Source organism: Electrophorus electricus, chromosome 8, assembly GCF_041902795.1.
Source record: "Electrophorus electricus isolate QZ-2024a chromosome 8, ASM4190279v1, whole genome shotgun sequence".
NCBI lineage: Eukaryota > Metazoa > Chordata > Actinopteri > Gymnotiformes > Gymnotidae > Electrophorus > Electrophorus electricus.
The window spans coordinates 23952708-24020243 of record NC_137504.1 but is presented as its reverse complement, the minus strand read 5'-3'; the positions used below and the strand labels follow the sequence as shown (position 1 = coordinate 24020243).

At 41.0% G+C, this 67536-nt stretch overlaps 9 protein-coding genes across 20 annotated transcripts; 4 read left to right on the top strand and 5 right to left on the bottom strand.

The window, feature by feature from the left end:
- The first annotated feature begins 2331 nt into the window (after positions 1-2331).
- On the top strand, positions 2332-7085 carry mpdu1a (mannose-P-dolichol utilization defect 1a). 2 transcript variants are annotated; one of them, XM_081720199.1, is made up of 8 exons: positions 2332-2496; positions 2881-2943; positions 3149-3281; positions 4288-4373; positions 4481-4599; positions 4994-5104; positions 5592-5755; positions 6462-7085. In XM_081720199.1, the coding sequence occupies exons 1-7, from the start codon at positions 2388-2390 to the stop codon at positions 5748-5750; spliced, it is 780 nt and encodes a 259-aa protein (XP_081576325.1). In that variant the 5' UTR covers positions 2332-2387; the 3' UTR covers positions 5751-5755; positions 6462-7085. The 2 variants fall into 2 exon arrangements, with proteins under 2 accessions (XP_081576325.1, XP_026854228.2); XM_026998427.3 differs by having other exon boundaries at positions 2333-2496; positions 5592-7085.
- Positions 7086-10694: 3609 nt separating this feature from the next.
- sox19a (SRY-box transcription factor 19a) lies at positions 10695-13270 on the bottom strand. Its single transcript, XM_026998430.3, has 2 exons — positions 12286-13270; positions 10695-12018 (listed from the first exon to the last, which is right to left on the bottom strand). Exons 1-2 carry the CDS (start codon positions 12930-12932, stop codon positions 11763-11765), a joined length of 903 nt encoding a protein of 300 aa, XP_026854231.2. The 5' UTR covers positions 12933-13270; the 3' UTR covers positions 10695-11762.
- Positions 13271-17346: 4076 nt separating this feature from the next.
- On the bottom strand, positions 17347-25791 carry eif4a1b (eukaryotic translation initiation factor 4A1B). 2 transcript variants are annotated; one of them, XM_026998512.3, is made up of 11 exons: positions 25691-25791; positions 24496-24544; positions 23822-23954; positions 22695-22834; positions 21958-22126; positions 21428-21537; positions 20965-21108; positions 20739-20876; positions 20457-20546; positions 19777-19856; positions 17347-18432 (listed from the first exon to the last, which is right to left on the bottom strand). In XM_026998512.3, exons 1-11 carry the CDS (start codon positions 25711-25713, stop codon positions 18288-18290), a joined length of 1221 nt encoding a protein of 406 aa, XP_026854313.1. In that variant the 5' UTR covers positions 25714-25791; the 3' UTR covers positions 17347-18287. The 2 variants fall into 2 exon arrangements, with proteins under 2 accessions (XP_026854313.1, XP_081575800.1); XM_081719674.1 differs by lacking the exon at positions 25691-25791 and adding an exon at positions 25189-25409.
- A 515-nt stretch (positions 25792-26306) lies between these two features.
- On the bottom strand, positions 26307-32420 carry senp3a (SUMO specific peptidase 3a). Of its 2 annotated transcripts, XM_026998429.3 has the most exons (11): positions 32232-32419; positions 30622-31384; positions 29147-29311; positions 28747-28858; positions 28506-28653; positions 28205-28252; positions 27898-27975; positions 27602-27739; positions 27392-27475; positions 27182-27232; positions 26307-27045 (listed from the first exon to the last, which is right to left on the bottom strand). In XM_026998429.3, the coding sequence occupies exons 2-11, from the start codon at positions 31286-31288 to the stop codon at positions 26935-26937; spliced, it is 1602 nt and encodes a 533-aa protein (XP_026854230.2). In that variant the 5' UTR covers positions 31289-31384; positions 32232-32419; the 3' UTR covers positions 26307-26934. The 2 variants fall into 2 exon arrangements, with proteins under 2 accessions (XP_026854230.2, XP_081576343.1); XM_081720217.1 differs by lacking the exon at positions 27392-27475 and having other exon boundaries at positions 32232-32420.
- A 1253-nt stretch (positions 32421-33673) lies between these two features.
- On the bottom strand, positions 33674-39768 carry plscr3a (phospholipid scramblase 3a). Of its 3 annotated transcripts, XM_081719870.1 has the most exons (9): positions 39665-39709; positions 38080-38138; positions 37949-37983; positions 36752-36859; positions 36480-36522; positions 34795-35015; positions 34355-34516; positions 34012-34170; positions 33681-33918 (listed from the first exon to the last, which is right to left on the bottom strand). In XM_081719870.1, the coding sequence occupies exons 4-9, from the start codon at positions 36830-36832 to the stop codon at positions 33859-33861; spliced, it is 726 nt and encodes a 241-aa protein (XP_081575996.1). In that variant the 5' UTR covers positions 36833-36859; positions 37949-37983; positions 38080-38138; positions 39665-39709; the 3' UTR covers positions 33681-33858. The 3 variants fall into 3 exon arrangements, with proteins under 3 accessions (XP_081575998.1, XP_081575996.1, XP_026854351.2); XM_026998550.3 differs by lacking the exon at positions 38080-38138 and having other exon boundaries at positions 39665-39768; XM_081719872.1 differs by lacking the exons at positions 36480-36522; positions 36752-36859; positions 37949-37983; positions 38080-38138; positions 39665-39709 and having other exon boundaries at positions 33674-33918; positions 34355-34543; positions 34795-34935.
- phf23a (PHD finger protein 23a) lies at positions 38686-42550 on the bottom strand. The gene is made up of 5 exons (XM_026998591.3): positions 41983-42550; positions 41158-41189; positions 40821-40913; positions 40045-40615; positions 38686-39854 (listed from the first exon to the last, which is right to left on the bottom strand). The coding sequence occupies exons 1-5, from the start codon at positions 42008-42010 to the stop codon at positions 39661-39663; spliced, it is 918 nt and encodes a 305-aa protein (XP_026854392.2). The 5' UTR covers positions 42011-42550; the 3' UTR covers positions 38686-39660.
- An 844-nt stretch (positions 42551-43394) lies between these two features.
- On the top strand, positions 43395-54654 carry ctdnep1a (CTD nuclear envelope phosphatase 1a). Of its 3 annotated transcripts, XM_026998553.3 has the most exons (9): positions 43403-43520; positions 44050-44170; positions 46029-46095; positions 46689-46807; positions 47551-47622; positions 49175-49291; positions 49549-49660; positions 52340-52424; positions 53025-54654. In XM_026998553.3, the coding sequence occupies exons 2-9, from the start codon at positions 44066-44068 to the stop codon at positions 53083-53085; spliced, it is 738 nt and encodes a 245-aa protein (XP_026854354.1). In that variant the 5' UTR covers positions 43403-43520; positions 44050-44065; the 3' UTR covers positions 53086-54654. The 3 variants fall into 3 exon arrangements, with proteins under 3 accessions (XP_081575103.1, XP_026854353.1, XP_026854354.1); XM_026998552.3 differs by having other exon boundaries at positions 43397-44170; XM_081718977.1 differs by lacking the exon at positions 47551-47622 and having other exon boundaries at positions 43395-44170.
- Positions 54655-55212: 558 nt separating this feature from the next.
- Positions 55213-57435, top strand: gabarapa (GABA(A) receptor-associated protein a). Of its 2 annotated transcripts, none has more exons than XM_081718978.1 (4): positions 55213-55482; positions 56115-56193; positions 56344-56462; positions 56592-57435. In XM_081718978.1, exons 1-4 carry the CDS (start codon positions 55393-55395, stop codon positions 56682-56684), a joined length of 381 nt encoding a protein of 126 aa, XP_081575104.1. In that variant the 5' UTR covers positions 55213-55392; the 3' UTR covers positions 56685-57435. The 2 variants fall into 2 exon arrangements, with proteins under 2 accessions (XP_081575104.1, XP_026854288.1); XM_026998487.3 differs by having other exon boundaries at positions 55224-55482; positions 56615-57435.
- A 146-nt stretch (positions 57436-57581) lies between these two features.
- On the top strand, positions 57582-66691 carry gps2 (G protein pathway suppressor 2). 4 transcript variants are annotated; one of them, XM_035527174.2, is made up of 12 exons: positions 57582-57940; positions 58752-58869; positions 59312-59421; positions 59838-59950; positions 60308-60387; positions 60711-60790; positions 61839-62013; positions 62358-62441; positions 62590-62666; positions 62978-63073; positions 63973-64056; positions 65583-66691. In XM_035527174.2, exons 2-12 carry the CDS (start codon positions 58776-58778, stop codon positions 65676-65678), a joined length of 1089 nt encoding a protein of 362 aa, XP_035383067.1. In that variant the 5' UTR covers positions 57582-57940; positions 58752-58775; the 3' UTR covers positions 65679-66691. The 4 variants fall into 4 exon arrangements, with proteins under 4 accessions (XP_035383067.1, XP_081575102.1, XP_035383066.1 ...); XM_081718976.1 differs by having other exon boundaries at positions 57582-58194; XM_035527173.2 differs by having other exon boundaries at positions 57582-58367; positions 65586-66691.
- The last annotated feature ends 845 nt before the right edge of the window (positions 66692-67536 follow it).

The window sequence follows — 67536 nt, the reverse complement described above, 5'->3', positions numbered from 1 at the left end:
TCCTGAATGAGGAATTGGCATGACTCATAGGTCGCTACCAAAATTCTACAGTGGTTTAGATAAAAGGGAGGAAACAGTTACTTATTGTATGGCTGGCACAGTCACACCCTTAAATAACACAACGATTCGCACACAGAACCTTTTCTCATACTAGCTACATTCCAATGTAATTAGATAGGAGGAAATTCTGACTGTTCCCAGTTCCACAGAACACACATACATGCGCACACATGCGCACCCACATGTACACACACCCACACACACACACACACACACACAAAGCTTCATATTGCAGGATTGGAAAAGGGACAGCTTGAATGGTGACACTGATGTCCGTACCCCTCAAGTTTTTGAACACATGATGCTTGCGTGCGATCCCCCAGAGCAATGAATGAAGAATGCATACATATACACACTTCCTGAGCAAGACTATCTGGTTTTGACTTTGGAAGAGTTACTGCAATAGAACTGCCTTTATGATTATTAATTAAACAATGCTTATCATGGGAGTGGACATAGTGTTTCAACACTTCCTTTACAGCACCAGAACTTTATAGCCATGGGCAAGACTCTAGTGTCTGCTGCTCCCACAGCTCTCACTCTCCTCTGTCATAATAAAGAGCTCACCACACCACAGCCATTATACAGCCAGCCCTCACAAAACACACACCCCAATCACAACACTCATTCACTTCCCCAGTCCCAATCACCCACTTATCAAATTATCACCTACACCTGTTCCTTATTCATGTTCCTCCCTATTTAAAGCCTACAGGTGGCTGAATTTAGTGCTTCACATTGACTATCCCTAGTGGTTTTAGAGACCTTGCAAAGCCTCTTTCTCTTTTTTTTTGGTTTGCCTTTGTACATAAAACATTTTTGAGTTCATCACTTGCATCTCTTTTCTGTTTCACAATGTCACCAAGATTTTGTCACATATCAACAAATACATTGTGGACATATTGAACTGGACATTTTCAAGAACATACATTAGATAAAGCGACAAGAGGACACAACTCATTTATTGCAAGGGTTAACACAGACACAGATTTAAATCTAATTTGAATTGTAGCAATATCTAAATATGTAAAAAAAATAATAATAAAAAAAAAGCTCTTACTGATCAAATTCTTGTTACGTTATGGTTTTCATAAGCATTGTGTGCAGTGTGAAATATAGGCTGACAATATTCTAGAACATTTCAGGGAACACAATAATATACATATTAAAAAAAGATCAGAACTATTATTGCTCCATTTTCCTCTTCCTGCAAGACTTGGGTTTGGTGAATGCCAGGAGAGCATTACCTGCCTGACTGCACTGTACCAACTATGAGGTTTGGTGGAGGAGGGATAATGCTATGAGGTTGTTTTTAGGGGTAGGGAAATCTTAATGCTTCAGCAAACCAAGATAATTTGGACAATTGTATATTTCCAACTTTGTGTGATCAGTTTGGAAGAGACGCTCTTCTGCTCCAGCTAGCCTGTGCCCCAGTGCACAAAAAAAGGTCAATAAAGAGGGTCGGTGGGTTTGGTGTGGAAGAACTTTACTGGCCCACACAGGCCCCTGATCTCAATCCCATCAAACACCTCTGGGATTAACTGTAATGGAGACTGTGAGCCAGGTCCTCTCGTTTAACACCAGTGTCTGATCTCACAAATGCCCTTTGGAGGAATGGGCAAAAAGTCTCCACAGATGCACTCAAAAATCTTGGAGAAAGATTTCCCAGATGAGTGGACACTGTTATAGATGCAAAGGGGGGGACCAACTCCATATTAATATCTATGCATTTCGAATGGAATGGCAAAAATGCTCCTGTGGCCGTAAGTGAATTAAGATTGCTGGTTTTCTGAAATGTCTTGGTGATGGTACCTTTAGCCTAATGTTATTACTATTGTCCACATTACGATTGTGTATGTGGCCAAAGATGACTCGTGTCCGGCACACGTTCAAGTGCATCTTTACTCCTACTGCTATACCCCGTGTAGTGTTCCAGATAAAAAGTCTCTGTAGTACACAGTGAATCAGTGACTAAAGGAACAAATTCAGACACGGATGATAGAACTGACTAGTATCTAGTTCGTTTGTCGCCATCTAGTGGCGTAGAATGCGACTGCATAGATAATGTGAAAATAAAAATAAAATAAAATGGTCGAATCACATTTTAGTGGACTGTTTATTCACAAGTTAGTAATTTTTATAACATTGATATCAAAAGTCAATAAAAGTATAAAACAAATCATGTACTGATTACAGCGGAACCCTGTCATTATTGTGAGTTTACTAATGTAATAATCCTAGTACATCAATGCTCTCATTGCAGGGATCTTACCAGGGTTGGTCGCTGGGTGTAATAGCGACCACTCGGGAGTTCGCGCACCTAAACCATGGACACGTCAGAAGAAACGATGTCTCCGCTAAAGGCATTTCTACTAAGCTACTTTATGCCAGAAAAATGTTACGAACATTTCTTTCACCATCTTAACTTGACACACGGTGAGACGCATTTCCTAGAGAGGGAGTGTTATAAACCATGGCTAACGTGCTTTGAAATTCTTTTTGCGTTTCGTTGGATTGCGCAATTGCTGGTTAACTGTGTTCAGACAAGTTGAAAGAGCAAAGAGTTTAGTATCACGTTTCTATATATTATACAGTAATCAACTAACAAGAATAATGGAATAATGTTCTAGCTAATGTTCTACCTAATAATGTTCAAATTTAATTATCAATTATTAAAGTTATATCACTTTTGTCTCTTGCATGTGATCGATTAGCCTACTCAGACCCTGACCCTAAGGGATAGTCATGTTTGATTTGCGTTCGTCGATAAATTGCTCATGTTTGATGACACTAGCAATTTTACTGGTTTTGTGTTTTTAGTGCCGTGTCTCAAGATCCTTCTGAGCAAGATCATGGGTTTGTGCATCATGGGAACGCTCGTGGGTAAGCGCAAGCCTCCTTTTTGTCTTCCTGTTTCTTTGTACAGTCCTAATGTCTTTGACGGCTTTGATCTTCGTGACGATATTAATTGGCTATTGTTGATCTTTTTCCGTTTTTCTTACCTTGTCATCCTCAAACACACACACACACACACACACACACACACACACACACACACACACACACAAATACAAACGCTTCTGTTCAGCACCGTTGTCCCAGATATGGAGACTTTTGTGGGCTGGTAGCTCAGAGGGTCTCAGTCTGCTGTCTGCTCTATTGGACCTGCTCGTCGTCTCTGTTCACGTGGCCTTGTGTATCCACCTGAAATTCCCCATTGGGTAACATGCTGCAGCCTTACCTGTTACATATCAAAAAATTAAAACACTGCCCAATTCTGTGTTTAAGAACGATTTTACCACCTTGCACATGACAAAGAACATGATGTCAACATTAAGAATTTCTAGCTTTGCAGTTCTCTGACACAACAGTCTTGAAAAAAAAATAGTATGCAGTTATTCCCATAACGCAAGGAGTGGACTGTTACAAAGAGTGGATTGTATGTAATCATAACTAGAAATCATTTCTAGTGTTCTGTAATGCCCCACTGCTTTCCACCTAACATTCAACATGTTAATAAGCCGAGTCAAATAGATCTAGCAACTCAGATCAGAATAGTGCAGACAAGCTCACAATACTAATTGTTTTTTTTTTTGTTTTTTTTTTTTTGGGGGGGGGGGGCGTTGTTAGTGGTTGGTTTTTAGAGTTTTTTAAATACTTGGCTAGTCAGTTAATATATCATTTAAATTAATGATATTTGATTTAAAAGCAGCAATGATGTCAGTTCATTATGCTCAGTGCAGCTTCTGTTTTCAATATTGTAAGTTTTATGCGTGTGAAAATCTCAAAACACTTTGAACAGTGTGAACTATTTTTGTTACACTGGTAATTAATGCAGTAACACTAATTTATTACATGTTAGCTAATAAGAGGCTAACATTGAATTACAGTTTGAGTTATGCTTGATGTTTGACACTCACTGATAGAGGGCTGCCTAGTGCATGCAAATAATTTCTTCAGCTATGCATCATGTTTGTTCCATCACTGTATGTCATTTCAGTAGATAGGTTTGTTTCTTTATTAAAGAACAGTTTGCAAGTAAAATCAGGAGCAGTTGTTCAAACATTATCCCTCAGTGCAGAGCTGTAAACCCCTGGCATGGTAGGAATGTCTGTGTGTGTGTGTGTGTGTGTGTGTGTGTGTGTGTGTGTGTGTGTGTGTGTGTGTGTGTGTGTGTGTGTGTGTGTGTGTGTGTGTGTGTGTGTGTGTGTCTTTCTGAGTGTGTAGGGCCTGGGGGGAGAGTCTGTTCATACTGATCCAGTATGCTGTGGTGACTTTCCTCATTCAGTACTACAGGGGAAACAGCATCACAGGTACTGAAAGTGCATGAGAAAAAAACAGAAACAGAAAGAGGAAGATGAATGAATGAATATGTTAACAAATGAATGAGTGACACAATCATTGAATGTAATTACTGTAGCTGGGGTTCTGCTCGTGGCATATGGAGGCTTTATGTACCTGCTGACTTCACCTTTGACCTCTCAGGCCATGGTTAGGGCAGCACGGGAGTGGAATGTTCTGATCATTATTGCTAGCCGGGTGAGTGAAACCTGCCTCTGATAGTCATTTTTAGATTAAATCGGCATCCAAAACCACATACTACATCCTGCATATTACTATGTTTTTTCATTTTACAGGTTTATATGGTTCATGATTGACACTATCCAATCCATATTTCACACAAGAGAGTTAGCCTTTTTGAGGTAAAATTATGTACATAATTTAGAAAATCTAAATGATGTACTATTTGGGCATTCTATTTACTATAGTATGTGGTTTTGGATGCAGTCAGATTCTTTATGTGTCACAACAGCTTTGAACATTTCACATAGTTTTGGGTTTTAATTGGCTTTAGATTCAGTAGTACTTCTAGATTATTAATATCACTCTTGTGTGTTTGTGTGTGTGTATGTGTATGTGCGTGTGCATGCAGTTGACTCAGGTGGCCTGTAACCATAGCAGTGGATATACAGGGCAGCTATCTGGATTATATGTATTCCTGATGTTTTTGGGCTCTCTGGGGCATATGTTTAGCTCCATACAGGTACATCTACACACATACACACACACACACACACACACACACACACACACCTGCTCACATACATGTACAGAGGCATATTGCTAACAGAGATGTGATTAGCAAGTGAATGCATTTCCAGGAGTGTGTATTTCTCATATAGGCTCAAAAGATCAAAGTTATAATCCAGAAGGACGGCTGTTATATTCTCACTCTTGCAAACACACATGATTGTTGTTTTTATTTGGGGGTGGGGGGTGGGGGATGGGGGGGTTTGCATTTATTATTTAACCAACCAATAAGGTGACTGCTAAATACCAATAAGGTGGCTGCTAAATACATGTATATTAGTCAAGCTAATCTGTGTTACTTCTATCTCTCCCTCTCCTTCCCTTTGCCTTCAATTGCTTGCTCTCTCTCTCTCTCTCTCTCTCTCTCTCTCTCTCTCTCTCTCTCTTCCATTATTTTCCTTTGTTTCTGTGTTTCTATCTCTCGTTCTCCCTCTCTGTAGGAGACAGGTCATTCTCTCCGCACTCAGGCCTGGCTTCTGGCTGTCAGCTGCTCTGGGCTGCTCCTGGCTCAGGTTCTGCTGTTTCACAACCAGCAGCCAGTTCCTGGAAAGATATACCAGCAGAAGAAACAAGAAAAAGATGAAAAAAAGAAGAAGTAGATATTGTATGTAGTGGACTTGTCCAGCATACAAACACTAAAGCAGCTCCACAATGCTGAAAACATCAACAGAACACTGATGCTATATGACACAGGCAGTACACAAGAACATCAAGTCTTTAATGAGGCTTGACTAGGTATACTATTATGACAGTATTACTACTGTAATAGCTTAGACTGGGAACAGTCAAGATGGGTTCAAAATCCATTTGTACATCTTTGAAGACTTACTAAGTTGTTTTTAAACAGAGAGAGTTAAATATGGTCATGATTTCCAAACCAGGTGTGGGCAATCAAACAGATTCCTAAAATAAAATTGCTGCTGCATCAGAGCTGGTTTAAAACTGCATGTTTGATTACAGTGTTGGACTGAACATTGCTGTCCATCTGAACTGAGGCTGAGAGCACTACTGATGCAGAAGTCAAGTCTAATACCATGGAACTAATTTTAAAGACGTACAATTTCGTTTTCTTCAAAAAACTGTTCTCTTGTTGTGAGAGCTCTCTTATTTAACCAAATTCTTTAAAATTAAAAGAGTCTATGCAGCACTTGGTGCTGTAGGTTATTTGAGAGTTTGCTTTTTTTAAGTATAAGAAATGGCCATCATTAAAAGTCTGTGAAGAACGAAAACTTCTCAAGATGTAATTCTCGATGTTACCCCTAGATGGCAATAACGGGTTATATTTCCCCTGGCTTTTGTATCCCTGACAGATTCAGGATTTCCTCCTCTCCAGTCCTCTGTGCATATTTATACTGCCTATCAAACCACATCAGCTCTGCAGACTCAGTGAAGATGTGAACATTTAAGTCAAGCTGTGATGATGCATCATGTTTTGCTGTAGTGTGCCATGGTCCCTGCTTCTCTTAGTGGGAGGTCTGGCCAGGTGTGTGTGTGTGTGTGTGTGTGTGTGTGTGTGTGTGTGTGTGTGTGTGTGTGTGTGTGTGTGTGTGTGTGTTTCCGGAGTGATGAGGATTTGCTCCAGTGCATGAGGTATATGTGTGTTTCTGCTTATCTATGGTGTGTGTGTGGTGGGAGGGTTCATATATATCCCTGCCCAGATTTGTATCTAACTTGGGGTTTGTGGCATCTTGCTTATCTGCTTGTCTAGACTTAACTGCAATCTTCCATCTAATCTGTTCTTCTGAGAGACACACTACAGCTGTTTTAGTGGCAGGCACGTCACGTGTATATCTACCACATGTTTGTTTAAAATAGTGTCTGTAAATCATTTATGTCCTTGACGTTTGTAGTATTTGTATATTTTTTGTTTTACATGAATATTTGTGTGTATATGTGTGAAATCTCTGTCATCTCTGATAAATGGTTATGTTTGATATCCACATCACCAGAGTATCTTTCTGAAAAATGAGTGTTTGCTTTCTGGAGGGAGTTTTTCCCATTCGCAGTATGTACTCTATGTATGTGTGTGTGTGTGTGTGTGTGTGTGTGTGTGTGTGTGTGTGTGTGTGTGTGTGTGTGTGTGTGTGTGTGTTGGCGTTATGTTCAGGTTTGATGACATGTGTGGAGCTGACCAAAGCTCCTGTGTTTTGCTTACGCTGTCTAGCAGGGGCAGCCTACAGAGCTAGAAGAAGCCCATCAGTTGAAGAGTAACCGCAGTGGGACTGAGTCAGGGCTTAATGAGATTTGGATCATCCTGAAACCTTCAGTCATGCCTCTGAGACAACATGCACCTCAGACAACAGGGTCAACAACTTTCTGTGTTTTTCTTTTCCTTTCTTTCTCCCTCGTATTTAGATTTTGAGATTTTGATCAGTATGTGTAAGATCAGATCAGCATGGTGGCTCTTCCTCTTGTAATTCCCGCCAGTCCTCAGCAAACTAGAACCACCATGTGAACGTGTTTACTGAACTGAAACCTCTTAGAGAACCCCCTGGCTGGGCTTTGTGAAAATGCCCTGGCAGCTATGGACAGCCCCTGCCCTGTTCAAGTCTCTGGGTTCTCTAGCTCACCCCTCATTCAGATGCGCATTTAATGGGGCTGCGAATATGCAGCGACTGGGGTCTTGTAGAGCTGATGTTGGTCAAATTCCTGCAGCACCAAAGATTTGCCATGATAAACAGCAACTCTGCACCAGGATTCTAAGCAGTCTCAACCAATGATTAAAGGTTGAGAGTGAGTGAGAGTGGTACACAGGTAGCTATTGCAATGTCACTGATGGATGAGCAAAGTCTAGACCCTGAGATCTATTCCAAGGCTGGGGTGAGGGGTTTTGTGTGTGTGTGTGTGTGTGTGTGTGCCGGTCTGTCTGTCTATAGGGGTGTGATTGAGATTGAAGGATAAATGGTGATGGACTAAGAGGGAGAATGAGACACAAACACACACAAAACAGGCTGAGCCAGTCAGTTAGACCTGAAACTTTTTTTTTCTCATTTGAGTGCTGACACTCAAACCACTCAAAATTAGAGTGAAAGTAAATTAAAAAAAATAAATAAATAATCACCTCATTGAGTCACATTGGACACAAAGATACAGATCCAGGAAAAGCCTGAAATGTTTTCTAACTGGTCGTTTCCTGTAGCCTGGTTCTTTAACAGGATCAAACGAATCTGGTCCTTTCTTGCTAAGTATAAAGAGAACCTGTCTGCTATGTCTGCTTCACTCTCTGCTCCCTTGCCCCAGTGCCATGCTTCTCTTTCATTTTCATATTGTTCCAGTAAACAACGTTAATGCACACAGGAACTTTCAGAGAGGTGTGTGCGTGTAGGTATGTAGTAGTTCCTGCCGACTGTTGAATCTCTTCAGCCGAACGTTGTCCCTGTTCTGCCCTGCCCTGCTCAGCCTGACAGCCCACACACATACATTTGTGTTCACATGCTTGTGCTCAGACGTACTTACAAATCTCTGTGGGTACATAAAAAACTTACCTGGGAATAAGCCTAGTACTTTCCAACAAGACGGTTCTCCACTACTATGTCTACAACAGCAATTTGTGTCTAACTTTGTTTCACAGACACACAGAGAGAAGCACACGCATGTACATACTGTTTGTCTTCATAACACACCTGATATATGTTGCTGTCCCAAATCATCAGCATTCCATCTATATAATCAAATTATCGCAGAGTTGTAGTGTGAAATGAGAAATGTGGGAGGTTGGAGTGGGTCACTAATAGTTCCTAATTGGACTGGTCAAGTTAGGTATGCCTCATGATTTTATGTACATGATTTTAATATCACTATTTTTATTATTATTTGAAGTGGCCAGTGATAGGGAAAGGAGTTTATATGCATTCAATGTCTTTTCTCTTTTCTTGTCTTTCTGTGTGACTGGTATGGACGAGGGGTGGAGTTTTGGAGTTAGTTTGGGGGATTGCCGTTGCCTAGGGGACAACCTGTGGAAGCCTCTGTTCGTTGCTAGGAGATTCGATGCTTTCATGAAGAAAATCTGGCCCCTTCCTCCAACTCTGCCCCCTTCAAATGTACACACACCCCCACCCACACACACACGTACGCACACACATAGTCTTCTCGCAGATTTGCTGTTTGCCTGCTGATGAATTTGAGAAATAAGACTTTAAAATCACAAATTTCAAATGTCTCTTACGCCGGTGTCTCTTACGTCGAACTGTGATCTTAAAATGAGAACCGGCAATTTGAAAAAAAAAAAAAAAAAAGACATCAAAACTAATGGAAGGAAACTTTACGAGTTTATAACTTTGGCACTTGCTGATCCACAGACAGTGGTTTTATTTACTACACTGGCCTATCTCTGAATTTGTTATAGTGAGCAAATCGCCGCAGTTAAAAACTGTTTGACGCAGTAGGCCTAGGCAGCAAACACGCGCAGGACGCCTGGATGTCTCCTCTCACCCGCTTCCTGTTATACAGTTTATTGATCTGGATGACTATATTTTGGGCCATATACGTGAATGCTTGTGTTTATAACTCCCTTCCCCCTTTAGAAACTCTTTCTACCCCCGCGAGCATATCCCTCCCTCCCCTGAGCCCCCGATTAGCCGCTCCTGACTGCATTATTACCATGAGAATAGCGCGGAGCCGCGAGAGGGTTAAGCTTGCGCTGCAGAGAGAGGGGAGACGAGGCACTCAATGCAACGCTAATTTTCTGCCCGGTGGGAGACCGAGAGAAAGCAGAACAAAGGCGAGTATAAGAGGCGCTGAGAACTCCGCGCTTTTACTGTGTGCACCTGCGTACTCAAAAGCATCGGACAATGCGTCTTCGAAACGGCCAATTACGTGCCGGGCAGCCGCTCGCTTTCTATCTCCAGGAAAAAAAAAAGCGGGCAAAGTTTTTTTTAAGGATATTCCAACCCAACTTCTGTGTTTTGATCCTACTAACTTTTATCAGTTTTAATCGATCGTTCACTTCTAGAAGTTAGGAGACGAGGTCACGTGGCCGTGCAACTCCTGCCAATCTCAGTCCGTGTCCGCTTGCACCTTACAGGGTAGACGGCTCAGTGTGGGCTTTTAAGGCATTGTTTTCTTAACTGGCCTAATCTGATGTGTTTTAGCTAGCTATAATATCGGTTATAGCGACTTAAAAGCAAATGAGTGTCCAGCCTATGTATTCTTCTGAATTCAATAAATTACACTTTTAGCCTAACAATGGATACGCGATTTGGCAATGAATAGCGCTACAACAATCTGATGGGTTTATTACGTTTTTTATTGAACCTTAATATATGTATATTATATAGGCTATGGCTGTGTACTCCGCTAATAAAGTGAGCTGTTCATTTTTTCAAGTTGTTTTCGAGCTAAACAGTTTAGGATGTCGTATTTTAGTAAAAATAGACATTTTATAGGATAATCCAATAATGACGTGCCAGACAGTGCACAAGAGTAATAAACACGCAATCGCTACAGTGCGGTTTGATACAGCGTTATAAAGGGAAGTGAAATGGATTTTGTTATCCATAATCCTGAAAAAACAGTCGTATTATGAAAAGAAGTACTCACTCAAGTTACAAAAATAATAAAATACTTTATTACTTGTGTTTGTTTTTTGTTTGTTTTTCCATCAAGGTTGAAAAGTCACATAACACATTATTTACCCTTACTATAAGGGCTTTAAAACACAAAAGAAAGAAACAATTAACAACTGTACATTCTCAGTCAAACAGTGTCTTAAGAAAGTTAAGTCTTTAAAACGAACAAACGTTCTTCAAGACCTTTTTTAAACAATCACAACATATCTCTCTCAAAGGAGAAGAGAGTTAGGCCCAAAGGCCTGGTTCAGTAGAAAATACAGCAAAACCCCTCTGCTAGGGATATTTGTATTAATGTTTTACTTCTGAATGCACTAGGACAGTTGTTGCACGATGTGTGTATCCCCTTAACCACTGCATGTGCACTATTGTATAAAAGTATTCAAATTATTTCCTAAATCATCCAGCGTTTTAAACCTTGGGCTATCTAAATATGACTAGAAGCAGCAATAGTTTTTTTTTTTTAGAATTAAAGACCTCTGAAAGCAAACCTTCAGCAGTGGTATTTGAGGGTTGACTGGACCCTATGAAAGCAGCAGCAGATGAGCTCAGGTGCCCTTATCTTAACCTGCTCACTCCTTTAGCCTTCTCTTTAAAAAGTTTTCTCTTACTGAAACATTTCACATTTCATCTTTAAACCATAAGCTTGTGATGTTGTTCTAATGTCAAACTATGCAAATGAGCAACAGTTTACCAATCAAGATGTTATCCCATTCTCCAGTGACCAATCAATAACTACTGAGTATGCGTTGGTCATTTAACAGAAAGGCCACCTGTGAACAACTCAGGGTGATGCTGTCGGCATCCACCTACATACTCCAAGCAAAAATACTGATGGAAAACTTAGATTAGGACATGGTGATGTCAGAGGGTTGCCTTGTTCGCTACATCCAATTTAACCTATCTCCACACACCCTCCTCCTCATCCACCAATCAAACAGCCTTCCCTCGGCCTTCATCCAATCAAGTCAGGGCTTATCAAGTCACATGACCCTCTGTACTGGCCATCTCTCAGCCACCTGCCTGGCCAGGGCAGCATGCCGTTCAGATGTGTGTGAGTGGCGTCGTGCCTGTGAGGTAATGCTGCTGGATGTTGGTGTAACCCCTCTGTGCAGCCGCGGCAGCTGCGTCACCGGTGTCACCGCCAGGAATGTACATGCTGATCATATCCCTCAGGTCACCCTGTAGGGGCCCGCGCTGGTGGTTAGGGCCCCCGGTAGGGGAATGGGACACCTGGTCCGGTTTCACCATGGACATTACAGGGCTTGGCTGCTGTGGTGAACTGCCATAAGACATAGGGCTACAGAAAGAAAGGGGAGAGGGAAGGAATGGTAGAGAAATTGTTATTTGCACATAGAATAAGCTGCAGTATACGACGATCAAACATTAGCATTAACTGTTCTAGATCTAAATCTGCCAATATAGTTTGTAGATTGATTTGACATATTAGCGGTAATTTACATTCGCAGTCTACTTTATTCCTTCTTCAGTCGAGACTGTGGTTGTGAGTTTTATAATGAACGCAGTCTGTCACATATTTCGCTACATTCCGCACAATGTAACTCACCTGTATGAGTTTGCGCCATTCATGTAGGTTTGTGCCGTTGCCATGGCGGATGGATATTGTAGAGCTGAGAGGTCATAGCGGGGCAGTTGCTGACTGTAGCCCAATGCATCAGTCTGCATGCCGGCATAACCTCCTGTTGGACCCCATCCATAACTGTCCATTCTCGGGCTTCCTCCGGGTCCCTGAACGGCAGCCGCTGCCAACAGGTTTCCAGCGGACAGCGGGTACTTGGCAGCCGGATTGTCTTTCTTCAACACCGGTTTGTTCTTGCGTCGAGGTTTGTATTTGTAGTCGGGGTACTCCTTCATGTGCAGGGCACGAAGCCGCTTGGCCTCATCGATAAACGGCCTCTTCTCCGCGTCCGTCAGGAGTTTCCACTCCGCGCCGAGGCGCTTGCTGATTTCCGAGTTGTGCATTTTGGGGTTTTCCTGAGCCATTTTGCGTCTTTGACCCCGAGACCACACCATAAACGCATTCATAGGTCTTTTAACTTTGTCCATCGGATCAGTGCTCTTTTGGTTGTTGACCACTTGCTTGGATCCTCCGTGACTTACTCCGTGCACCCCCGCGTTTAATGGGGCCATCCCTTGCCCGGGTTGGTGCGTGGGCACCGAAGGTTTCATATCGTGCTCCAGCATGCTGTACATATTAGCCACGAAACGAGCGATTCGGATATCACCACTGTGTCTGAATCGATTGAAACCTCGTGATTATGAGAAAATACCTATAATACCTACACGAAATGTTCGAAAAAGCATCTACCAAATTCAGATTTACTCGAAAAAAAAAGTTACTTCATATCAAGTACATTTCAGACCTACTTGAAATTGTCAACGGCCAGTGAAATAATAAGGAGAAATGCCACTGAAATTGCTTTAGCGTCCTCGAGGAACAGTTGAAGTGACAAAGTGTCCGGACTGAAAGTTGCGTCTTGCCTCCAACTCTGCCACTGCTGAGTGATTAGAAGGTTTCATCACTGTCCGCCTCCAACCGCTCTCCTTCCAACACGCGCATTAACATCTCTAAAGAAGGGGCGCGGTGAATTTAGAGACCGGGGGGAGGGGGAGGCGCTTTGGAAAAGAAAAGTTTCTGCGCTCACCTGCAAACTCAGCACATAAACATTAACGGGTTCTCACACACAAGCCTCGTGTTAGAAAATTAATCCTAATATCGATACTGAATCTGATACAGAACCAGAATGACTTTAAGAACACGATTCTCTCATATTCTTACTTTCTTACAAGAACGAATAAAATATATATATTTCACAGACATATATTATAGGCAATGTAACTCAAGTATGAATAAATTAATTACTTGCCAGATTTATGTCTTTAATTACTACTTTATAATATGCAAACATGAAAAAAATGTCTAAAACTGGATCAGTTATCCAAATTTTACAAGGATGTGTATGTGCCTTGGAAAGAAACTCACGAAATTCAAAAATCAAAACCTGAATGAGCAAAAATAAATTAGGAAAGAAGACCGCAGTACCTTTCCTGAGGCACATGGCTAGATTTACAGAGATGTTTGGGTTAATTATGACATTTCCAGAGGTTCCAGGATTGGAATAGATACATCTTATTGTAGAGCAGAGGTAGACAAAACAAATGAAACAAATAACAACAACAACAAAAACAACCCTAGAAAAATGCAGGTACTGTGTGTGTGTTTTTTTCATGGGTGCATTGTGTCACCCCATTGTGGGTGCTGGTAATGGAGAATACAAATGATTCAGATTAAAAGATTTAATGACTTTTTGTCCTTCCTGTCAGCCAAAGGGTGAATTAGCCTTATGAGCCAATCTGTCCAAAGTTGGTAAAATGATTGTCTTAATTCAATTCCGTAACAAAAACAGAAGGAAAACTAGACACAAGTCATTAATTAAATTACAAACACAAAAGACAATGTTTATTTTGTTTAAAATGGTTTCAAACCAAGCAGTATTTTAAATTTTAATCTCAGTTTCACCCTTTCCATAATATTTTTGTTTCATAATATATTTTATAATGTACTTTTTTGTACTTGTGTACATATTAATGTACCTGCATGAACATTTGAGTGTATGAATGTGTGTGTGAGTGTAAGTGGGTGTGTGTTGTGGAGGTAAAGGTGTGGCTACTGTTGTATGAAACATTCTGTCCCACCTGGTGAGGTTACCACAGCAGTAAAGACAGGTAGCTCCTCCTTAATACCTAACGCATACACACACACACACACACACACACACACACACACACACACACACATTAGTTTCTACGAGCGCCACTTCACACCTTCATTATGGCAGCTCGTCCACAAACAGTGCCCCAACGACTGACCATCAGCAACACAAGCCGCCCACCCAGACACACCGACACCCAACACACACACCAATCACATGCACTAAAATAAATTAAGCACAATAGTGATGGCATGTGTGAAATAGTGGAGCGATGAATGTAATACAGAGTGCATCTTACTTTAATATGAATGTGTAGGAGACAAACCGGCTGCGGTAGGAGACCTATGCTGTTGCACAATAGGAGACACGGTGGGCATAGTGGCTGAGGGCTAGATACTGGTTATCTCTCCTGTGCAGTGATGAGTATTATGCATCTTCTTGCTGCTGGAGTCTCAAGGCAGCAGTTTGTTTTGGCAACCTTGCTCCCCCTGTGTTTCAGATGCAGATGTCTGTGCGGTTTGTTTGTTTGTTTATGGTTTGCAGGGGCAGAACACACTAATCAACATTTAAGTTGTAGAGTCAGGAGACAGTAGCCTCTGCAGTCACTGGCCAGATTACCAAATCATGAAGCCAAATGCAGACAGATTGGATTTAGTTCGCAGAGAGAAGGGAGAACAGAGAAGAGTAAGAGTGAGAAAAGGAGAAATAAACTGAAAAAGAGACAGGAAAAGGGACAGAACATGAGAGACTGAAACAAGAGAGAAAGCATTGGTTACACACCCCATTTGATGAGGAAATTCTCACCAATACCTCAAAACAGCTCAACAACAATGACAAAAATGTCACTCCACAGGTCACAGGGATGACCTGCCGTTGAAGCCACTCCAGGCAAAATTTTCCACAGCCAGATTCTCCAGCACAACTGTGTTGCGTCAGTACTAGCCTGAACCGTTGCTGCACGTCACCGTTGCACCCTTATTATGTAATTAACTTTCTTGTGGACGACATGCTCAAAAGGTGAGCATTGAGAGGGTTTGGGTCGCTCAACATGGCTGGAATCTGTTTTATTATGACCCAAGCAGGAGGTTAAAAAAAGGGGAAACCACACTGATGGCACCCAGTGCCATGTCGCCAATCACATCAGAGTGAAAAGTAGGGGCAGAGAAAGAGTGAGAGAGAGAGAGAGAGAGAGAGACAAACATCACACACGTGAAAATCCCAGAGAACCTGGATGACAGATCAGATAGTTGGGAGCATAAAGGAAAGGGGGAAATGGAGTGAAGGGGTTAAGGAAGAAAAGAAAGAGGAACGGACAGGAGGGAGGGGAAGAGGACGGTAGTGGAGAGTTCGGGAGAAGGGGGGTGAAGAGGAAAAAAGAAAGAAAGAGAAGGGCAGTAGCATGAGTGGGGGAAGGGGAGGGGCTGGCCACTGGAGAAAGTTCTTAAGCTTTTTCAATGACACACAGATTGAAAGGCTCCTATTCAGAATCCCCTTCTCATGGAAATGGGCCCTTGGAGTCTCCTCACCATCCATCACATGGCCCACTGGCCTAGCCAGGCCTTTACGAGCCCCCCACCAACACTGCAACTGAGGGGGGGGGGGTGGGGGTGTTGGAGAAGAGAGTCAGGGAGCTGGGTGAAGCAGGGGCCACCTGCACTGCTAAGGAAGGAGTATTAAACTCTGGCAGTGCAGAGATGAAGGATAGTGTTAAGGGCATCAAGTTTGGAGTCAGTGGAGTTCCTGTTATGATGTTAGTAACATATTAGCTCTAAGTTGCTGCTCCCAGTTTCAGGGAGGTGTCCTAAATACGCTGCAACGTCACAAGCTTCTCAACCTCTGATGAAGAGACACCTTCTTTGGGTTACAGTGACTGCAAGCTTCCGAGTAATCTTTTGTTCTGGCATTTTTTGAGGATTTTCTTCTTTTTTTGCATTCTGGCATTTTACTCTGGATCTTCATTACATTTTTCACTGCAGTCTGGTGGCACATGCTCTTCACCAGACTCATAAAAACTGAGGTGATGGTAAGGATGTGTGCAATGAATTTTCCAACTTGCGATATTTGCACTGTTCAAATGGCGTCATTGGCCAGACATTCCCTGAGGAGCCCAGCTGAAGTCACCATGTTCTCACTCATCGCTGTTTATTCCTCAGATCCTTCAACAGGACCCAACATCTGTATTCCAAGTATCCATTCACTGCCGAAAGCACAATCCAACATAATTCTAACGTTAATTCATGGTGATTTAAGTGGCACAAGACTTTTCTTTCAAAGCAGATAAGATTCTATTTAGAAAAAAGAAAATGCAGTGTTTGCCCCCTTGTGGTGCTAACCACTATAACTTCAAGGAAGTGGCTGCGTTTCAGAATAAAAAGTTACCATCAATGGGCTGTAGTTTTAAAGTTTCCATTTAACATGGTGGCATAATGTTAATGAACTTTTGTTTACATTCACCATGTTTCTGTACAAGAGAGGAGATATGAAATCAGGGTGAATAGAAAAGTGATCAGAACTCATGTTTGTGATTATACAGTAAACGGGACAAAATGATCAATTGAGCCACCACTTACACTTCTCATTTCAAAAACAGCTTAAGTAATTACATCTTAATATGATCACACTGTAAAATAATGTTTACTAACCAATACAGAGCTGGTACACTACTATTATCTTACTCAACATCAAATTTTTGTTTAAATAAATAAAAATCCAGCACTAAAGCTTGTACCAACAGAGATGAGTTGGACATACTACCCTCCTGGCTGGTGAAAGGTCTTTTGGGGGGGCAGTAAGCAGTAAAGAACTCAGGCACAAGGCAAAGCCACAGCGGTCACTCTCAAGTGAAAAAACAAACAAAAAAACCCTCCAATGTGAATAACTTTAGGAATCGAGAATCATGACTCAGTCTGAAACTTTATTAAGTCAACTCCCCTCCCCAGTATGAAATAAAGAATACATGTATCAAAAAAATAAATACATTGTTTTTGTTGCTGTGTGAAAACCAAGTGCAATATTTTGCAGTTTGTGTCCTTTTCTGCACCCAAGCTCCTGTCCCTCCCAGAAACCATGTGGGCAGAGGCATCCCAGCAGCCTGTGGGCCTGAACATGGACCACACCAAGGACTTCCTGTTTAGCTACTGCACTACACACAGGCTGCATGCCATTATTACACATTTAATTTCAGTCAAATTTAGCAAATAGTTTTGCCTCACTATTGGCGTAAAAGTAACCATAATCCATGCAGTGGATTACATACATCCTGATCTTTGCAAGAAATCTTACCAATAATTTGTCCACACATTTTTAAAACTCTAATTTCTAGACTGATGTACAGTGTAACAGTTACAATAATGGAACAGTGTTTCAGTCAGTGTTCTGAATGCACTTCCAGTGGGAAAGGAAGATGGAATACACCAAATATAGTCCATTCCATTGTTCAAAAACTACAACTCCCATTAGAAAAGGGGATGGGATAGTAACTGATCAGAAGTTAAATGCTGGTCTTAGTCCTAGGTGAAGGTGGCCAAGTTATTTTTTTCCTTTTATTCACACAGTATGGAGGGAAGGAAGGATGAATATGAGGCAGCTGATAAACTGGAGCACATTCATATTTGGGATCCAGACCCATCCTTAGTACTCACAAGCCCAAAGTGGCAGGGAGATGAATGTCGACAGGAGCAAGGGGTATGAAAGTGGGACCTGTAGGTCAGTAGGTGGGAGAGAGAGAGAGAGAGAGAGAGAGAGAGAGAGAGAGACAGAGAGACAGACAGAGAGAGAGAGAGAGAGAGAGGGGCCACTGGGGAGGACATGGAGGGCTGGTGGGGTGATCACATCTCTAGATGAGGTCGGCCACATTCATGGGCATCTCCTCGACGGTAGTGTTGTAGAAGGTCTCGATATCGCGCAGTGTACGCTTGTCATCTTCTGTCACCATGTTGATGGCCACACCCTTCCTGCCAAAACGGCCCCCTCTCCCGATCCTATAAATCACAACACAAATTGGCAGACTAAAAACTTGGCTGCGGAAAAAACATGGATTGAAGTCAACACATTATGACTGTTGTAAGTACTTCAACACTTGCTCTTGCAACTAAAATGTGATATGACAAATGACATTTACAGAAGCTACGGGAAAAATGCTAAACATGACCGTTTAAGAGCGGCTTACAATACCCAAGCTTCGTACGTTTTTTAGATCCTGCATAAGCTTGTACTCAAACGCACCTGAGACTGGTCAGCATTCATGGAATTTGGAGTGCTTATTAAGGTGGCTTGCCAAACTTGTTCTTTTATTTCTTCTTATTAATCCTCTTTGTAATATTGTCAGATGTCATTACTCCTATAGTTTTCAAGCTAGAACCACCAAGCTTTTCAGAACCCTTCATCCTATAAGCACTTGGTAAGCTTCAGCTTTGTAAGCAGACCACTAACTTGCCTTCCTTGACCATATTTCCTCACCAGATTGAGGCTTTCATAGTCACCAAACACTTCGTTGTCAGTAGGCTTTCAAATAACCCAGTTATTTTCAACACCTGTTATTTTCAAACACTGTTTTAGACTCCCGAAGACTTCAATATTTTAAAATCTTTGTTGCCAACATGCTTTACAAGCAAGAACCATCAAGCACTGCTCTTTAAGGACATCTTAAGGATACAACCAATTGGTTTCTCTACCGCTCGTTTTTCAACTCTCGATCGTCCCACAGGAAACCTTTTGATACGCCATTTTGATACGCCAGAGCGCTGCAATTTGATTTAAAATAAATAAATAAAAAATAATAATAAAAATAAAAAAAAAGTTCCACTACTGACCCAAATGACAAAACTGTACTTTATGCAGATGGCTCTCCAACATGTTTTAAAAATCAAACTTATTTTTATCTTGTGTATTGCAGCATGCTCAGTACTGCGACGACTATATTGCGCATGTCTAAACTACATATTAAGACACTGAGCAGTGCAGCAGTGATTCACTGCTACACTCGAACCAAACCTGGACATAGCTCGGAGCACTCACCACCCCACCTGCCCGGCCGCACGCACCACTCAACACCACCTGCACTTCATATCAACTCTGCACTGCGGTGCTACCTACGGCCAGTGCAAGCATTTTAAAGTTTCATAAAACCTTTAAAGCAATGCAGATCCTTTTGTTTTCTGGGAGAAGGTCTGTTTCTAAATGCTCTTCAGCCCTCCTAAGCTCAAAATTAAGAAAGTCCTATTTACATCCCCACCCAAGAACAATGGCTGGTTGGGTACTGAGCAGGGGCCTGGTTTTCATTGGCCTGAGATGCCCTATGTGCCTGGGTGACATACGAGTCTGACCTGTGAATGTAGTTCTCCCGGTTGGTTGGCAGGTCGTAGTTGATGACCAGAGACACTTGCTGGACATCAATACCCCTGGCCTACATAAAGGGCGTTTCAGAAGTTTCAGTTACATGAATGTAAAACATTTTTAGTATTAAGGTTTTTTTTAAATGTTTCTTTGTATTAAGTGTACTATTCCCAAACTTCTCTGTGAAATGCTTTATTTATGAACATTGTCAATAAATCACTAAACTTTGTGCTTAGAGTGTCACTACTTTAAAGGTGTGTGTAGGCTGCTTTTAAGTTGCGGAGAGGGACACAAAGCCCAATCACAGTGGAGACCAGCCACTCACTCTACCAGACGCCAATACTCCTCCAAGGCACTAGGAGGCACTATGGAGACAGGGTGGTCTGGACCTCTACAATATATACATTCTAGTTTATACAACAAAGAATGGCGGGGGTAATATAGGGCGTGTCGTGCAGAGCAGAACTGGTCTGGACTGCATCTACAAAATAAAGACGCAAATCATTAATCTGGGAATACTTTGATAAGACTACAGTAAAATGACTGTAGTTTTCATTCCCTGCTCTTAACTAAATATCCAGTTATATTTAAAAATCCACAATCCAATCGATTGACAAAGGGGGCAAGAGAATGTGTGTATGCATGTGTGCGCACTCGTGTGTGTACCCACCAGTAGATCGGTTGTAATGAGGACTCTGCTTGACCCAGAGCGGAACTCCCTCATGATCAAATCCCGCTCCTTTTGGTCCATGTCACCATGCTGACAGAGCGAGAAAGAGGCGCGTCAGCTCCTTTGTTTGCTGCAGTAATGTGTAGCTCTTTGAAGCTCTGTCCTCACACCATCCCCCAGCACTATTAAAGGCAGAGCTCTGGGCCCATTACTGTCAGCAGACTAGCCACAGTAAATGAGAGAGAGAAAGAAGGCATGTGAGCATTTCCAGAGTGTTCTCACCAGGGCAGAGACAGTGAAGTCTCTGGCATGCATCTTCTCAGTGAGCCAGTCCACCTTCCGGCGGGTGTTGATAAAAATGACAGCCTGGGTGATGGTCAGGGTCTCGTACAGATCACACAGGGTGTCGAGCTTCCACTCCTAACAGACACATGGCCACAAAGCAATAAGGCAAAAGCATAGCAAAAATTCTTAACAATAACAACAATATTGTGACAAAAGTAAATACCTCTCTCTCCACATTGATGTAGAACTGGCGGATGCCCTCCAGAGTCAGTTCCTCCTTCTTCACCAGGATGCGCACAGGCTCACGCATAAACTTGGTGGTAACATCCAGTACCTCAGCAGGCATGGTGGCAGACAGCAGCACAACCTACAGGCCAGAAGACAGAATTGCAACCAGAGATTACAATCAGACACCTTCAAAACGGTCAGTCAGCAGGAAATTGAAATAGGTAGATAAAGGTACAAATGAGGTGACGTGAATGATTTGTTTTTGCTCCACAGTGAAAATTATGCCTTTATTCTCAACACCAAAAACCTTCACTTCAACCTCAAGTGACATAATACAAATAAACGATGTAAACACAGCTTGGTTTAGCCAATATCTCATCCCCCCAAAGAATGTAATAAGAGAGGCATTGCATCAAAGTGCCAAACAAATCTAAAGCTAAAAATATTCCTGTTCTGACCTGAGTACTACTTGGAAGTTTTTGGAAAATCTCGTAGATCTGGTCCTTAAAGCCACGACTCAGCATCTCATCAGCCTCATCAAGCACAAACATCTTGATGTGTTTGGAAGCTGTGGGGGAAATAGTTCGATACCATTAACACTGGCCAAAGTTCTCCTTCTGAGAAAAAAATATAAAATGATCTGATTTAAATGTGTACTCTAAAGTAAATGCTCAACTTTACCCATAAGAAGAGGCCAACGTGTTCAAAGCTTATCAGCAGCATAGCAGACTCAGGCCAATAAAGCCAGTATACACAAGCCACTGCTGCATCCACAGTATATATGTTACTATTCTAACATATACACATCACTGTGTAAAGTACACAGTTCAGCTTAAGCTCCTGAACAAGTCGAAAGAGCTGCTTGTAAACACCATTTTGTCCTGTTATTTGAGGAGCAAGAGACTATTATACAATAACTGCCATGCATTAAGCATTTATGTAAATAAGTCATTCGTTGTGTAAAGTAAATAAATAGAAGCAGACGTACAGAGGAACCTGCGGCTGAGCATGTCGTAGACCCGGCCGGGTGTCCCCACCACGATGTGGGGAGCCTCTGCCTGCAGCTTGGACACCTCGTTCCGCACATTCGTCCCTCCGATACAGGCATGACACGTAGCTCCCATGTAGTCTCCGAGAGCCATGACCACCTTCTGGATCTGCCACACACACAAAAGAGTTTGAACATCAGAACAGGGCTCATAAGTATACCATGTATTAAGAATAGACATTCCTGTTTTATGAGAAGCTTTTTTTTTTTTTTTTTAAATCCTTTGACAAAACAAAATCAAACAGAGCACACTAAGAAACCAGCCTAAATTGATGCGTAAAAAACTCACCTTTACTTATGTAATGTAATGATGGAATAAACACATCATCTTTACTTGCATAGGCAAATGGCTCTTTTTTGAATCATTGCATTTTGACCACCATATGCACTGGATCTGACTGAACAGGCCAAGTTGTTAATGGAGTAGTCGTATGGTTGTAGGTCAGTGTTTCATAGTGCTAGAACAGCAGAAAACTTCTTCCAGAAACACCTGTTCGGCTCATGAGAAATCCTCGCCCTGCTCGAGGGGTATAAGGAAAGGGACAGGGCTCATCTGTGCCCTGTAGGACTCCTGGAGCACTAGGGTCTAGATGCTGACCACACACACAGCCAATATCCACAAGTCAAACCAGCCAGTGCAAACCCATCTCCCAGAGCATGGAGTTGGTGCTACATACCTGCTGTGCAAGTTCGCGGGTGGGTGCCAGCACCAGAGCCTGCGTACCCTTCAGCTCCACATCCACCTGTTGCAGGATGGAGATCGCGAAGGTGGCAGTCTTCCCTGTGCCAGACTGGGCCTGTGCAATGACGTCATAACCTTTAAAAAATTAAAACAATAGTAAAAACAAATGAACAAAAACAATAATAAAAGATACACAGGAAATGGTGCATATTAAGCAGTAAATGCAAAAATAAATCCACATTAACTAATCTATTTATGTACAATGACTTGCAAGCATAACGCTAAATATATTCCAACAAAATGCATTTAACATAGTACTATTAATCGCATTTATGTCAAATTTGGAAGAACCTCAAAGTTATGAAGAAAGAAATCATCCCAGTCTCTATCATTCGGTAATATTCAACAATTTATTTACTTATGAATTATTTTGAGTAAACCCTGAGGAAAGAACTGGCATTGTGCAGAGTTCATGTGTTGACCGATCACTACCAGAGCTGGACACATGGGGTTAAAGGAAGAATTATTCAATTTCACAGGGACACTAGGTGTCAGGCTTTTATACAGCACCACCAATGTCCCCCAACCAAACCCAGCATTGTTCTTTTTTGTACAACTGCTCTATGGTACTCGTTTCCTCACCAGCAACTTTGGATCCATATTTTAGTGAGCACACAGTGAATCACAGGCAGACAGTTTACAGCAAGGTTATGGACTCATACAAGGTTGCTTGCAGCTGTTTGGATTAACTACCATCCTCACATACCATTGGTAACAGAGATATCCAGTCATACACAATCAGCCTAAAAAGATTCCAAAACAATTAACATACACGGTGTGTGTGTGTGTGCACACACAATGGACAAGAAATTCATCACGGTACAATAGAACTTTAGATTTTGTATCTCTGTTCCATTTTCCATTAAGATTAATTAATTAGCCAGCGATGGCCACACAAAGCGCCTGATCTACCACCCACCTCCCTAAACTCACATTTTTACAGCAGATAAACTTAACCAAGATGCACTGTGAGAAATAAACTTTCCTTTTGATCTGAAGTGGTAGTCTTCAACACATTGTGCACTGCTATAAGAACTTCAGTATACAACTGTATGCTCTTACCCTTGATACAAGGGAGGATTGCCCTCTGCTGGATGGCAGAAGGCTTCTCAAAACCATAAGCGTAGATTCCCCTGAGAAGAGCCTCACGCAGTTTCATATCGTCAAAGCTGTCCACAATCTCATGCCAGTTACACTGATGGAAGAGGGGGCACACACACAATGAGTGAGATCAAAAAGAAGCAATAAAATCGATTGGTTTCTGCAGTGTGTACTTGCACATTCCAATTAGTGTTTGAGTGATGATTTTAAATCATACAAACAGCAAGCCCACATTAAAATGGCTCATCTTAAGATATCCTTCCCTTTAGTGATCCCCATGGGGGAAACTCAGGTGATATAGCAGCTCTTACCCAGAATAAATGAAGTGAAATGTAGAATTACAATAAAATAAAGTAAAAATTTGTCTCTCAGAATCTTTATTCATCATGTCCAGTTTGAGAGACTACAGTGACAACCCCAGCATGCAGCAGAGTGGTGTTGAAAACACTGGGAGGAGTAAGAGTTGGGTGACAGCACATTCAGCCTGTCAGTGAGTGAAAGGCTCTAAACAGTTGTTGGACAGTTAGTGCCAAAGGGTGACATCGTTTAGTCAGGCACAGTAGAAATGATAAAAGCTGCTGTCTCCAAGTGTTCATCAATAGAAAATAAAGGGGGCTTATTGAAGAGCAAGTCACCTCAATGACTCCGTCCGGCTCCATGCCCTCTGGGCCATTATCCCTGGGCCTAGACATCAGAAACAAGGAAATTACACTTATCATACAAAATATAGTCAAAATCATACAAGCTTCAACAGCACAAAGACCGTTTCTCAGTCAACTGGTTCGGAGCAGACGACGTGCTGTGGCGTCAGTTAGCCAGATAAGATGGCTAAAGTACTAGCTATGTTACATTTACTGCATTGCCATTTGAAACTTGACAGCGTCACCCAGTTTTTGTTCAGACATGGAAGGTGGAATCGGGGGCTTGTGATTTCAAAATCTAGTTAACTAGTGTTACCTAGTTACATACATGGGTCTACGTAGTTAGCTAGCTAATGCATAACTTTAAACTAGCCTCATATACACAAAACAGCCGTATTCGTGCATGTAGGAACGCTAATCGCATTGATCCTTTTGGAACCACCACTCCTGATCTCTATACATATTATCCAGCGTTAGATACGTTCTCATGAATCCTATCAATTTATCCTCGGTGTTTTAAAAGAAAACGTTTACTTTTCTCTCGTGATTTCACGCGCCTAACACTGCGGCCACTACCGTTACCTACTAGCTAGCTACCTAGCATGGGGCGAAGAGTTGTTTTACGACCCACTGGATTTCAAAACTGTTAAGGCCATCATTAGTTTGTTAAGACAGTCCTCCACTTGCATGGTATTCAGTAACCGCTTCTCGGTCAGCATAAAGGCAACTTCAAGATTCCCGAATCAGCAGACGCTAAGCCATGAGTTTTATTTAGCCGATGTTATATCTACATTTTCTTTGTTTGCCAGCTGCCTAACGCTCGAAAAGTGTCTGAAATTTAGTGCCGTTAGCGGACAGGCTAAGCCGCTCCGGCCCCAGGTTAGACAGGCTAACTAGCTAGCTAGACAGACGTTACATAGCGTCACGATTAACCCTTAACAGGACGAGCAGTAACGCTCGTGACAGTTAGCTATCTTAGCCCACCAACCCTCCCGCTAAATTAGCGAGCTAGCAAGCTAGCTATCGTAGTCCAGTTCTGTATTCCATAATCTGTGAAGAGCAAACGAAATACAAGTCAGGTCACAGTTTAATCGATATATAAAATCCATAGGTGGGATTGGAGTCAGAAAATGTATAGAACATCTTAAAAGGACCGTATCGGACAATGGAAGCGTTTCTAGACTCCTACCTCTCGTCATAATCTGCCGACATTATCACAAAGGGCGAGTACACCGCGAGAATGTTTTATATACTTCGACGTCAGTGCAAAACTAAAATTCTGATTGTACAACGAAACCATCAATCAAGTGCTATACCACCCAACCTTACATTTCATTGGTTTTTTAACACGACATTTAACTGATGATGGCCGCCTTAAGAGCCAAGTAGGGTAAAAGAGGAGGTTTCCAGTCGAGTTCCGCCCTCTTCCTACGCCATTGGACCAAGCCATATGCACCCAAATCATTCATTGCTTCACTGACCTACTAGTTGGCGTTTTGGATCTAGGCACATTTTTACACAATAACGAGATATCCCATACACGATAGACTATAATGTAAATTATATTCTTTTCATCACTAGTGCCTGGATATCTTTCTGCAGGTAATGGTGTTGGGTATTTCACTAGAAAAGCAGTGTACGTATCTCAGCAATCCCAAAAATAATTCTGGACTAACGTTTTTCCAGAGATAATGCAGTAGAAGGTTTGGAGGAAGTTTTGACTGATTCTTTTAAAGCTAACAACTAAAGGGTAACTTAAATTATTCTACAAATGTGGACATTTTAGGCTGAGAATGTCAAATACAGAGTGTTTATATAATTTTTATTAGTTCATTTTACAACATTGTATGCATCTCAAAAGATATAAAACAGTTAATTTACAGCTGCTCATTTTGCACTTTGAACACACAAATACAGTAACAACAAACAATAGTGACCAAAAGAAAACAAGAATATAGTGTCGTGGTCCATACTGACTCTGTCCTCTAGTAATATGAATATCATTTCTTTATAACATATGCAAGTCTTTTCCCAACCCCTACATTTTCATTACCATTTAGCATACAGGTTACTGACATCAATAACAAGAATTTTTTTTTTTAATTGCCAAGATGATGGCTGGCACAAAATAGAATAGACCAACGAGAAGGTTTCTTTTATCCCGTCCCCATCAGAAAACACGATGTCCTCTTGAATTTTGTCCCATTAACCAACAGCAGGACATGGAGAGCAAATAGTGAGGACATCATTAAAGTCAAAGAGTTTAAAAAATAGAAAGAAAAAGAGCTGATGTGTTTGAAGGATGAATAGTCACTCCAGACAAACAGTCTCTCTCATGTCTGTCCACCACATATGGGGCAGGAAAGTGACACGGATGGAGAAGTGATACAAGATGGCCTCTTCTCATTCTTGTTCCCAGAGTCTCCTGTGGCATCACAGAGAGAGTTTGCAGTGACATAGTTCTTTGTACATCTGTCTTCGGAGTTTGGGCATGTCCTGCTGGCCAAAGCTGAAAGGTTGCTCCAATGCCAGGCACTTACAGTACTGCTCCCGGGAGAACCAAGCAGGCCAACATTGGGAGAGACAGACATATAAGAGCGATAGACAGAAAATTGTTATATGACCACACTAAATGAATACAAACAAAAGAGAAGGACAATTGTGAGAACACATGACTCACCTGGAGAACAAAAGCCCCACAGTCACTGTCATTGTTCTGCCTCGCCACATTCTAGAACATTCCAAAAGGCAGAAGAGTGAACCTCATTGACACACTCACCATCAAGCAAACAATATGCAATAATTATACTCATTCACACTCTCTTTCTCATGTGTACTCACACACAAACACACCATTCACACACAGGTGTCATAGTGGTGTCCTATGTACCATTTTAAAGAGGCCTTTCCAGCCTATGTAGAAGTCCTTCTGCTCCCTCTTGATTGCCTCTGCTAGCAGGTATTTTGCAATATGCTGATAAGAGATACGATGATGTGTAGCAATTAGCCAATGAGACACATCCCCAGATCTTTAGCCATCCACGAACGACCAAGGAAGTGAACCGAAGTTCATAAAGGAAGGAACAGGAATGCCACATACCTTGGGACAGCGTCGGTTGAGAGTCCGCTGGGAGTCAAAGTAGGTGATTGTCCGTTCAGGAATGTTCACACACACCAGAGACCAGTGAACCTCCAGGTGTATGGGAATCAGCAAATACTTCTTTTGAAAAATGTCCACCTGTGTAAAGACAGTAAACACATAATAAAAAAAAAAACAACAACCTTGTTTTTAGTAAACCCCTATTCTATGTATATGTTTATTACAGGAACAAAACATATTTCAAATACAGGTAAGATCACCAAGATATAGACACACAGACACCATACAGTACTAACATTTTTTGTCCACCGTTTGACACCTTCATATCCTTTTGTCCTCAGCTTATCATAAAAAAAGCTGTTGAAAAAGTAAACCTGGAACAGGTGAAAAAAGGAAGGAAAAATGTTATATGGATAGACTGCACTAAACATACAAAAGAAGAGGGAAATCAGCCATATTTAGCCATGCAGGAGCACTACCAGCATTTTCCTCTGTCTGTAGACACTAAAATAAAAGATCCACAGAATGGTATTGTGCACATCAAAACCGAACCTCTTAAAAGGCAATAGGAAGGAATGACCATGTGTGAAGGGGTCATCTTACCCGATCGGTAACAGAATCCATGACCAAATCCCCATACATGTTCATGACCTAAAGGGAGTAAGTTATTAACACCAAACACACTGCTCAGGACAAAGACATGACACAACGGTTGTTTTACCATGGTCAAAAATAAACCAGGCAGCACACAAAAAAATCCGTATGATTTCAGAACACAAAAGAATTAGTAAGAAATCTTTAATCAAATGAACAAAATATAAAAAGACTTGGTCAATTATGTTTTAGGCTGAATATCATGATGAGATTTAAGTTTTAAAAGCTTAAAAGGTTGCAAGAGACTCACCTGGTCGTTAAGCCAATTTTGGCCATAGAGAGTGCTTAGATCATCCATGGTGAGAACGTGACGTTTGTAGTTTACGCGGAATTCTCGCATCATGGCTGTTCCAGACATGCGCTGGTAGGACTGCATTAGATGTTGCACCATCACTTTCCTGAGGATGCACAGAGGTGTTCAATGCAATCTGTGCAACTTTATTGAGAAATTGAGAAAATAATGTGTGTGTGTGTGTGTGTGTGTGTGAGACCTATGGGGGCTGGAGAAACTCTCGTTGAAGATGGCCTGCAACCTCTCCACCACCTCATCCACGTGGATGGGGATCAGGCTCCCATACTGATGTAGGAACTCATCTAGAATGCCTGAGAAGGAGCCACACAAAAAAGCTCAATGCTTCATTCCAAGTGTAGGAAATTTGTCCTTTAAACTGACATTCAAACAATGCTAGTGTGACTCGGAATAAAGGAAAAAAAAAAGTATTTGTTAGCTAAACAGGCTTTCATTTATCATTGCCCTTATCAAATCAATAGCTGGTGGAATATACACAGATATTACTAGACAGATGGCTGGATTCTCTGGAGTGACTAGGCCAGACTTTCTAGACACACCCTTAGGGCACTCACTCATGTTCAGAAACCCCTCACTCCTACCTTGTACACAAGAGATGTGCTCGCTGCTCAGCTGGTTCTGAGGCGGGGGCCTGTCGCGTGGGGTTGCTAGGATCCCGGAAGGGGAGTTGCGGTCCTCCCGGTTTGCCAGGTTTGCTCCATGACTTCCCTCTTTCCCAGCTGGGAGCCCATTGGCCCCATGTGGGTCTGAGGAGGGAGGCAACAGACAATGATGGCTTGGGCGGTCTGCTGGTTCACTCTGTGGTGCACAGCTCATTACAGGGCTCCTCCTGAGCAGGGCTGGGCTCCATCAGCACTGAGAGTCATGTTTTAACAGGAGGTCCAGCTATAAAAGGCTGAGGCTTTTACTACAGCAGAATAATCTGTCAGCTCTGGCTATGACAGCTCTGCCTTCAGGCTGCCCATGCAAGCACGATTACGCATCTCACCATTTCCATATTTCCTCCCTTATTAGAGTAAGTCGCGTTCACAGACAACCTGTCCCTGGAGTGAGTTTCCCCAAAACAAATAAACAAACAAAGAAACTTGATTTGTTAACTCCTAAGTGGATTTGAGTTGCATTAAATTGGCTTGTCAGTACAAGCAGGTAATTGCTCCTGTGGGATCAAAACATGTCATGTTGGGAAATGCACCACTGATCATTTAGACTCAAGCTCTGCTGAAAGGCCTCAATGTGGGGACCCCAGGGTAGAAGTTACATTTCTGACCCAGTCTGGTCACTGTCCAGGGGCACCACCACAGAAACCTGAGAGGGAGCTTGGCTCTCACTGAAATTGTTTTCTTTTGTCCGTGATCACAAGGCAAAAACTGACAAACAGCTGGATTACAATCTCTGCATCTGACCTCCTGGACTCGGCTCACATCTGCCTTTGTGAATTCTCAAAACAACATGAAGGTCTTGTTGCAGGAGTTACTATGTTAACACATCAGTTTGTCCTTTCATTAGAGGAGTTTTGAATGGCCAAACAGTGTGACATTTAGTGACAAAATGTGCAGCCTGAGCATATCATCAAAATGAGTTTTCAGTCTTTCTGGTACAAATTTTAAACATCTGGCAATTTCATTAACTGGCAATCTATACAAAGCATCTCTGGTCTATATAGCCATGGCAATGCACAGGCTTCTATGGATGAAACACTTTCTATTCAAATATGGGATGTACCCTGATGTCGTAGTTTATCCTGCTATGTTTCTTAAGGACCTTGGCAGGTGCAGCACAAAAATACCTAGATGACAGGGCCCACAACAGTACTTCCACACTGTCATTTTATTTCCCCCAAGATTTGGCACTATTGTAAGGAAAACAAACAAAAACAAACAACAAAAACAAAACAAAAAATGACCATCACCCTGATAACATTTAGGAACTGCTGACACCCCTCCTCACAGCACAGAGTGCCACCGTTCCTGTTCCACCACTGTACACTACAGCGCTCCTCAACTCCTTCCCAAAAAAATACTGCAGAAGTATCCAGCAAACACACAATGAAACTTACCAGGCACAACAGCTCCCCTGTCACCTCCATCTCCCCTGCAGTCGTCTGCCTCTCCATTTGTGAGCGCACTCACCGGCTGCCTCTGGCTCAGCTGGCGCTCTGGGCGTCGGCTTCTGCTCCACCTGCGGACACTCCTGTAGCCTAGAGTCCCCGCCCACTTTGCCCGCTGGCGCCAGGTGCGCCACTGCTGGGCCAGACGATAGCGAATGTTCACACACCTCCGAGCCCTGGGCCACCAGCGAGCCAGCCTCCTCATCCCTAGTCCAATGAGGCAAGTCTGGGTAGAGTAGCGAGGCGAGTTCCTGGCTACGGGGCCTACCTCCCTCTGTGCAGGCAGCAAGGGCTCCGCCTTCCCCCAACTCTCGTCGCCTTCATCATTCCACCTGAAGCCCTTGTCGACGACTTCTTCTACCTCCTCTTCCATTTCTTCATCATCTTTGTCCTCGTCGTCATCAGGCACTGTGTACTCCGTACCCCACGTGCCGATGTCCTCTCTGTGTCCCAGTTTGAGCTGTGCAGGTCTAAGGGCTTGGTGGCCTGTGACGGGGTCCATAAGATGGCCGCCTCTGATGGCACCCCCGCCGCTGGCGGGGCCCTCGTCCCCTGCTGTTAGTGTCAGCTCATTGGACCAGTGTGTCTGAGCCAGCCCGCTACCACTGTCTCTCATGGTCCAAGAGCACCCCACCACCTGCGCCAGCCTGCCGCCGGACTATCACAGCACAGGCAGAGCCAAGAGGTTATACTTTTACAGGAGCAACTCAGACTGCAAATAAATAAGAAAAAAAAAGAAAGGAAGAAACAATGACCAAACTGATATGTCTCATGCTGAGGGCTTTTTGACAAGATATAATGTAATTTTAATAAGGTTCTTAGAAAACAGTAATAAAGTTATAACTTGAAATAACGCAGGTAAACATTAAGAAAAGCCTCGTTTCAACTGCGAAGTATGAAGACAAACAGGAGCAGCGCTTTAAATCAAGCTGGATTAATTGTTGCGGTTCCTATGAAAGCACATCCAAATAAGGACAATAACAGGTCTATAGTGTAAGGTGCTCCGATCGTGCAAAAACTACGCTCATTATTACCCTAACTGTTGAATAGCGTATCCCAATTGCTTAGCATAATAAACGGTTCCGGGATAACTTCATCCAGTTATTATCAATAGATAGTTTAGCTATCTTGGCTGCTAAGAGTACGCTATCTAGCTAGTAAAGATGTGCATATTTATGTAGTCTTATTCGGGCCATGTATTTCTCTAGTCATCCAAAGAGCGATATACCGGCACATTAGTTGCTTGACCCCGGGAACACACATGTGGATGATTCGCTTTGTTCACTTATTTTCCTCTTTATTTACTCCTAAGTGGAAGTATCTGTTTGCTTCACGCATTCGCAAAAAAACTAAGGATTTGGTATTCAACCCTGACTTGGTACTAAGGGTTGTAGTTAGATAACAAAACATATTTCTAACTAACAAGAGAGCTGCCTACCTACCCAGCGATAGCTACAGAAGGCATTCTAGCGGGTGCACCAGGCAACACCACGAATGAACGGCCTCTAGTGTGTTCGGTGGGCGAAAGAAATGGGGCACCGTAAAACCTAAATACTCACCGTTTTACTCCAGCGTCCAACCAAAACCCTTGGCGTCGCCTTCCAATGTGATAATTGCATGTATTATCTCGGCGAGCGATAGAAACAACATAGAAATTCACGCTTATTTTGAATTTTGGCTCATTCATTGAGACCTGGCGCTTCTTTAGAGCGAAAACACTCTTCTTCCGCCGCTTAACAATGATGTCACCGCAAAATATTTGCATGAGCTTTAGGTTCATTAAAATCGTACAGCTGTTTGGGCGAAATTGGTAAGTGAGAAATTAGCTAGAAACAAAATAAAAAAATATAATTATAAAAATTAAAATAAAAAAAATATATAATAAGTTAAGCTTGGAGAAGTGTTTTCCCGTTTCGTTTGTTAGTTTGTTTAAACTAACACTCTTTAAAAATGGACAGAACTAATGGAATGTAGCCAGACTTCATTCACATGGGTTGGTGGAAAGTGAGTTCTTCGGTCTGGATACGAATTGCACGATTCTGAAAGTAACTAGAATAACTTTAGTCCTTGCTGACACTGAAAAGTGTCAGTAAATTAATCAGAAAATAAATCTGCAACTTGCACAATTATAAATATTGTAATAGGATCCCTCCCCTTTTCACATTTCGCAATCAGGATTCAAGATGGAATCTCTGTTCCTAAATACAAGTGTAGAAAAATACACATCAAATTACAAATTCCTAAAACACTATAGGCATATAAACACATAAAAAGTATAAAAGTCAGTTTACAAATAAGTCTTTTAACTGCTCAGGTTAAGTTCTGATTTTTAATGCAGTGTTTTAAAAAGGTGCATGAAACATTTATTTCACAAAATCATGGAATTGATACAGGTAATTTTGAGGTCATTTTGATGATATGCTTTTTCTAGAAACCAAGAACTGTCTATGGAAGGTTTTTCAGATCATACAAACAAGTAAGATTGTCAAAATCGTCCCCCTTTATAATACAGTGCAAAAATCAGAAGAAGAAAAAAAAACCACCCAGATTTTAAGGGATACATTGGCAAGTATTTAGTGTGACCTCTCCTTACACGTAAGCAATAGCAGGAACCTGGCTCACTTAAAACTAAATGGAACAGAACCTGAATGGAATGATATCAGAAGATTACTTCAGAAAACTTCAGATCTCCCCAAAATAGTTCAAGGTGTGCTTAGTGCCAAGGGAGGTCACACTAAATACTGACTTTTGCCTGTACATTGCCATTTTGTTGTGAAAATTGTGTTTTTAAAAAAATTATGTACATATTTCCTGCGTTTTCTGTATGTATCTTAAGAAAGCGACTGAGAGGTAATTATATATGGACATTATTCCATTGTTGAAACAACAAATTTAATGGTGGCCTAAGACTGTTGCATAGTGTGCAATTTTATATATATATATATATATATATATATATATATATATATATATATATATATATATATATATATATATATATATATATATATATATATATATATATATATATATATATACACATACATACATACATACATATATATATATATATATATATATGTATGTATGTAATGTATATACATATATACATATACACACACACACACACAGTATCCATCATGAGATTATATATTCACATTACAGTATTACAGTATTCTGTCATTTTCATCCAAATACACTGCACCGCTGACCTGAGTCTCCAACATTTTCAAAGAACATGAAATCCTGTGAAGAAAATCATGAAATGAATGAATATCCTAATGAACAACTGGGTGAATTAATAATTGAATGAACTAATGAGTGTGGTCAATCACTCACTATGAGGAAGCAGGCTCCCAGTAGAACAGCCTTCATCTTCACATCCAGGTCCATGGGGAAGCTGATGCCAAAGTTATCAGCATCAGTCAATCCCTCTTTTATTAGACCACTCCACTGTTTACTGATGCGGCCAATCACATGCCCATCCTTGCCCTTCACCTGAGAATAGTGAGGAAGCACAGATATACAGGGATAAAGATAAAAAAAGATATCAAAATGTCAATGCTCACACTGCACTGCTTTATGGAACAGTAATTAAAGCGCTCTCATTTTCTGCAATTTCTACTTCTGTCCCCACCCTCACACATGCACACACAAACACCCCTCAGGCTGAAGCACACACATCAAAGTCGACATCACCACAGCAGCTGATTGCACACAGAGGGCCCTCGATAGTCAGCAGCGTCTCATTGGCTGTCCCCAGGAGGGAAAGCTTAGGCAGAAATGGGTGCCAGTTCTGAATCACGTAGCCTATTGTAGTCCCTGGGGGGGCCTGGACCTCCATCTGGGATCAACACAACAGGCATCTCAGCTGGGCCGGGGGGACGACAGAATATGCATGTCTTTCTACACATTGATATAATGAAGGTATTTTAACATTGAAAACAGAGCTCATGGAGGTGTGTCATTTCTTTTAGGAAGAACGTTTTTCTTTCTAAATACCATCAAAATACTGATTGTTCAAGTGATAAACCTGTCATTGTCATATCTTACAGCATGAATATCAAATAATTGACTCTCTGCAGCGAAAAATGGAAAGAATGAAACAAATGAACTCCACACCTCTTGCAGACAGCAGGGGCACATGCAGGAAGTGCAGCGGAATGGCTTAATAAGGTGAATCACTTCCTGGTCGTTTTGATCCTTGATCTTGAGGTCAAAGCTGCGCTGGGGGCCACAGCAGTTGCGCGTGCAGCAGTCATTTTGCTCCTTGGCACTGTAGATCTTCTGACCCATGCTGTTCTTTATTTCATATTGGTTATTGGTCTCAAACCCAATAATAGCTGGAAATAAACATAGCAGTCATAGAAGTGCAAGTTCAGTCAGAGTGGCTATGAAGGAGGCTTAAGAGAGTTAATTCGACATCAGATGTTCCTTTAAATCTTCTACAAAAACCAAGCCATTTTTCCTGTCATGTCACTGAACTATAGTGCCTATCCCCTTAAAGATAATCAGATTACAAATTACAGCTTGTTCTAGCAAGCATTTTTCATTGCAAACCAATACGCTGTTAAAGTAAATTTTTAAAGTCAAAAATAATTATTTGTCAGTCTTTAAAAAAACAACATTAAAACTGAAAACTGCTGCTTGCATTAGTATTCAACCCGTCAGACTAGTACTAGGTAGAACCACCTTTTGCTGAAATAACAGCTTTACATTTGATGGGGCAAGTTTCAACCAGCTTTGTCTGGGAATGATTTTCACCAATTCTTCCTGGCACTTTTGCTCTAGATTGTTCAGGTTGACTCTTATGGACTGCAGTTTTCATCAGTGCCAGATTCTTGATCAGACCGAGATCTGGACTTTCACTTGACCATGTTGAGTCCTTTATTTTGGACCATCCATCTGTTCTTCAGTTCTAGTTTTACAGGTTTTAAGAACCTCAGTACCTGCTGAGGAAAAGTATCCCCACAACATGGTGCTGCCATCTTCATGGTTTACTGTTGCTTTAAAAAAATCTTTTTTTTTTTTTTCCTCTTTTTTTTTTTTTTTTTTTTTTTACAGAGGAATAGGCAGCATAGCTTTGGGCAACACATAGCCTTTCAAATTTTTCCCATAAAACCTCCATTTTTTTGTCTGACCACAAAAACATATGACATTTTATTGGATCACTCTATTGCTTTCTGGAAAACTCCATACATGTTTGATGTGATTTATCTTCAGTAATGGCTGCTTTAAAGCCAACACTCCATACAGTCTGGGTTGCATGTTATTATTATTGTGACCGATGCACCTTCACTCCAGTCTCAGCCACTCCTTCAGAGTGATTGCTGGCCTCTCTGTGGGTTCCTTCACAAGTCTCCTTCTTGGTCTGACCCTGAGATTGCAAAGACTTAGGCAGTACCTGGGCGATATGGGGCAGCTTCCATTTCTTCACAATCCAACAGTGCTCAATGGGCTATCCAAACACTTTCGTATTATTTTGTAGCCTTTTCCTGTGTTATGCATGGTTTTTACTTTTTCTCTAGATTCCTTAGAATGCTCTTTGATCTTAATTAAGCTTTCCCTTAGACTCAGTGTGAACAGTGGTACTTGAATTTATGGGGTCTTTATCTAGAAATTGTGTGTTTTGTTAATAATTCACAGGTATAATTCACCTTGTTACATGAACATTCACAGAGCTTAGCACATGGTCTTTTCCAGAAGGACATACATATTTATCATTTTGACAGTATGTGTGCCTGCTGGGAATCAAACCCAACATATTTATGTTGTTAGCACCTTGCTCTAACTGTAAATGTGTTTACCTTCAAGAAGTTCAATCTTCTGGTGTACCAAGATCTGATCAACCTGCAAATAAAGCAAGGGCCAACAGGAATGTAATCAGTGGAAAACTATGTATGATTAATCCCACTGAAGCAGCCTACCTTAACCCATCATAAAACACTGTATGACTTTCCCTTATCTTTTAGAACAGCCACTAACTTATAATAAACCTCAAGTTATACATCATTTTATAATGCACAGATGCTGCTGCAGCCCACAAATGGTCAATAGTAGATTTTTTTTAAAGACAAACCTGTGCTAGATATTCCAGTCCAGGGGGCACAGCTCCTGGGTTGTAATTGGGTACTGTAAAAGTGTATTGTGTGTTGTCCATGTTGCGACATAAAAGTTATACAGCCAGCTAAAAGAACAGATAAAGGCAAACGTGAACCAAGAGGGAAGCAATCGATAGAAAAATTAAGGCACACATTTTTCATTTACATTAACAAAAAGTATGAAGGGTTAAGAAAGTTAAACATTGTGTAACCGAAAAATGATAAGGAAAGGATAGCAAAGAATAAATGCCACTGTGGTCTCCATCTTTCACGAAGTTAACGTAGGCACTACTTTAGGCCCAGGCGTAGTTTTTTTTTCTTTGGAGGGTGGGGTGTCTGCCCAATAATTCCTGCTCACACTACTTATACAATGTGTTAGGTTGGGTGGTGTTTACAGTGTATCCCCCCCAAAAAGTTTAAATGAAGCCTACACCACTGGATTTTAAAAATAAAGGAAACAGGATTCTCTCTTCTTATTCTTCTATTTTTATTTAAACCAGTGTTATGAGGCTTCTTTTATATAAATTAAAAATCCACTTAATTATGAAGACCTAAATTGTCCTTACACACCCTAGCTGTTTCATAAGTGTACATTTCAAACTGTAGTGGCCCTATGTTCCGGTAATTGTTTTCTGACTAAAGTATCAATGCAGACCAAATGCTACATGGGTGACAGGCTATTCTCAATACTGTAACACTGATTGGCAATTATGTGGTTGCTAGCATTCAGCTGGTTTATTAGTTGCAGCATTGCTATCTGGTCATTGGTGAGCCTGTGGTCAAAAACTGACCACTGATGATTGGCTGGAGGATGGTGAACACAAACTGATCCATGGCAACAAATGGCCTACACTGTAAATGTACACCTAAAGTGGGTCTACTGACACTTGGGAGGCACAATTATTCATTCACATTGCTCAGTATTTCAGGGAATAAATACACTTTATAAGTGTTAACTTTTAGATGGAATAGTTTCTCAGGTAAATGCTCACACTCAAAAAGCAATAACATTCAAATGTTATTTATCCATTTTATAATTCTAATATTAAAAAGATATACATCTATTTACTGCATCAAACAGACTTGCCTTTTATGACATTCAAGAGTTAAAAGTCTGGAGAAAAAAAAAGAAAAAAAAAAAAAAGATTATTAAGGTTAGATATGGAAACACTTACCTCTGGTCTGTATCCAGGTCCCTCTGACAGGAACACTACCACAAAACAGATAAGCAGTTGTTCATCCACCGATATACGTCAAAGAAGGAGGAGTGTGAGAGTGACCCTACTCCTGCACTAACAAAACTCACCACTTTGCATGTTGCTAAATCGCCAGAGACGTCACTCTTCCACTCCAACCTGAAGCAAGCTTTGATGAACAAAGTCCAAAACCACATAAAATGAAGCTCAACAAAACATTCACTTTAACAAAAGGTAATTTATTTAAATCTTTACTAAAGAGAATGGACAAAAATATAGTATTTACTCTTCTAGGTCCAGTATATAGTCTTACATTTGTACACAGAGCTGCATGGAGGAAACCATAAATATAGTAAGATGAGTTTGGTGATAGTACAAGAGACTGACCCATTCAACACTGCTAGCAGAATTAAAGAAAAAATGACTTTCACTGTGAATGAGACCAGATAAACAAAAATGACTCTAAACAGCTTCTGAACATACAAATCAAACATATAACCTTTAATCTCATATCTCAAACAAAACATCACAATATTGACAAATAAATTACAATCACTCAAAAGGAGGGGGAAGAAAAACAAACCAAAAACCCTCAAGGGAGCCTGATCCTTCTAGCTCTGCTTGCTATACATCTTAATTTCCTCTCCTGATGATGTCCAGTTTATTATTATTATGACAAACACTTCTCATTGACTGACTAATTTTTCTTCAGAACAACTGTAAGGCCAACTTTTGTTCCAGTCCTAGGAATAGGAAATTAGTAACCATGCCACATATTTGGGAAATGTGATTTCAAGTTCACTGCATTAGCCTCTATGATAATTAAAATACATTACTTAAATGCATTACTTAAAAGCAACTAGGGTGCAGAATTTAATTAAGTCATGTCATAGATGAAAATAAGATAAGATGACACACCCATCAAACTACATGCTTCTGAGCTGATTAAATGTGAGCAGTTTAGCCATGATTCTGTACATAAACCCCCCCCCAAAACAAACACTGAACCATAAAATTTACACAACCTGAAAAATGCCTTTTCTATTGACCTGATGTGTGCATACACCTCTTCCGAACATAAAATCATAACCTACACTTGGGTGTTGACAAGACATTTTTCGATTCCATTTATGACGGCAGTTCTTATGATGAAAGCAGGCATGACTGGAGTGTACCCAGGAATTTGTGTCATCAATTAAACAGGCAAAATAATATACTGAAATATAGTGAAATGCAGTGCAGGATATCCAGGGAACATCAAGAACTTCCTATACACTACAATGTGGTTAAAAATTTGACATAACATGCATGTCCTAAATATTAGGTTTTAGAAACAGGGAGCAGAACCCCAGTATAAGCCCTTGGTTCATACAAATAATTAAAGATGTAGTGATTTATTCACGCTCACAGTTTTCAGACACCCCAATATAGCAAAAACAATCTTTGAAATCATAGATGGACTACAGCCTGAACCTTGCTGTAAGAGAACTACCAATTGGCTGAAACTGCTAAGTGAGGCACACTAACAAAGTACTATTAGCTGAGTGACAATTCCCATTTTTAATATTCAAATGATATGTTGATGTGCATTTGCAGAAGGATGGCCTTTTGTTCATGAGAGGTAAAAGTCTTTAGCAAGGAAGCAAAGGCCTAGAGCCTCAACACACACACACACACACACACACACTCACTCACAGGTCTTTTTTGTGTGAAGAGCTGTGGGAGTCCCTACACCGGTGGCAGTAGAACACATCAGGTACATTGTTCTTCTTAATCTTGGCACAGGAGAGATGAACCCACACACCACACTCATCACACTCGATCATGGGTCGCCCTGCAAAGGGCTTCCCACAGTAACAAGTGATCAGATCCCATGAGTCATCCCCTATATTCAGGGAACAGAAAGTTAAGAGCTTCAGATTAGGTCCGTCATTTGTTGTATGGATCCATCAAATATTCTGTGTAATGAAATAACCCCTTAGGCAAAATTAGGTGAGATTTATGCACATGTACATTCTGAACTTTGTTGACTGTATTCTTCTGGATTCTAAATATAACGCAAGACACACACTTACCAGCCTCCACCATTATGTCCTCATCAGCCACCCATGTGTCAGTCTCACTGGAACTGAGATCCCGCTCCCTTGTAAACTCCTGCTTAAGTCCCCCCCCATGGAAAGGCACAGGCTGCTCCATTAGGCCCTCCTCAAGTCCAAGCTCCTCCCCACTTGAAGGACTGGAGCTTGTAAAGTCTCTCTCAGCCTTTGGGGACCGTTTCACTTTCTTCAGTCCTCCTTTAGCCTTGTTCAACTTTCGGCAACGTCTGATACTACTCTCTGCCAGGTCATTTCCTCCTTTGCCCTCTAAAGAGTAGTTCAACCTTTTCTCTCTCTTCTTGTCAGCTTTGCTGTGTGTCTTTCGCTGGCAGAGTGTGTCCTTCAGCCTAATGTTTTCAAGCAGAGAGTGGTCTGAAGATGGCTGCTTCAGTCCCGTACTGCTGCTGTGGGGCGGGCCTTTGTGGATAAAGCTGTGTGTGGGGCAGCAGTCAGGGAGACTGCCTGTCCAGCTTTCATGTAAGGTGTCTTCACCCACTGCTTTGGAAACCCCCACAGGAGAGGTGGATGAGGCCGGTGGCCAGGGGCTCTCCTAAAGCAACACAAAAACAACCATAAAACCACCACCACTTCACAATTACAGCATACACTTAAGGCACATAATTTACTTGGCATAGCACTTGGCTGTTAACAAGTTAAATATGTGCAATTAAAGCTCCATAGCCCCCAGCCTTTTTAATTAGATTTGCATAGTATTTACACAGCTGATAAATAAATGGCATGAGTCTGAAACAAACCTCTTTTAGAGGGGGAATGTATCCGGCATAGGCAAGAACAAAGCTGCAAAACTTATTGAAGTCTTCCACCGTCCTCTTTTTCTTTTCTGGGGGCTGGAAATGTACATTTGTATAAAAAGTACATATATTTTTAAAAACGAGAAGACCTTCAACAATGATAGGGGAAAAAAAACACGGAAAGGTAGAAGTACTTTGTCCACTTCAGAGACATTTCTTTTAGTAAATGGCAAACGTTTATAGACCCCATCCCCCCTGCCCCCATCAACAAGCACATACCATGGGTTTCAAAGCGACAATATTTTGTATTTATAAGGCTAAAACACTATTGCAAACTTACCAATGCCTCCGTTTTGCATTTTCGTACAGGGTCTAAAAACGAGATAGTGACAATGTTGAAATGAAATTCTAGACAGTTGGCCACAAAAACCAGCCTAGCGTACAAAGCACCTTAGCATTTAACTAGCTAGCTACGCATAAACGGTCGTGTCGAAATTTGCCGATGTTGTCATCTAGCTAAGAATGGATATGAATGTTTTCATCTACGAAAGCAATATTAAAATGAATGGTATTTTATTAGCCATCTAGGCTACGTAAGAACAAATTATAGCTAGAAAGCTAACTAAATAGCTAGCGCACCTTACCTGACTATGTTCGAAACTTTGGGCAGGAAAAAAGCCAAAGCAGAAAAAACTTAGAATCATGCTAACCTGGCTATCCAACACATCAGCGAAACCTCAGGGATATTTATCTATATCCCCATCCATATATCTATGTGACTGTACAAACAAACAAACAAACAAACAGACAGACAATAACGTTTAATCATATGCTGGCTAGCTAGCTAGCTAAACTTCAAGACAATTAGCGTTCTAATCGTTATGGCTAACTGTTCATCCGCATGTTAATGAAAGCGATGGCGTTCTTCAATTCACTGTAACACGACTATGATAAAGATTAACGAAATGTTGCTTTATTAACTGTGTTAATGAATCCAAATGGTAACGTTAACTGTCAGGCTGTCTAGCCAACACCTTCCTTTAGCAAACGTCTGTGCCATGGATGAAAAATGTAGAACACTTCAGTTAACTTGGTTGTGCTAGCGAGCTAGTTAACAATGCAATTCTCGGGTTTGACAGTAATGTTAGTGAATGCTCTTTCTTACCTTGGTGATCTGACATGACTCCAAGCATCGCTTGTTTACAAGTAGTTTTTATTTAAATCAGACATTGACGCTAGGTACTAACAATGTATCACGTTAAACTGTTTGATAACGAGTTAGTCCCTCTTGGAAATCAGTCGGAGGTAAAAGTGCACGTAAGCCGTAATCAGACTGATTTAATAAGTAATTATATGGCTAAAATATATCAATTTATAAACGATGTAACAAATAAACTAAGCTGCGCATTCAGTATTTACAGTCAATTTAGCTAGCGTGCTAGCTACTACAGCAAACAAACTAAAAATTGATTAGCTAGCTAGTTAGCATGAGTTTTCCCCCCGACTTCGTTTGATTTTTCGTTGACCACAACTAAACGGTAAGATTACCGCAAAATATGTCAGCTTGGTGACATCAACAACAAATAACAAAATGAAATCGTTTCGAAATCTATCCTGAAACGAGGTCTAATTAAATAAAGCAACGATTTATAGCTAGCATTAGCTAGCTATATAAAGTGCGCGCTGTTCCCGCAAAACCACTTACAACGTCAAACAACACTTTGCACTGTGAAGCCAACCATAACCAAAGACAGTTAGCCCAGCGTGTTAATTTCCGTTTCCTTAAAAGTACTTCAAAATGAAAGTTTAGGGTTGTTGCCAATTAGAGTACAGGTCATGGCCTTGCTCCAATTCTCTACAATTATGAAGTCTCAAAAGTCATAGAGCAAAGGAATTGACCAATTAGTACATGATGCTTTTGTTTATTTACAGTTAAGTATCTTGCAATATTGACATAAGTTCGGAAACCATATTTTAGTTCATATCTGATAATTCAGTGTGCTCTGTACTACAAATATACTTCTCAAACAGCAACGTGGCAACATTATTACATTTATTACATTTATGTGACTAATGGACCTTAAACTTCGTTAGTATATTTAAGTATTCATGCATAGTTCTACGATGGACTGTAACTTTCAAAATAAAGTTTAACAAATACACGAATGCGGTCAGCCAAATACTTCCTTACATTCCGTTTTGTTGGAGAATTGAACAAACTTCTCAAAGTGTGAATGTGACTATTTTAACATAAAATTGAAGAAATTCCACAGAAACGTATACATAGATACAACTATTTGAACGTGATAACTCTTGGAGAATCAGCCTCTCACGGAAAAAACAGGACAAATACCTATACAAGGTTTAATCATTTCTCAAAAGTGGATAATTTTGCAGTAGACATGACTGCATGAGAAACTGGTGTCTTTATTTATTTTGTATTATTTATTGATTTTTTTTATTAGTTTGCAGCGTGATCGTGTGATTTTTTTCCCCTTTAAAATCATACTGGCTACCGTCACCCGCTCTCACAGGCCATGGTCTTAGTGGTCGCCGAATGAAGGCGCGTTTGTTTTTTCCACGGAAGTGACGAAGCCAATGTATCGATGGCGGCTCACTGTTCGCTTCTGGATATCCTCAGAATCAAATTTGATGGCGTCTGACCGGACTTTTCCCCCACTTTGCCACTTGTCTAAACTCTTGGTACTAACGTCGAATTTTGCAAGCTTAATTGTTGTCAATTCGTGGAGGTTTCCTCCACGGACAGATTGTCAACGGGCTTGCTAGCTTTGCTAGCGCATTAGCTAGCTAGCTAGCTAGCTGGCAAAGAAGAAAACATCAAGTTAACGTAGCAGGCTAGCTAGCTACATTTTATCCTGCCCTGTGCTAGCTAGCTAGCTAGCTTAGCTAGCGTTTCCCAAGAACTCTGTGCGTGGCCAACCACTTGGATATTTAAAAAATACGATTTTATTGTTCGTTTTATCTTGGCTGTTTAGTATTATTTGGAAGATGATAAGCAACGCCTAAAGACCTGAGGATTGTGTGCAAGTTTCTGTTGGAAACAACGACGTTGTTGGACTTGTCCGAGTAGCTTTACGCAAAGAAGGAAACTGCTAGCAAACTAGCTAGCTAGCATCTGCTATAGCCGGTATACTTGTCCGATTCGAGACTGTGGACACTAACGTTTGTTGGTGTTCCAATCAGTTCTATCATTTAACTTACTTTTGCACAGATCCCTATCTATCAACATGTTGAAGACGCGTCAATGTTTACTTGGGATTCGCACTTTTCTTGGAGTGACATCTAGAATATGGGGTTTCATTTTGTACATTCTCAGGAAGCATCTACGAACGGTGAGAGGAGCTAATCTGTGAACTAACATAAAATTCGATCTTGCAATGTCACAGAACCGTGTATTGTGAAGAAACATAATGAAGTAATTGCTTTACAAGTCCGTTAGATAGGTTAGCTAGCCAAATACACTAACTAGCTAGCTTGCTATTAAGTTTTGGCTTTCTCTAGCACTCTTCAGAGTGGTTGAAGTGACGTCCCTGGTAACTAATGTGTGCTGTGATTTGACTGCATTGAAATCTCTTGTTTTAAAGAATATACAACTGACGATAATGCCTCATCCAATTCACTGTTTTGATTCGCTTTGTTTTTATTACAAGGTTTTCCGTAGAAAGAGGGTATTCCTCTGTCATATGTATTCAGACTGTTACATTGTGCACATCACTCAGCAAATACGTCCTTGTTAATCTGTCTCTAATTTTATCTCGTCGTTATTGTGTTATCTCACTAATACAGTCAGTTGCTATAACTCTTTATGGAAACCCTAAAATAACGTATCAGTCCTTATGGGATTGGATCCTGTATATTACATGCTGCTAATATTTGTTAACACTAATCTTGCAGAGCTGTGTTTATCTCCCCCCATTTCACTTACATACCTGGACTATGCACTCTTGCAGGTCTAACTGACACAAGAGCAGCCAAAAGCTGATATTAGTATCTAGGGTAAGGTTTTGGCAGTTACAGTTGTCATTTATTTTGTCCTGCTTTTAGTGCTGATATAATTACGTTGTCCACATTTTAGGCCAGCTTCAGGTATGGCCCTTAAAAATGCAAGTAAATTGTTCATAGTTTAGCTGTTCTCCACCATGATGGGTTTACCCTCTAAGGCCAACTACCTTAGATTTACCACTCACTGCTTGTTGATTACTTAGGCTATTTGTGTTGTGCAGTGTGACAGTTGTGCATGTGCATTGAATTGACAGTACTCGCATGCCATGTATACAGGTCTTGATAAGGGCTCCACTGGTAAATGGCAATCAATGAATGACCTTTAGTTGTTTTATGTAACCACCCTAAAGTTGTGGAGGGATTTCTGGCAGTTTGGCTTGGTAGGAACTGCCTGAATCTTATTACTCAATCTGCTGTTGCTCCCAAATCCCAGTGAAGGCAGCAATGGAACTAGCACTTTAGGGTCTACGGGGAAATGCTGCCTGTTTTCAGCTTTCACACACTCAGTCTTCTCACAAGTGCCGCCTCCTAAGACTACTGTACGCATTCCAGTGACATATAGAGTGTAGTATGTACAGTTTGACATAGATGGGATTCCATGCCAGATGTAATTAGAACTAGAGCCTCATTAAAGACTGTAGTGCACTTCTCTCACGCACTGACATCCTTTGACAGCTGTAGAGGAGGGGCTATAAATAGTAGAATAGTGGCAATCAGGTGTGTGTGGGAAGCATTGGGGGTGGTCTGGAAGCATTTTGGATATATGGTGCAACCCCCCCCCCCAGGCTGGACTTCACACTAGACAAGAGCAATGGCGATAGCAGCAGGGGAATATGAGACTGGTCGAGAGGGAGATGCAAGGGGGGAAGAGAGGGAGAGAGGGGCTGCTGTGGAAATGGGCCAGATTTCCAGGGAGTCTCAGTCTAATCTGTGTGGAGAAACACATTACTGAGTATGACCATTAAGGACAAGAGTGATCTGATGCATCAGTGTGTAGTATGCTGCCGGCCTTTTGGAAGTAGTGTGTCCATTAACTTCTGCAAGTGTTTTTTTTGTTGTTGAAAGATTAGCCATTATTGTATTTTGTTGTTAAGTGTCATAGTTCCTTGTTTTTGCAATGTTCTTTTATCTCTCTCTCTCTCTCTCTCTCTGTCTTTTTTTGTGTCTCACACATCTCTTTTTCCACAGATAATCCAGTACCAAACAGTGCGTTATGACACTTTACCGCTGTCTCCTGCATCGCGAAACAGACTCAGTGAGTGTGAGGTCTTCCTCTTGTTACCGCACCCTCTGTGTCCTTTTGAGGCCAGGTGGCTGGACACCCTTTGCAGACCTTTAGAAGTCTAGTTCAGCATTTACCCCAGCACACATTAAGTTTGGGTGTTCACTGAAATCAGTTTTCAGTAGGGAACAACTCATTTGTATCGTGCTCATATTCCAAGACCTGGCTTGTGCTCTGAAGTTAAAGACTGTGGATACACATGGAGTTTCATGACTGCCCTAGTTGTGAATGCCTGGTTACACTGTGGTGAGTGATGGAGAGAATGCACTTGCAGATGGTCTATGTCAAAAGGACATACTGGTTGTGCTTCTCGATGTGTGTATAATGCTGTCGTTTGCCTTTGCTGGATTATTTGAGCGCACTGTGCTGTCTTGGGGGGTGGACATGGATGTGTAAAAGTTGAATTTGTTGTGGGGTGTGACAGTCAACTGTGTTGTGGTGGATGATTAGTGTGTGTGTGTGTGTGAGAGAGGGAGAGTGTGAACTGACTGTTGGGAGAGTGTGTTTGAGTGAGCTGATTGTGTAGGGAGTGTGTGAGAGCTGATTGTGTTACATGCTATGTGTAGATGCGGTGAAGAGGAAGATATTGGTATTGGATCTAGATGAGACTCTGATTCATTCCCACCATGATGGAGTGCTAAGGCCCACAGTAAGGCCTGGGACACCACCAGACTTCATCCTCAAGGTACACACACGCATGCATGCACGCACTTATAAACACATCTCCCTACAGTCATGCTCAAGGTCAAACATGTCAAACACACAGCTTCCCATACCAACCCTTAAAACATTTTACACACACTGTTGAAACTGATGGAAGCAGTGGTGTGTGCTGTTACATTTTTGTACAGAGCAAACCTGTATTGTGTTCGAATAAATACACAGAATATCTTTTAATGAATGCATAACTCTTCCAGCAGTCACTACCAGCAGGGCCATTGTCTCCTACTCATCCTCCTGTTCTGTGGCATTGAATCGCTCATTACTGACATGTGTTCAGAGAGAAGGTCCCCTGCTTACTAGCCTGACAGCAAATGAAAACAAATGTCCCAAGTCAGCATATCAAAAACCTTAACTGCTTGCTGTTTGTTTTAGCCAGCTATAGCCGTTGCCTGTAAGAAATGACTGTATAGTGTAGTGTTATTCCTCTCCAGAGCTGTAGCGTGTCCACACTGTTGATATTGTTGAATAAGGTCCACACAACCAAATGGATACACAGCTTCTTTCCAAGCCCTTCAGAAGCTGAATCGGGGAGATGCAAGCCTGTATGCCACTGGAACAGGGGAAATGCTGCCTGTAGACACAAATTAGGTTTTGCATGTCTGTTTTAGATTTAGATGTACAAATTAGACATGCGATAAATGCATGGTTCTACATTTGTAAGCATCGCTGTAATCTGGTGTTCTGATGATGGGTTTCTCTCTTTAGGTGGTAATAGACAAACATCCAGTGAGGTTTTTTGTCCATAAAAGGCCCCATGTAGACTTCTTCTTAGAAGTGGTAAGTGCATGCTCTCTCTGGGTATGTGTCTGTAGTGTTTATAAAGGATTGAGGAGGAAGATTTGTTTTATTAACTGACATTATAGTCTAAAATAATAAATTGTAGTTATTTTTAGCCAAATATGTGTGCTGATAAGTCCAGGCACATGGGAAGGGGAAGAGTGAACATGCCCATATTTTGATTTACCTCTGCAAGCCAGGTGAAAAACAGAGCCCAGATCTGGATAATCTTAAGTATATATAAGACTAATGCTGTATAAGCCTATGTTTATAAAAGACTACTTATAAGCCTAAGTAATCCTGTCATATTAGGTTAATAGTTATAGAAGCTAAAGTGTTGACTTACTCAGTTCACTGGCCATTTTGCACTGGCCTGATCACAGGATTGGACTGGGTATAATATGGTAATAGACTTATCCCCTCATTACCACTGTCATGGCAGTGCCTTTTTGGCAATTTCTTCCCACAAATTTGGATTTTGTTAAGTTCTTTCCAGTTTGCCTTGAACTGATTTCCCCAAATATATAGTAAATCGCCAGCTTCCCCATCTGTCAACTGACTGTTGTCACCGGTGGTGCTCTCTTCCATTTGGTTGTACCTCACTGCCTGTGTTGGCTGATTACAACAGTGATAAGCATGCATGTTTAACCCCCCCCCCCCGTGAATTACAAACTGACCATTCTCATTCAAGTCACAGCCACAAATTGGATACATATTTTATCTACGGTCACACAAGAAAGTAACTCAAATCTGATTTCAAAAGATCGGACTTCTGTGTGTACATAGACGTGAAAAAATCTGACCTATTTGAAAGACTTTCTCCTGGTAATGCGAAGGTAGCCTTAGAGTAATGGGTCAGTTTGTTATTACAGCGTAATGAAGGTGTAAAGTATATTGGTCTCTGTCTTTGAGGGCTGTGATTTAAATACTTCTGGACTATGGTGTTTCAGTATGTGCACTCTACTGGGTGTTTGCAGTAAATAAGAATAGTGAATACAAACAAATTTCGTTTCCTCTGTTTAATAAGGTGCAATGTGACCAAGGCTGGCTGCATGGTGCTTAATGCTAAAGTTAGATCTGTTTATGGACTCTGGGAGCTGCTGGTCCCCTTTGACATGCATGACATGGAGCGCATACCGAACAGTATGAACCTACAATAGGAAAAATGAGAGGTGACCTGTGTTGCCATTTTACACCTTGGGGGGGCAATGTTTAACATCTTAACTAATGACATGACATTTTGAAGGTCCAGGAGCACTCGCAAGACATGAGTCTTGCAGCTGTCCTGTGCAGCAGTGATTGTGAGCAATTGGTATGCAGCCAATGGCCAATCTGGGGGGGGGGGGGCTAGCAGCTAAATATCTGAGGACAGAATACTTAGCCTGTCCAAATTGTGTGTTGGAAGGAGCCTCATTGGGTCTGTTCTCTATAGCTGTGGGACTAAAGTGTGACCTGTCACAGCTTCATTCTCTCGAGTGTCTTGGAAGAGGCACCTGGCGGTGGGCATGGCATGTAGGCTGAGTGTCCTCTGTTTTTGTCTACTGTTTCTCAGGTGAGTCAGTGGTATGAGCTTGTGGTGTTTACAGCCAGTATGGAGATCTATGGTTCAGCGGTAGCAGACAAGCTGGACAACAACAGGGGCATTCTCAAACGGCGATACTACAGACAGGTAAACGCATTACCCGAGTCACTTCTGCACACTGATGTTCGGAGCAAGTGGGGGGGGGGGGGGAAACAAAACAAAGCATACTTAGCATGTTCATGGGAATTTCATGATGTTAAAAACATGATGCGTCTCTAGGTTTCATTTAAATAATAGGTTAATATTATTTACATAAGGTTGATATTGAATGACACACATTCATTACTCTGTGTTGGGTTGGATCTATCTTGTTTTTGTGTGTTTTTCTTCCCTTGCCTGTGCAGCATTGCACACTAGACCTGGGCAGTTACATAAAGGACCTGTCAGTAGTGCACAATGACCTCTCCAGTATAGTCATCCTGGACAACTCACCTGGAGCCTACCGCAGTCATCCAGGTAAACAGCTGTATTTATAAATGCCTGTATGCTTGTCTCTGCGTGTGTGTGCGCTTTATCTTATGTAGATGATTTCATGCAAGTTATTGTACAGGGGTGTTAATTGCATTGTCAGAGCTTTCGTTTTGCTTCCTTTTCTTGGTTAACCTTATTATTGGATGCAGGGGAAAAATGCATGTCTGTGATGTTCTTCTGGCCAATTTGCTTCAGAGGTGACCTTTAGATAAAAACTTTCCCTCCCTGCCACGTCCTCGGCATCTCAAACTTCACCCCATCCTTGAAGTTGAACAATTTCAATATTGCGGCTGAGGGTGGGACTGTCTCAGTAAGAGGAAACCAAAACCTCATAAATAGCTCAGAGTCCCACATCTCAACTACACAGGATATGATACAATTTCCCTATTACAACAATGCTCCCCATAACCAGTCCTGGTGCATAAATGTGGTCATAACAGATGGTTCTTGTTGAAAGCCAAGTGGTTTTTCTGAAATTACGCTTCAGAGTACTGAGAATTGTACTTTTCAGATAGAAACTTTTTGGATTACTGATCCAACATAAAAAAAACTAAAAATAAATCAAGAGATCCCTTGGTGTAGGCCTTTAGTATTTTTTTTTTATTCTGATCTTTTGTTTCAATCCCATATTATGCCACTTGATAAAGGTGACTTAGCTTCATAATATTGCCTGTCTCTGAGCTCTTCTCACTCTGAAAGATTCTGAAACCTGTGCTTTCATCTATATTATTGCAATTCCCTCCTCCTGGTGAATGTATGGGCACTTGTACTAATATATTTTATAATGAACTTCAGTGTGAGGACTGCAACATATAGAACATTATTGTTAATGTTAATAATAACATGAGCCAATTAAGAACTACTGGGTTGTTTTATTACTTAAAAACAATTGGAAATTTATGAATTTTTTTTTTTATATTAATTCATTTCATTATATTTAATTTTGTATTTATCTAATGCAGAATTTAGTCATGTTTAAGTGATAGAATGTGATGGTCTTTTAACTATCAAATGTAATGCCACTGCTTTATTAATTCTCATTGGATGTAGCTTGTCTAGTTTTACAGAGTCCGATTTTTGTTGTAAGCAACACAGTTTTTTGACCATGTACTTGGAATGTTTTTTTTTTTTTTTTCCTGTAAACATTTTTAAAAAGAAATTACATTGTCTTGTTGTTCGCGAAGACGTGTTTGCTAGACTCCAACCTGTGGTAGTACAATTGCCAAGAAGAATAATACAGAGAGCCATTACAACAACAACAACAACAATAATAATACTAATAATCAAAACCAAAGACACTGTACTGTGCACTGACACTGTACACAGTGGTCACATGTATCCAAATAGGACAATTGAAATTCTTCAATTCAAAAATCCTTCGTGCACTGTTCAGCCGTAGCATTAAAACCACCTACCTAATATTGTGTAGGCCCCCTTCATGCTGCCAAAACAGCTCTGACCCACTGAGGCATGAGTTCCACAAGACTTCTGTTGATGTTTGGTAGTATCTGGTACCAACGTTTTAGAGATGTTAGCAGCAGATCCTTTACTTCTTGTAAATTGCAAGGTGGGGCCTCCATAGATCAGACTTGTTTTCCAGCAATCCCACAGATACTCAATCAGATTGAGAACTGGGACATGGAGTCAACACATTGAACTTTGTTGTTGAACAATTTTTGCATGTGGGAGGGTGCATTGTCTAGGTAGGTGGTGAGTATCAATAGAGCAGTCACATTGCCTTCTTCCCATAGTGCATCCTTGTGCCATCTCTTCCTTCAATTCAAGTGACATACATGCACCTAGCCGTCCACGTGTAGTAAAAGGAAACATGATTCATCAGACTGGGCCACCTTCCATTGCCACATGGTCCAGTTATGATGCTCACGTACCCATTGTAGTTGCTTTTGGTGGTGAACAGAGGTCATCATGCGCACTCTGAACAGTCTGGAGCTTTGCAGCCCCTTACGGAGAAAGCTATGATGCAGTGTGACACCTTTCAACAGTAGCTCTTCTGTGGTATTCGATCAGACAGGCTAGCCTTCACTCCCCACATGCATCACTGAGCCTTGCACACTTATGACCCTGTCACCAGTTTTCCAGTTGTCCTTCCTTGGACAACTTTTGGTAGGTACTATCCACTGCATACTAAGAACACCCCACAAGACCTGCTAATTTGGAGATGCTTTGACCCAGTAGTTAAAGCAAATCCACTTTAAGAACTGATGGTTCATTTGCTTCCTAATATATCCCTCGACAAGTACCATTGTAACAAGATAATAGTATTCACTTTACTTGCGTCTTTTTAATATTGTGGCTGATCTTTGAGCCTTTACATAGTTACTGTACTATATGTCTAAGAATGTAAAATACTTTGCATTTACATTATTCTGCACATATTCATGATGTGAATTAATGTTTAAGAAAAAAAGGTGTTGTAAATTATTTCAGTGCAGTTCGATTTCAGGGTTTTTTATTACTATTTCTGTATCTTTTGTGTGAGTGGGTGGGTGTGTTGGTGTGTAAAATGAAATGGAGTAATGTTGTGTACAGAAACCCTTCTTTTGGTTCCAAAGAAGGGTCTGACTTATCAGCACAGAACATCTGACTACCTCTTTCTGATATCTTGAGTTAGTTTGACTTACTCAGTGTGTTTCTCTTTCACAGACAATGCAATACCTATAAAGTCTTGGTTTAGTGACCCAAGTGACACAGCGCTGCTAAACCTGCTTCCCATGCTGGATGCATTGAGGTATAGTATCCCATCTTGCATAATTTAAAGGTTTTCTGTGCTCAGCAAAATGTTTGTTTCCCTTAGTCTTGACTTAGATAATTGACTCTCTTTATATCTTATTTATTTGTTTGTGTGTTTGTATAATAGTATTTTTTTAAATTCCCAATTAATGTTTTATTTATTACTTGTAGGTCTTATCTTGCACATAATGCATGGGTGCAGTCACCGAAACAAATCCCTTGTATGTGTAACATGCTTAGCAAAATAAATTGATTCTGATTCTGAATCTAATTCTGGTCAGTCCCAAACCTAGAGACCTAGTTACTATTATAGTCCTCAGAAGCAGAAGTAATCAGTAGTAGTATTCATTTTGTATGCTTTTCTAATTGTTTTCAGCAGGAGAGTTGCATTTTGCTGACTGTTTTTGCCAACTCAAAGTTGAAAAAAGTTGAGTTTTAGGTGCCGTAAGCTTGTAATGAACTTGTAAGAGCATGCAATGTGTGTGTGTTTTTTTTTTTTGTTTGTTTTTTTTCCTGTGCTGCTTCCTGAATGGTTTCTTTCTCTCTCTCTCTCTCTCTCTCTCTCTCTCTCTCTCTCTCTGTTTCCCTCAATCTGCAGGTTCACCTCAGATGTCCGCTCCGTCCTCAGCCGAAATCTCCACCAGCACAGGCTCTGGTGATGGAGTCTAAAGGGCCCAGTCATCGTTCTGGACCCCATGTTTGGTTTTAGAAGTCTCCGCTCGCTAGCTGTTAGACTCTCCACTGCTGGAACTGTCACCCTCTTATTGTCATGTGACCTCTTGTCATCTGACTTCTGAGGAACTTCATCAGTAAGACTGGAGGGAGAGAGGAGAACAATGCACATGGTGGAGAAGCTTTTACACATACCCACACACACACATCAAGCAGAGAGGCCCGCTCTGTTTTAGTCTTGCTTTATTCTCTTTTTGTTTTTCTTTTGTGCAAAATGGAAACTGCCTTACAGTGGTGGACTGATGGGCATGCATGATAGAGTGTGAAAACATGGGAGAATGTTTGCATTTGTGCTGCATATTATGTGGTATTTTCCCCTCTTTGTAAAGAGTGAGATTGGTGAAGATCAGAGAGGACATACATAGCCAGCCAGTCTCTCCTTGTCCTTCGTCCTTTGCACTTCTCTTGCCTCCTGCCATCCATTTTCATAAATAGGCAAATGTGCAAAATGTCACCAGAAAGTACTCCTGTTATCTCTATTTGGTCAATTTACCCTTGTTTTGGATTTTAGCATATGTTGACTATATCCCTCATGATCTGTTTGCTGTGGTAGTCCATGTGGCTCCATGTGACTCCAATAACTGACACAACACATCAGAACTTGGCAGCAGAAGGGGTGGAATGAGTCAGCCATGCCCATGCTGTGGGGAGCAGTGTTCTGCATGTATAGTATGCAGTCAGTAAGAGAGCAGAGCCCACTTGTTCTCATTCTACCACTACTAGTTTTATTCTTTCCTCCTCTCTTCCTGCCTTACCCCAACCATCTCAGGTATTGGCTCACATGAATGGGGTTCGTGCTGTTGTGAGTGTAGGAGGTGTGTAAAGTATTGAGCTGTGAGTTTCATACAGTACTCTGTGGTGGTACTGACTGATTCAGAGACACGACCACAGCAAAAGCCACCAATTAAGCTAATGGTATTATTTAGTACGTCGAACTTTCTGGTTTGTGTGTGAAATCCTAAAAACAATGAATCCATCAGGTTGTATTATTATTATTATTATTATTTTTTTGTTTGTTTTTAAATTATTTTTTACTTTTGTTTTATTCTGTTAAACATGAATGTGCATCATACAGGCAGAACAGCAGGACTCCAGAATGGGACAAGGCGGAGCCTGTTGCTAGGCACATCTCCAATGCATTTTCCTCCATTTCATTTCTGGTTTTCATCCTCTTCAGGATGGCAGCTCCTCCCACGCAGCACCAGGATTCTAGTCATTCGCAACTGGAAGTATTTTTGTTCTGCACAGAGCTGTTATCAGGCCTTTCCAATGCAAAGACATGCACTTATTTGTCTGGTTTTTTTTTTGTATCATGGACTTATTTGATCAAAGTGGTCAAAAGAGTTATATACACTCTCCCTCTCTCTCATGTTGTATTGACCTGCTCTGCCTATTTGAACAACACAAAAACAAAGTGTGTGAACGCACAGTTTTCTGGGCCAGCTCCTCAGGTCTGTGCGTATTTCCAATAAAACTTGTCACCGTGGTTCAGGCACTTGGTTTGTGTAACTTTGCTTTTAAAAGTGCATTATGTCATTATTTTCCAATGAACAGCCATTATATTTGGAGCTACTGGCCTGGATGTGTCAGTGTTGTCTAAATATATTTTATTTATGGCTTACCTGGGGGTGCTCAGTGGATCAAAAACTGATATTTCAGAACTACAAAGAAACTAAATTTTTCGTCTTGACATGTAGTTTATAGAAAAATGTAAAAAAATAGTCAGTTTTACACTGCACTCGTGGTAAAAATGACTGCATTTAAAACAACTACTAAGAGAGCTCATTGCAAAGGAATTGGATTTTTAATAGTTGCTGTATGAGATTATTGATATATAGCTTGTATATAATTGTTTCCCCTTTAAAGCTAGTTGTAAGTAATACTGTCAGTGTACTTTATATCACATCAGACCTTTTCTGCTGTGGTAGCCGATATTCGGGCAATTGCGCAACATCGTCTCACAAACGTTTTCTTCTATTAACTAGTTACTTAACCCCCCACGTTGTTAATGACGCGTCCACATGTCACGCAGAGCACGCGGTCATTCATGAAGCAGATTAAACAAGTTCTTACGCAGGGACGTAGGCCTTCCTCTTTTCTGGGTTATTGGATATCCTTCCGCTTACGACGCAGTTATCTAAACCCAGCTAGTTTGTAAACATCCAGACGGAATCCGTCAGCGACCATCATCGACGACAAATTTCATCGGAGATTATATCTTCCAACCTTTAACCATGAAATTTATGTACAAAGAAGAGCACCCATTTGAGAAGAGACGGTCTGAGGGAGAGAAAATTAGAAAGAAATACCCGGACAGAGTGCCTGTGAGTCAGATCTGTTTTCGTCAGGCTAAACAGCTGGCCTCTTTTTGCGGACAATAATAGCCTATGTTAACCTAGCTTCCAGTCAACGACAAAACAAAATACAGTCGTAGCCTTAGTCGTTTAACGAAAATGCACGTTACGCGTCGCAACTTCACTCAGTCCTATGTCACTGATACCACAGTGTTGAGGATGGCTAGCGTTAGCTAACTAGCTAGATTACTGACTATAATTTGCTGATGGCTAACCGTTAGCTTAGCTAACTAACTAGATAGCCTTACCTTCGAACTCGCTTATAAGAAAACAAGTTTAAAAAATGAATCGAAGAGTAAAGAAGCGCAGTCTTGTCTGAACTGTGGTCAAATATTCATTTTCGTTAGCCGACTGCATTACATCACAACTCCTTGGTTGATCTGTATTAGTAATTTGATTAAGGAAAACGACCATTATCCAATGTATGATGCTGATCATTTGATTGGTGCCGATAGGGTAGGTACCGATTAAGCTTCACCAGTGTGTGGCTCAACATTGTATCTTGTTTATTTGGTATGTAGACTAACCTAAGCTTAATGACTGTCCATGCTCATGCCTTGAGTTGTATCTAAATGCTTATCATTTTTAATTATTACTTTTAGGTGATTGTTGAGAAAGCCCCTAAAGCCAGAATAGGCGATCTGGACAAGAAGAAATATCTTGTTCCATCTGACCTTACAGGTTGATATCCACACATTTTACATTAAGATTTTCAGCAAAAATTTAAATAAACAAATCTGTAGTAAGACTAAAATCAGGCCTGATAAATTGTGAATCTCACTACTATTGAACATCTGACAGTACCATATTAACATGTTATTGTGCCTAAAGTGGGACAGTTCTACTTCCTGATCCGAAAAAGGATCCACTTGAGGGCTGAAGATGCACTCTTCTTCTTTGTCAACAACGTCATTCCTCCCACTTCGGCCACCATGGGCCTCCTCTACCAGGTGCGACACTCTTAATCAGTTATTTTTACCATCACCTTATTCAGCATAATGTGTGCTTGACATTTCAGATAAATACATTTACTTATAGACTGCTAAAAGTGTAACAGTATTGTATGTCTTTCATGTCAGACTGGACTGTTTCTCTGTCACAGGAACACCACGAGGAGGACTTCTTCCTTTACATTGCATATAGTGACGAAAGTGTCTATGGGGAAAGGGTGACAGACGTGTAGCCCTTTCCCCCTCCCTATCACCAAACCACACTACGCACCCAGTAAAAAACTAAATAAAAAAGCAAAAATAAATCTACCTACCAGAATGTGTGCGTTGAAGGCACGTTCATACCCTCTCCTGCAGTGGAGTCCTATTTGTACTATGTGCTGCTTGAACAGACTCACTTTGCTTTTCCTCTTTTTAACACTCACTTTCTGTATCTGTTACTCTTGCTTTTATTTGTTTGGGTTTGGCATGTTTCTTTGCTTCAGCGGTGGTTTGCTGATCTCTCTGATAATTTAACCCTCCGGCCTCTGGCCCTTCTCTCTGTTTTTTGTTTTCCACTCATTTTGCTCTTAGAGCTTCTTAGCAATCAGACATTAGTAGAACTGGACTCCTACAATACAACATAAAATCCAATTATGTTATTTAAAAAAACCAACTTGTATACATGTACAATAATTTGACCACCCCTGTCCCTTTTTTTCCCCTAAGGGTGGATGTTTTGAACATCTAATTCATAGATTCAGTTCCTTGTGTTGCAGGAAATTGCTTATTTGTTTTGCATTTAAATTTTTTATTTTTTTTTTTTATGACAAAGGTCCTGTAATATATTGAGAAAGATATAGACCCATTTAGGGGGATGTACTTTTGACTTAAGAAATATACTTTTTTTTTTTTCTTTGCTCTTTCCAGTAGCTCAGTCCTGCAGCTATGTAAAAGCTTACTCTTGCAACCACTATAAACATCATGGAAATAATGTCTTGTGTCTCTTTTATATTTTAAGCAGTAGTATTTATATTTGCATAGAACTAGGAGATTATGGTACTGAAGTGATTTTTGAGGTCAAGAATCTTATAGAAGTTGTGGAGCCATTTTTGTCCAGGCTTTTTCTCCTTTCTTAGTAAGAACTGTCAGCAATCGTTCCACTCACTCGACTTTCTAGGTCATCTATGCCATTACATTCTAATGCTAACCTATAAGATGAAGAGCTAAACTAGTTTGCCATGTAGAATTTGGTGGTGAAAAGGTTGACATGAAATGGGCCGTCTCTCTGACGTCATAGGGACGCACCCTCGCCGGAAGTGCGACACCTAAATTCTTGGGCATTTTCTTTTTGGCAATAATTGACGTATAGGAAAACTAAACGCACCTTGTATAAGTGTTTTTTTTTTTTTTTAAATATATATGTATATCTGTCTCGGTAATAGAGTATCCTTAGACCTTCAAACAAGCTGAACATATAATCTCATAAGCGGACAAAAGTGCGTTCCAGGAAGATTCCACGATTTTATTTCCAAGACTTCAATTATAGCTAAACAGTTTTTTTTAGCAAGCTAGCTGGCTAAACTGTCACTGTAGCAACCTACTACTAGCTAGAAAGCTACATGTCAAGTTGCCGCATTGGAATAACCGGAGAGACGACCTCATAGTTTTCCTCCATCAACTTAAACTAACTATGCAAACATTTGTATATTTATTCGGCCATATTTGTGGAACCAAGACAAAGACCAGCTAGGTTGTTAACTTTAGTTCATGACATTGGCAAGTTGCTACCGGTTGTGGACTAGTAGCAACTAGCTAGCTGCACTGGTTCTCGAGGTAGCAGTTCGCCAATTATTTAGCTAAACAGCTAATTTTCAGTCGTAGTCTGTATTACTCTTTGAGATTGTGGTTATTAGAATTGACATGGTAAGTCGGTGATGTTGTGGACGCTAGAAAGAGCTTTAGAATTGTCTTTTGGCAGCTACGTGTTGTCTTTGTGCAGTGACGTAAGATACACATTGTAAACGTAAAAATAGTTGTAAATGTTTGTAAATCTACCAACTATCATGTCATCACTTATTGGAATTTCCTGTAGCATTCTGTATTAGCGTTACTAGTTTACTCGTTTTTATAATAAACTGTTTTAACCATTAACTTCTTTCATTAAATTTACTCCTCCATCATTGCTGCATCTAGTAGCTACCCAAATTTGTGAAAACGTTTTGTAGGTAACGTTTCCCTCGTGTTACTTCTTGTTAGGACACTCTGACGTCTCTTGAAAATGTTTCCTTCCTCTGTTTATGCCCGCAGCTGGCACCACCAATCCCAACCATCATGCCTGCGCTTCTGGAGAGGCCCAAGTTGTCCAATGCCATGGCGCGTGCCTTACACAAGCATATCATGCGTGAGAGGGAGAGGAAGAGGCAGGGTGAGCAAAGAAATACTCTCAGTACCCATTTTACCTTCAATGCTTAGGACAGAGACAACATAACTAATGAGATTCTTAAAGTGGTGGCAGAACCTTTTTGGCTTTGCATTGTTAAAGGCTTTTAGTCTACAGCAGTGAACTGAATCAAGTGTAGCATGTGTGAATTCACCATGCCCACTGTTAGCAAACCACTGCCACAGCTTGCAGCATTCCTAAGGTTGGAAGTTACTGTGCTTGTGTTGAGGTGCGTCATGTACAACAGCTAATTAAGTACAGGTGTGTGTGTGTATATATATATATATATATATATATATATATATATATATATATATATATATATATGCACCTTAATATGATGTATAGCAGTATACCACCTCCAGGGTTCCTGACCTCAGTCCTAGCAATTCTCAGGATTACTCTGTCTGCATGTTCTGACTCATAGAGGAAGAAGAGGTTGATAAAATGATGGAGCAAAAACTCAAGGAAGAAGAAGAGAGGAAGAGAAAGAAAGAAATGGAGGAAAGGATGTCCTTAGAGGAGACCAAAGAGCAGGTGAGAGGAGAAGAGGAAGTCCTTAGACTGTGCATACGCACACACTTCCAGTTCATCAGAAACATTTATTTATTAGAACAGTTTTGTAGGTATACACTTAGACATTGTAGCCTGGCTGTAGATATACACTTAGAGATTATAACCTGTTTGTAGGTGTACACTTGGAGGCTATAGCCTGGCAGTTGTCATTCACAATTTCTGCCGTACACTATATTTCATGAAATATGATTTTCATCTAAGCTGAATTGCTAGTTCATAGTAGGAATGTCCAATAAGACTGTTTCTTACTTTTACAATTTTGACTTCTGGATAAGGGAGAAATCCTGTGTTGTAAAATCCTGTCACACACACACACAGTGGAGGACCCCATACTCAACACTCTCTCTCCACCTTCCGCACGCCGATCTCATTCTCAGATCATGAAGATGGGCGAGAAGTTGCAGGGTCTGCAGGAGGAGAAGCACCAGCTCTTCCTGCAGCTGAAGAAGGTCCTGCATGAGGAGGAGAAGCGCAGGAGGAAAGAACAAAGGTAAAGAACGCACACACACACACACACAGATAGACAGACAGTCACACAAACACAGTCACACACTTTCACACACACATATAGTCATATACACACTGACACACATATGGTCAAACATACACTGACACATAAATACACACAACATTCTTAGCTGAGTAGTCTTTTCGTGCAGTAGCATAGACTCCTCTGCTGGGCATTTTAGTAAGTTAGGTGTCACACTGATTCCCCTGGGGCACTTCAGTAGTGAATATTTGTGTTTTCATCGGGTCAGTCAGGTGCATTAGAGCCCGTAAACCATATAGCTTAGCTGCACATGCCCTTTGGTCTGGCCTGTGTAACGTGTTTCCATGGTCCTGGCAGTGACATGACTACCCTGGCACCCACTGCGTACCAGCCCAGCATGGCCATCCATTCAGGGCAGCACCTGCTCAGCATGCAGGGTGAGTGATGCCCGGAGACATGACTGCTGCTCTCGCACTTACAGCTGTACTACTGAATCCGACCATAGGATGACGATGGAAGACAGTTGTAGTAATGTATAGGTTTAGCACTGGGCTAGATGGATCGAACCACTGGAGGATAAAGGATAAAGGGGACATGTACTACTGTATAGCTTTAGTCAGACACTGGGCTGAATGGGTTACCCACACCGACAATTTTTTAAATACGTAAAAATACATCAGAGGCATCACTGATGATCATTGCTTTAATTTTTTCCCCTCTCTCTCTTGTTTGCGTTCCCTGCCTCCCCGCCCCCACCCAGCAAGTCCGGTGAGTCATGGTCGTCCAGCAGCTCTGCTGGGTGAGCGCAGTAACCAGCTGTTCCAGTCTCCTGTCATCTCTGTGAGTTGCACCTCTTTGCCTGAGCACTGTAGCTTTGCACTTCTGTCCTGTTGCCCTTTTGCATTGTCATGGTACTTGTAATAACATTAAAAATAAAAATAAATAATAACACCAATCTCATAACTGCAAATTCACAGGTATTCATGCTTTCCTATGAATAGTTACAAATGTTGAGCTAGGGACATTAACTGAAGTTGTAACTTCATTCACATGAAACCTTGTGTGAAATTATAATTGCAGTAAATTCTCATGAAATGGTGCCAAAAGTGGTTCCTAAAATGCCTTCTTGCTGATGTTAGCTGAACTGAGTGGAGTAGAGCATGCTTTACACTTTAGCAATCATCCCCTGCTTCCATCTACTAACCAATCACAGCAAGCGAAATGAACCGTGGTGGTATGTGGTTGGTCAGATTTGAGGGGTGTGGATAGGCGGCGCTTTTTTCTGGATGACTCAACAGTCCCCCCCCCCCCCCCCACACACACACACAAGTAGCTTAAAGGAGTGCTGGATCAGCTCATCAAGCCTCAAAACCACACTTGTATGCAGCAAAAATTCCCCTTAATGTCAGTGAGAAGCTTCACATAAATGCCTGAGATTTTTTTGGAAAGGAAGAAAAGACTCAGAACTTGAAAGAAGTTCAAAGTTTCTACATTAGGCCTAACGTATGAAGAGACCAGCAAATATTCTGTGGCAGTATGCCTTGGGTTGTCAGTGTATTCACAGATGCTTTTACATATCTCTTAATTAGACATAGCTGGATTACTGTAGTATCTATGTGTGTTGTCTCATTCCTCTTGTGAACTCTCTGTAAATGTGCTCCATTCAGTTCATGTAAATGTGCTCCATTCAGTTTTAAACATTGTTCATTGTGATGTGTAAGTTCAACAGCCTGTATGTCTGAGGATTTCTATAAAAGTGTGCATGTGTGTGCATTTGTACAAGTCTCTCTTCACTTTTTCCTGCTCTTATTACTTGGGAGTCTGGGTTGCAGGTGTGGGGGTATCTTTGTGAGGAATTACTGATCTGGGTGACTCTCTTGCCTTGCAGAGTCGTCATTACCAGTCCCAGGCGGGGTACAGCACGCCTGGAGCAGAGCACGGGCAGTACTCCGGAACGCAGCCGGGTCATGGGCCCTACGGGGTCACGCAGCCCCAGCATGCCTCGGCCTTCCCCTCTACCCAGCCTGTCCCTGTGAGCTACGCCAGCAGTGCCCAGATCAGAGGTGCGCACCCCCCTCACCCCCCACCCTCTGGAGGCCAAGTCAGAATAAGCACATGGCCACAATTTAAAAATGAAACACCAAAGTGATCATACTGGGTCAGATTAGCTTGGCTCAGTATTGTAATGTCACTAACCCTGAATAGAAGCTAATGGCCCCTAGCGAGCATGTCAGCTGCATAAGTAGTGTTTCCTTTTTTATCTTAAATCTTATAAAGTGTGTTAAGTTATGGAATTCTTCTAAAATGTGTAAGTTGGCATGTGTTTCAGTGTATAAGTTGGTGTATATCTAAGCATGTATTGGTAGGTGTGTACCCGAGTGCTTCTCTTTCACTCTTCTGGTTCTAGGTGCGCCAACATTCCAGGCCATGCAGTACCTACCACATCAGCAACAGGGCTACACAGTACCCAGCCACTTCCCTTCTCAGACAGGTATGGGTGTGGAGGAGGAGGTGGGTGGTTGTGTGGGTGTAACCGGGTAGGTTGGGTTCGGTTCATACCTTTCTTCCATTTGTCTGTCCTGAGACGAGTCTTTCTCTTTCTCCCTGTATGTCCTCTTTATTAATATTTTTCACTGTAGGTTTTATTCCCAGTGCTGGAATCCCCCTACAGAAGCAGTTGGAACATGCCAACCAGCAGTCTGGCTTTACTGATTCTGTGAGTATTAATAAGGATGAGTCCAAAATACTTCATTCACAGGGGTGATTTATTGGCTGAAAATGTATCTGAGATAATATCTAAATGATGTAAATACCTAAATAATCTGAAAACCTGTCTAGCTAATACCTTACTAGCTAAGACCTGGACTGTTCTGATCATGGAAAACCTGAAAAAAAAACCTGCTCATTCATGCAAGTCGTGTAGGGTTATGAATGTCCATGGAATTGTATTCAGAAAGTATAAACTGTGTGTGTGTGTGTGTGTGTGTGTGCGTGCGCGCATGCGCACGTATGTGCTTGCTTGTGCAGAGCAACTTAAGGACCATTCATTCTCAGGCTCTCCATACCAGTGCTACAGGTTTGCTGCCCACCCCCTCCATCGCTGTCCAGATCCCCCCCACCAAGGTGAGAGAGCCTTGCCCTTTCACCACACAGCCCAGCTGCTGTATTACGTCCACGCTCAGTCAGACCACTGCCACCTTCCAGTACATCTGAGCTCCATTACCAGACCCTTACCTGCTGCCCCTCACTCTTATCCACTGGTCACTGTGCTCAGGGGATTTCTGAACACAGACCTGCTATGCTTTTAGCATCATTTAGCTGTAATGTTTAGGTTCTCGGCCTAGCCTGTAAGGACCCTGTTTGGTCCAATGCTTTTATTTTATTCCAGCTGCAGCATACCAGTTCCAGGTAAGGGTTGAGGGAGCATGGACCATCTGCTTTAACCATTACCACCTGCTTAATTTAATCTATAAATAAGTACAAAATTGCAATAATATTATGGGGGACTTTTTCAACCAATGTAGTCACTTTCTGTCTTTGAAGGCTGAATATGCCTGCTATTTTACAAAATTGTCTATTAAAAATTTGCTTTACACACCAATATTTAGCAATATACATGTGTGTGTGTGTGTGTGTGTGTGTGTGTGTGTGTGTGTGTGTGTGTGTATAAAAAAAAATCAGTACTTATGAATGTTTACATATAAATGCATTGGCGTTTAAATGAAATTAATTAACATTTATGCATGGTTCAAGAATATGGATTTTGTGTGAAATGGCTTCCAGTACTTGGAGACAATTGTGTAAATTTGATGTTTTGTCAAGCCATTCCTTTAATCAGTGTAATAAGGGTAAGGGTAATGACAGAGCATTGTGTGAGGGAGCTCCTGTTGCCAGTAACATAACATATAACAACCACAATAATATTGTCCTTTGCTGTTCCATTCTACTCTTTTTAAACAAACCGTCAGTCCACTTGACATTGTTCTTTTGTTATCCCCCCCCCCCCTTTGCTTTTTGATTAGACTGGCTTGCCATACGCCCACCCGCCCAGGCCTGCCTCCCCTGGGGCATTCACCCATGGAACCTCAACACAGCCTCCGCATGCGGTGAGTCCTGCTGCCCAGCCTACCACATTGCTTCCTGTGGGAAGTGAGAGACTATGGTGTAGGCCAGGCTGGAGCTCTCAGCAGTTACTCAACAATAGTGATGTACAGTCAGGCCCTTCTAACCTGGCAGAGAAGAGGTAGCACAAAAGTGGATGGAAAAAAATATGAACATATTTTTTTTTAAGTCAATTAAACAAAATCAACCTGTTCATATAGGGTACTTATTCATGATGGTAGGGAAGGTTTCTGTCCAAGTCATACTAATCAAAACTGCTCATTACTGTGGCTGCAGGAACTCGCAGCTGTGTACATGCCTATGTGCCACTTCTGATAATGTTCTGTAATGTACGTCTATTACCAAAATGACAGAAAATCTGATCAGTGAAATTAGGGGTGTAACAATGAATTGAGACATGATTCATCATGATATAGAAATGTGACAATGTGCATCATGGTGATGGACTTCATCACGTTCTGTTTATTTTGCTATCTAATGCAGTTGCATTGTTTGAACACTAGAGGTTGCATGTGTCCTATGGCAAAGCTATTGACAATAGCACATTTTAATACTATAGCATGTTTTATAAATTAATGTTCCTTGAATTTTCTTTGTATTTTATTTTAATTGCAGGGGAGTAAAAATTCTTGTTTAATATTTGCACGGTATTTTACATTGTTCATGCTTCAGAAATACAGTACATTTCATTTATAATTGTAAACTGATCCTAATTTCTTTTAATTGACGGGAACTAAAGATTCTGTTTTGTTTTAAAAATGTATACGGGGGGAAGCATTTTTTTTTTGCATTGTTCTACACTTACTAATTTAGTTTTGAATATTGTGAGAAAATCATATCATGAATCCAGTATTGTGAATGGTATCGAAGCATGAGCAGGTTGTATCGTTACATCCCTAAATGTAATTTATTATTTTCACTACAGGGACTGTCCTCCTCAGCATTCTGAGGGGGCGCAAGCCTTATTAGTGAAACACCACTGTCTATGTTCATGCCACCTAACCTGCTAACGTCAAATGCAGTGTAAAAGTCAGACAGACATTGTGGCAAATGTAATTCAAAAGCCTTTTTCAAGGCCACCACTCAGTGAAAATCTCACAGTAATTCAGGTCAAAGTCAGCCAACTCCATTTTAAAAGATTTATAAAAGTTATCCAGAAAGGAAAAATTTCTGTGCCTATGCAATTTCTGTAAGCTGAAATGTGTGCTTGGCTAACAACTAGCCGTACCCACTTTCTGCACTGCATGCTGCTGCATAGCAATCGTATGTAAGCCTTCAGGCAGGCAACGTGTGTGTGTGTGTGTGTGTGTGTGTGTGTGTGTGTGTGTGTGTGTGTGTGTGTGTGTGTGTGTGTGTGTGTGTGTGTGTGTGCGCAGCTAGCTTTGTCTAAGCAGTTATGTAGTTTCAGCGTCTTAGAAATCTGTTTCCTGTGTGCCACGAATGCAGTACATTTTGTTGAGAGTTTCTTGAAACAGAACCGACTCATTGTGTGTCCTTCTCTCTTGTCCAGCAGGCCACATTTCAGAGCTCTTCACAGCCACCCTCACGCCACGCTTACCTTCCTCACAGCCAATCTGGACAGAGGTTCTATCACCATAGCAAATAGGCAGCCAGCTGGTTGCATGATGTAGGGCATGGTGACAAAGTTCTGTGGTTTGTTTTGGGTTGACTCACTTGACCTTGAGCACATTAATATTGCACACAAGCTGTATTTTATCATAAAGAAAGTGCATGAACGTTAGTATCATAAGCATGGGGACATCGTTTTGCTTTTTTCTTCAATCAGTAACCGTCGCTACAGAAGCACAGGGTAGGCCTTCATAAGCCATTATTTGCAAAGTGAGCTTATTTGATGTTCTAGTCTTGTAGGATATGCAACGGTTGTGCCAAATGAGAATATACTCACAATGACAGTACATGAGATGTATAAAACAAAAGGAAGTTATACAGTTTTGTGGTACATCAGTTATAGGCATTCAACTCTGCATATTTTGAACCACATGTCATGTAACATTTATAGTTTCCTGAAATTGAACACTGCTGTTTTTGTTTTTTTTCCTCATCTTTCTAATTTTTAGAATTGTGTGCTTAAACTCGCTCTCAGGGCACAGCGTATACATGCTGACAGATGCTCCCCTAAACTCAGAACACACACTTCACAATGCAGACAAGGGGAAGAATTATTTTCCTATTTTCCTAAAACGCTCATTTTAAAATGTGATATTTTTAACTGAATTTGACAAAATTGCACTTAAAAAATGAGAACAGATCTTATACACGGTAATAAATTATGAGGAAATATAACACATTTTGCTCCTTGACTCTGAAATAACTATAATATATAGTTCTAGTGGACAAGCCTGAGACAGATGCATTTTACCTTTTTCAAGACATTAGAATTGCAACAAAAGCAATCCTATTGTCTTGTGCAAAGTTAAACACTGCAGATAATTAATAATAGTTGACCAACTATTTAATGTTGATCTTATTCCATCTCAGTGCATGTTAATTGAAACTGGATGTGTGGGTATATATGTGAATCTCTCCTATACTCAGTATATCTGAGCAACACGCTCATCAAAATCAAATAAATCAGCCTGTCTGTACGAATGTTGTCAACGTCTGTACAAGTGTCATGTCTCTCTGACTTTCTTCAAAAGGACCCGTCCTTTTGCTGCCATGAGATTTTAGGTTAGTGGTCAAGGAAGCATGGGTTTACACTCATGAGTCCTGGTCATCAAAGCATTCTGTTGTGTGCGTCACACGGTGCCTATTAACCAAGAAAACCCAGATGTGATGACTTAAGTTAATCAGAAATCCTCCAATGTAAACACTACTTATAGGAGTCAAATTTAAATTCAAGCTGCTGAGTGCAAACCTGATTTCTAAAATGTCATATCTTTGTAATGGTGCTTGAAATCCATGTGGTTAGTGTGGCATCTCTCTGCCCAGGCAGCCAGTCTCCTGATGGTGAATTAGCTGTGATCTGCAACTGCATGTGTCTGCTGGGAATTAGAATGCCACACACACTTCTTTTTTTCTCTCTCAATTTCTAAATCTTCCATTGTGAGAGAACCTGCTTAGACTTAAAGCAGGAAGGCAAAAAACACATTTAAAAAGATGGTAATCAGATTTTAAAAATAAATAAATTATATATATATATATATATATATATATATATATAGAGAGAGAGAGAGAGAGAGAGAGAGAGAGAGAGAGAGAGAGAGAGAGAGAGAGAGAGAGATATATATAGAGAGATATATATATATATATAGAGAGAGAGAGAGAGATATATATAGAGAGAGAGATATATATATAGAGAGATATATATATATATATATAGAGAGAGAGAGAGAGAGATAGATAGATCGATAGATATAGATAGATATACATAGATATATATAGATATAGATAGATAGATAGATATAGATTTTTAAAAATCTGAAAAATCTGTCAGTTTGTAA

Coding starts and splice junctions, on each gene's coding strand:
- ctdnep1a (XM_026998552.3), top strand. CDS start 44,066: ATGTTGAAGACGCGTCAATGTTTACTTGGGATTCGCACTTTTCTTGGA. Junction 46,096..46,688: donor TGCATCGCGAAACAGACTCA/GTGAGTGTGAGG, acceptor TGCTATGTGTAG/ATGCGGTGAAGAGGAAGATA. Junction 47,623..49,174: donor TAGACTTCTTCTTAGAAGTG/GTAAGTGCATGC, acceptor ACTGTTTCTCAG/GTGAGTCAGTGGTATGAGCT.
- senp3a (XM_026998429.3), bottom strand. CDS start 31,288: ATGAGAGACAGTGGTAGCGGGCTGGCTCAGACACACTGGTCCAATGAG. Junction 27,976..28,204: donor TGGATTCTGTTACCGATCGG/GTAAGATGACCC, acceptor CACCTGTTCCAG/GTTTACTTTTTCAACAGCTT. Junction 27,046..27,181: donor GTGGGGCTTTTGTTCTCCAG/GTGAGTCATGTG, acceptor TCCCGGGAGCAG/TACTGTAAGTGCCTGGCATT.
- plscr3a (XM_026998550.3), bottom strand. CDS start 36,832: ATGGACAACACACAATACACTTTTACAGTACCCAATTACAACCCAGGA. Junction 36,523..36,751: donor GACTGGAATATCTAGCACAG/GTTTGTCTTTAA, acceptor CTTTATTTGCAG/GTTGATCAGATCTTGGTACA. Junction 35,016..36,479: donor GAAGATTGAACTTCTTGAAG/GTAAACACATTT, acceptor GTTTATTTCCAG/CTATTATTGGGTTTGAGACC.
- phf23a (XM_026998591.3), bottom strand. CDS start 42,010: ATGCTTGGAGTCATGTCAGATCACCAAG. Junction 40,914..41,157: donor AATGCAAAACGGAGGCATTG/GTAAGTTTGCAA, acceptor GTACATTTCCAG/CCCCCAGAAAAGAAAAAGAG. Junction 40,616..40,820: donor ACATTCCCCCTCTAAAAGAG/GTTTGTTTCAGA, acceptor GTGTTGCTTTAG/GAGAGCCCCTGGCCACCGGC.
- sox19a (XM_026998430.3), bottom strand. CDS start 12,932: ATGTACAGCATGCTGGAGCACGATATGAAACCTTCGGTGCCCACGCAC. Junction 12,019..12,285: donor AATGGCGCAAACTCATACAG/GTGAGTTACATT, acceptor TTCTTTCTGTAG/CCCTATGTCTTATGGCAGTT.
- gabarapa (XM_081718978.1), top strand. CDS start 55,393: ATGAAATTTATGTACAAAGAAGAGCACCCATTTGAGAAGAGACGGTCT. Junction 55,483..56,114: donor AATACCCGGACAGAGTGCCT/GTGAGTCAGATC, acceptor TATTACTTTTAG/GTGATTGTTGAGAAAGCCCC. Junction 56,194..56,343: donor TGTTCCATCTGACCTTACAG/GTTGATATCCAC, acceptor TTGTGCCTAAAG/TGGGACAGTTCTACTTCCTG.
- mpdu1a (XM_081720199.1), top strand. CDS start 2,388: ATGGACACGTCAGAAGAAACGATGTCTCCGCTAAAGGCATTTCTACTA. Junction 3,282..4,287: donor CACCTGAAATTCCCCATTGG/GTAACATGCTGC, acceptor CTGAGTGTGTAG/GGCCTGGGGGGAGAGTCTGT. Junction 5,105..5,591: donor ATATGTTTAGCTCCATACAG/GTACATCTACAC, acceptor CCCTCTCTGTAG/GAGACAGGTCATTCTCTCCG.
- eif4a1b (XM_081719674.1), bottom strand. CDS start 25,220: ATGCTGACCGAGAAGCGGTTACTGAATACCAT. Junction 21,109..21,427: donor AACTTCCAAGTAGTACTCAG/GTCAGAACAGGA, acceptor TCTGGCCTGTAG/GTTGTGCTGCTGTCTGCCAC. Junction 20,877..20,964: donor ACATCAATGTGGAGAGAGAG/GTATTTACTTTT, acceptor TGTGTCTGTTAG/GAGTGGAAGCTCGACACCCT.
- gps2 (XM_035527172.2), top strand. Junction 60,388..60,710: donor GCACCTGCTCAGCATGCAGG/GTGAGTGATGCC, acceptor GCCCCCACCCAG/CAAGTCCGGTGAGTCATGGT. Junction 62,014..62,357: donor CAGCAGTGCCCAGATCAGAG/GTGCGCACCCCC, acceptor TTCTGGTTCTAG/GTGCGCCAACATTCCAGGCC.